General features: G+C 44.0%; 4 non-coding genes across 4 annotated transcripts; all 4 read left to right on the forward strand.

The window, feature by feature from the left end:
* Positions 1 to 8,236: 8,236 nt before the first annotated feature.
* On the forward strand, positions 8,237 to 8,309 carry Trnak-cuu (transfer RNA lysine (anticodon CUU)). The gene has a single exon. It is a non-coding gene; the product is annotated as a tRNA-Lys (tRNA).
* A 5,533-nt stretch (positions 8,310 to 13,842) lies between these two features.
* Trnak-cuu (transfer RNA lysine (anticodon CUU)) lies at positions 13,843 to 13,915 on the forward strand. Its single transcript has one exon. It is a non-coding gene; the product is annotated as a tRNA-Lys (tRNA).
* Positions 13,916 to 25,837: 11,922 nt separating this feature from the next.
* Positions 25,838 to 25,910, forward strand: Trnak-cuu (transfer RNA lysine (anticodon CUU)). Its single transcript has one exon. It is a non-coding gene; the product is annotated as a tRNA-Lys (tRNA).
* Positions 25,911 to 26,248: 338 nt separating this feature from the next.
* Positions 26,249 to 26,320, forward strand: Trnat-agu (transfer RNA threonine (anticodon AGU)). Its single transcript has one exon. It is a non-coding gene; the product is annotated as a tRNA-Thr (tRNA).
* Positions 26,321 to 72,089: the final 45,769 nt, after the last annotated feature.

The following is a 72,089-nucleotide window of genomic DNA, read 5'->3' on the forward strand; positions in this document are numbered from 1 at the left end:
GTCTCGTAAGAGGTTGAATGTAACAAATGGGTGGGAAAGAGCAAGGGGCAGCGGCTGTGCAGAACGAAAACACAATTCCTCAGGGTGTGAGCGTTTCGAGATGAGTCGTATACAAGTTATAGATGGTCGTCAGTGCCCGTGTGGCCTAATGGATCAGGCGTCGGACTTCGGATCTGAAGATTACATTTTCGAATGCTGTCACGCTCGTGTTTTTCCAGTTCTGAAAAAGAAACATACCGTTTTAATGTAGCAATTGAGCAGTACGAAACCGTCTGAATGTTGCTGTTGACCATTTTTTGCTTGGAGTTGCTCTTGAGCTTGCAACACACACAACAAGACCGGTGTTAACTAGCGAAGTGGTCGGCGGGGTGCCGTCACCGCGAGTTTTGACTGGCACTTGCACATCTAAAACAACGTCCGAAAGTAAATCGTTCGGCTTTTGAGTCACATCAAGTATGTGTGTTAATTTTGACGCCACTAGCTCTGCATGTTGTTATGCAATTCCTTTACCTCTCAGAAATGATTATGAAATAAAAGTGAAGTACGTGACGAGTGTGACGTTAGGAAAACATTAGGCAGCATGGAGAGATTCTGTATGGGACCACCCAACCCAAACGAGTACTGTGTGACTTGCTACCCGGGAGGTATTAACGGAGGCAGCCGGCTAGCTAAGTCGGTAGAGCGTGAGACTCTTAATCCCAGGGTTTTGGGTTCGAGCCCAACGCTGGGCGGAACGAAATTTTGTTCCGCTGCAGATGTAATTTACCGTTTTTCTGATTAACGTGATATAATGTAAATAGCAACTTTAACATTTGCCTACGTCTCTGTCAGTCGCAAGGAGACTGTATTTGAAGGTGAAGGTGATTTTGTAGACATGTGTGAAAGACATGTTCTGAAATGCAAGTGTTGTTGTTTGGAGAGCACATCGGTTACGTGTCAGATGTGTAGCCAAGGAGTAATGGGTCGCCATAGCTGCAAATATTAGAAGGTAATATGATGTGTTGTCAGCTGAAGTCTGATGATGCAGGCGACCGTAAGGCCGAAGTACGCAAGAGTACTGCTAGGCCGCGCCTCTTTAGCTCAGTGGTAGATCACTGGTGTAGTAAACCAGTGCTGGTAAGTTCCATCCTCAGAGGAGGAAGACGAATTTTGGAAATCAGTTTTGCGTCGTGGCCGTATAGCAAACAGTATCTGTGATGACGAACAATTAGCGACAGGCGTTTTATTAAGAATTCCTCTCAGATGTGATTAAGGCGAATGGCGCAGATAAAGCATTTGCCAAAGCGGTACAGCCTAAGGTGGGACGAGGCAGTCTGAATTACATTTTATAGATGTATTTCTCACATATCTCAGAGCCTCTCGCGGTCGTCGTCGTCGTCGTCGTCGTCGTCGCCGCCGCTTCTGCAGAAGTAGCAAATGGCCATCGTAGCAAATGCGGTGAGGGACGCCCTGCCTTCGATTCCGAATGCACAAAGTTTGTGGTCTTGTTTCCCAGTCTATATTTGGTCGGCCTCGTAAGAGGTTGAATGTAACAAATGGGTGGGAAAGAGCAAGGGGCAGCGGCTGTGCAGAACGAAAACACAATTCCTCAGGGTGTGAGCGTTTCGAGATGAGTCGTATACAAGTTATAGTTGGTCGTCAGTGACCGTGTGGCCTAATGGATCAGGCGTCGGACTTCGGATCTGAAGATTACAGGTTCGAATGCTGTCACGCTCGTGTTTTTCCAGTTCTGAAAAAGAAACATACCGTTTTAATGTAGCAATTGAGCAGTACGAAACCGTCTGAATGTTGCTGTTGACCATTTTTTGCTTGGAGTTGCTCTTGAGCTTGAAACACACACAACAAGACCGGTGTTAACTAGCGAAGTGGTCGGCAGGGTGCCGTCACCGCGAGTTTTGACTGGCACTTGCACATCTAAAACAACGTCGGATAGTAAATCGTTCGGCTTTTGAGTCACATCAAGTATGTGTGTTAATTTTGACGCCACTAGCTCTGCATGTTGTCATGCAATTCCTTTACCTCTCAGAAATGATTATGAAATAAAAGTGAAGTACGTGACGAGTGTGACTTTAGGAAAACATTAGGCAGCATGGAGAGATTCTGTATGGGACCACCCAACCCAAACGAGTACTGTGTGACTTGCTACCCGGGAGGTATTAACGGAGGCAGCCGGCTAGCAAATTCGGTAGAGCGTGAGACTCTTAATCCCAGGGTTGTGGGTTCGAGCCACACGCTGGGCGGAACGGAATATTGTTCCGCTGCAGATGTAAATTACCCTTTTTCTGATTAACGTGATATAATGTAAATAGCAACATTAAACTTTGCCTACGTCTATGTCAGTCGCAGGGAAACTGTATTTGAAGGTGAAGGAGATTTTGTAGACATGTGTGAAAGACATGTTCTGAAATGCAAGTGTTGTTGTTTGGAGAGCACATCGGTTACGTGTCAGATGTGTAGCCAAGCAGTAATGGGTCGCCATAGCTGCAAATATTAGAAGCTAATATGATGTGTTGTCAGCTGAAGTCTGATGATGCAGGCGACCGTAAGGCCGAAGTACGCAAGAGTACCGCTAGGCCGCGCCTCTTTAGCTCAGTGGTAGATCACTGGTGTAGTAAACCAGTGGTGGTAAGTTCCATCCTCAGAGAAGGAAGACGAATTTTGGAAATCAGTTTCGCGTCGTGGCCGTATAGCAAACAGTATCTGTGATGACGAACAATTAGCGATAGGCGTTTTATTAAGAATTACTCTCAGATGTGATTAAGGCGAATGGCGCAGATAAAGCCTTTGCCAAAGCGGTACAGCCTAAGGTTGGACGAGGCAGTCTGAATTACATTTTATAGATGTATTTCTCACATATCTCAGAGCCTGTCGTCGTCGTCGTCGTCGTCGTCGTCGTCGTCGTCGCCGCTTCTGCAGAAGTAGCAAATGGCAATCGTAGCAAATGCGGCGAGGGACGCCCTGCCTTCGATTCCGAATGCACAAAGATTGTGGTCTTGTTTCCCAGTCTATATTTGGTCTGTCTCGTAAGAGGTTGAATGTAACAAATGGGTGGGAAAGAGCAAGGAGCAGCGGCTGTGCAGAACGAAAACACAATTCCTCAGGGTGTGAGCGTTTCGAGATGAGTCGTATACAAGTTATAGTTGGTCGTCAGTGACCGTGTGGCTTAATGGATCAGGCGTCGGACTTCGGATCTGATGATTACAGGTTCGAATGCTGTCACGCTCGTGTTTTTCCAGTTCTGAAAAAGAAACATACCGTTTTAATGTAGCAATTGAGCAGTACGAAACCGTCTGAATGTTGCTGTTGACCATTTTTTGCTTGGAGTTGCTCTTGAGCTTGAAACACACACAACAAGACCGGTGTTAACTAGCGAAGTGGTCGGCGGGGTGCCGTCACCGCGAGTTTTGACTGGCACTTGCACATCTAAAACAACGTCGGATAGTAAATCGTTCGGCTTTTGAGTCACATCAACTATGTGTGTTACTTTTGACGCCACTAGCTCTGCATGTTGTCATGCAATTCCTTTACCTCTCAGAAATGATTATGAAATAAAAGTGAAGTACGTGACGAGTGTGACGTTAGGAAAACATTAGGCAGCATGGAGAGATTCTGTATGGGACCACCCAACCCAAACGAGTACTGTGTGACTTGCTACCCGGGAGAAATTAACGGAGGCAGCCGGCTAGCTAAGTCGGTAGAGCGTGAGAGTCTTAATCCCAGGGTTGTGGGTACGAGCCCAACGCTGGGCGGAACGGGATTTTGTTCCGCTGCAGATGTAAATTACCGTTTTTCTGATTAACGTGATATAATGTAAATAGCAACTTTAACCTTTGCCTACGTCTCTGTCAGTCGCAAGGAGACTGTATTTGAAGGTGAAGGTGATTTTGTAGACATGTGTGAAATACATGTTCTGAAATGCAAGTGTTGTTGTTTGGAGAGCACATCGGTTACGTGTCAGATGTGTAGCCAAGCAGTAATGGGTCGCCATAGCTGCAAATATTAGAAGCTAATATGATGTGTTGTCAGCTGAAGTCTGATGATGCAGGCGACCGAAAGGCCGAAGTACGCAACAGTACCGTAGGCCGCGCCTCTTTAGCTCAGTGGTAGATCATTGGTGTTGTAAACCAGTGGTGGTAAGTTCCATCCTCAGAGGAGTAGGACGAATTTTGGAAATCAGTTTCGCGTCGTGGCCGTATAGCAAACAGTATCTGTGATGACGAACAATTAGCGACAGGCGTTTTATTAAGAATTACTCTCAGATGTGATTAAGGCGAATGGCGCAGATAAAGCATTTGCCAAAGCGGTACGGCCTAAGGTGGGACGAGGCAGTCTGAATTACATTTTATAGATGTATTTCCCACATATCTCAGAGCCTCTCGCGGTCGTCGTCGTCGTCGTCGTCGTCGTCGTCGTCGTCGTCGTCGTCGTCGTCGTCGCCGCCGACGCATTTGCAGAAGTAGCAAATGGCCATCGTAGCAAATGCGGCGAGGGACGCCCTGCCTTCGATTCCGAATGCACAATGTTTGTGGTCTTGTTTCCCAGTCTATATTTGGTCTGTCTCGTAAGAGGTTGAATGTAACAAATGGGTGGGAAAGAGCAAGGGGCAGCGGCTGTGCAGAACGAAAACACAATTCCTCAGGGTGTGAGCGTTTCGAGATGAGTCGTATACAAGTTATAGTTGGTCGTCAGTGACCGTGTGGCCTAATGGATCAGGCGTCGGACTTCGGATCTGAAGATTACAGGTTCGAATGCTGTCACGCTCGTGTTTTTCCAGTTCTGAAAAAGAAACATACCGTTTTAATGTAGCAATTGAGCAGTACGAAACCGTCTGAATGTTGCTGTTGACCATTTTTTGCTTGGAGTTGCTCTTGAGCTTGAAACACACACAACAAGACCGGTGTTAACTAGCGAAGTGGTCGGCGGGGTGCCGTCACCGCGAGTTTTGACTGGCACTTGCACATCTAAAACAACGTCGGATAGTAAATCGTTCGGCTTTTGAGTCACATCAAGTATGTGTGTTAATTTTGACGCCACTAGCTCTGCATGTTATCATGCAATTCCTTTACCTCTCAGAAATGATTATGAAATAAGAGTGAAGTACGTGACGAGTGTAACGTTAGGAAAACATTAGGCAGCATGGAGAGATTCTGTATGGGACCACCCAACCCAAACGAGTACTGTGTGACTTGCTACCCGGGAGGTATTAACGGAGGCAGCCGGCTAGCTAAGTCGGTAGAGCGTGAGACTCTTAATCCCAGGGTTGTGGGTTCGAGCCAAACGCTGGGCGGAACGGAATTTTGTTCCGCTGCAGATGTAAATTACCGTTTTTCTGATTAACGTGATATAATGTAAATAGCAACTTTAACATTTGCCTACGTCTCTGTCAGTCGCAAGGAAACTGTATTTGAAGGTGAAGGTGATTTTGTAGACATGTGTGAAAGACATGTTCTGAAATGCAAGTGTTGTTGTTTGGAGAGCACATCGGTTACGTGTCAGATGTGTAGCCAAGCAGTAATGGGTCGCCATAGCTGCAAATATTAGAAGCTAATATGATGTGTTGTCAGCTGAAGTCTGATGATGCAGGCGACCGTAAGGCCGAAGTACGCAAGAGTACCGCTACGCCGCGCCTCTTTAGCTCAGTGGTAGATCACTGGTGTAGTAAACCAGTGGTGGTAAGTTCCATCCTCAGAGTAGGAAGACGAATTTTGGAAATCAGTTTCGCGTCGTGGCCGTATAGCAAACAGTATCTGTGATGACGAACAATTAGCGACAGGCGTTTTATTAAGAATTACTCTCAGATGTGATTAAGGCGAATGGCGCAGATAAAGCCTTTGCCAAAGCGGTACAGCCTAAGGTAGGACGAGGCAGTCTGAATTACATTTTATAGATGTATTTCTCACATATCTCAGAGCCTCTCGCGGTGGTCGTCGTCGTCGTCGTCGTCGTCGTCGTCGTCGTCGTCGTCGTCGCCGCTTCTGCAGAAGTAGCAAATGGCCATCGTAGCAAATGCGCCCAGGGACGCCCTGCCTTCGATTCCGAATGCACAAAGTTTGTGGTCTTGTTTCCCAGTCTATATTTGGTCGGCCTCGTAAGAGGTTGAATGTAACGAATGGGTGGGAAAGAGCAAGGGGCAGCGACTGTGCAGAACGAAAACACAATTCCTCAGGGTGTGAGCGTTTCGAGATGAGTCGTATACAAGTTATAGTTTGTCGTTAGTGACCGTGTGGCCTAATGGATCAGGCGTCGGACTTCGGATCTGAAGATTACAGGTTCGAATGCTGTCACGCTCGTGTTTTTCCAGTTCTGAAAAAGAAACATATCGTTTTAATGTAGCAATTGAGCAGTACGAAACCGTCTGAATGTTGCTGTTGACCATTTTTTGCTTGGAGTTGCTCTTGAGCTTGAAACACACACAACAAGACCGGTGTTAACTAGCGAAGTGGTCGGCAGGGTGCCGTCACCGCGAGTTTTGACTGGCACTTGCACATCTAAAACAACGTCCGAAAGTAAATCGTGCCGCTTTTGGGTCACATCAAGTATGTGCGTTAATTTTGACGCCACTAGCTCTGCATGTTGTCATGCAATTCCTTTACCTCTCAGAAATGATTATGAAATAAAAGTGAAGTACGTGACGAGTGTGACGTTAGGAAAACATTAGGCAGCATGGAGAGATTCTGTATGGGACCACCCAACCCAAACGAGTACTGTGTGACTTGCTACCCGGGAGGAATTAACGGAGGCAGCCGGCTAGCTACGTCGGTAGACCGTGAGACACTTAATCCCAGGGTTGTGGGTTCGAGCCCAACGCTGGGCGGAACGGAATTTTGTTCCGCTGCAGATGTAAATTACCGTTTTTCTGATTAACGTGATATAATGTAAATAGCAACTTTAACATTTGCCTACGTCTCTGTCAGTCGCAAGAAAACTGTATTTGAAGGTGAAGGTGATTTTTTAGACATGTGTGAAAGACATGTTCTGAAATGCAAGTGTTGTTGTTTGGAGAGCACATCGGTTACGTGTCAGATGTGTAGCCAAGGAGTAATGGGTCGCCATAGCTGCAAATATTAGAAGCTAATATGATGTGTTGTCAGCTGAAGTCTGATGATGCAGGCGACCGTAAGGCCGAAGTACGCAAGAGTACCGCTAGCCCGCGCCTCTTTAGCTCAGTGGTAGATCACTGGTGTAGTAAACCAGGGGTGGTAAGTTCCATCCTCAGAGTAGGAAGACGAATTTTGGAAATCAGTTTCGCGTCGTGGCCGTATAGCAAACAGTATCTGTGATGACGAACAATTAGCGACAGGCGTTTTATTAAGAATTACTCTCAGATGTGATTAAGGCGAATGGCGCAGATAAAGCATTTGCCAAAGCGGTACAGCCTAAGGTGGGACGAGGCAGTCTGAATTACATTTTATAGATGTATTTCTCACATATCTCAGAGCCCGTCGTCGTCGTCGTCGTCGCCGCCGCTTCTGCAGAAGTAGCAAATGGCCATCGTAGCAAATGCGGTGAGGGACGCCCTGCCTTCGATTCCGAATGCACAAAGTTTGTGGTTTTGTTTCCCAGTCTATATTTGGTCGGCCTCGTAAGAGGTTGAATGTAACGAATGGGTGGGAAAGAGCAAGGGGCAGCGGCTGTGCAGAACGAAAACACAATTCCTCAGGGTGTGAAAGTTTCGAGATAAGTCGTATACAAGTTATAGTTGGTCGTCAGTGACCGTGTGGCCTAATGGATCAGGCGTCGGACTTCGGATCTGAAGATTACAGGTTCGAATGCTGTCACGCTCGTGTTTTTCCAGTTCTGAAAAAGAAACATACCGTTTTAATGTAGCAATTGAGCAGTACGAAACCGTCTGAATGTTGCTGTTGACCATTTTTTGCTTGGAGTTGCTCTTGAGCTTGAAACACACACAACAAGACCGGTGTTAACTAGCGAAGTGGTCGGCAGGGTGCCGTCACCGCGAGTTTTGACTGTCACTTGCACATCTAAAACAACGTCCGAAAGTAAATCGTTCCGCTTTTGAGTCACATCAAGTATGTGTGTTAATTTTGACGCCACTAGCTCTGCATGTTGTCATGCAATTCCTTTACCTCTCAGAAATGATTATGAAATAAAAGTGAAGTACGTGACGAGTGTGACGTTAGGAAGACATTAGGCAGCATGGAGAGATTCTGTATGGGACCACCCAACCCAAACGAGTACTGTGTGACGTGCTACCCGCTAGGTATTCACCGAGGCAGCCCGGCTAGCTCAGTCGGTACAGCATGAGACTCTTAATTTCAGGGTCGTGGGTTGGAGCCCCACGCTGGGCGGAACGGAATTTTGTTCCGCTGCAGATGTAAATTACCGTTTTTCTGATTAACGTGATGTAATGGAAATAGCAACTTTAAACTTTGCCTACGTCTCTGTCAGTCGCCAGGACATCTTTCGATTGTCAGTAGCACCGTTTTCGTTAAATTAGCGAGATCCGACATGTGCGAGAAAATTGTTGCATCTTGTGGTGGTATCCTAACGTTTAAACATAGCGATGGAAATGTGGGAGAAGTTGTTGTTTCGCATGCCGGCCTAGGAATACTGACTGTTCGAATTTTTGAACTTCCATGTAAAATAACCAGTGAACAGATAAACGCAGTGCTTTGTCTTTACGGTAAAATCATAAGCAATATTGCGGAACGCTGGTCTAGTGCACATAAATTCCCAGTTCTTAACGGGGTGCGGCAATTAAGAATCGAGCTGCAGAAGCACATCCCGTCTTATGTTCACGTTTGCGGGTATCGTGCGATAGTAATGTACGATGACCAGCCTCGAACATGTGCAGCATGCAACTCGACAGGTCACGTGCAAGCCGAATGCATGCAGAGGCGAGTGGCGCAGCTGCCTATCGGCGGGGCTGCCACGCCCCCCTCAATGACAACACTGTCTGTAACGTATGTGGCCGTGGCGCGTGGGCTTTCGGCTACACCCACGGTCCCACAAGTTAGTGAAACCACTTAACTGCCTGCGACTGTGAGACGAATCGAGACTGCTGAAACGCCTGATCAGAGTCAACCTAAACCAGCAGAAATATCGACGTCTATCGTAGTCACCGAAGAACGGGCATCTGCGTTGCAAACGGCTGCGTCTCCACCGGCCGATGCTACTCCACGGGGGGAATCTCAAGCAGGTGATGATAAAAGCCCACAAAAGTGTGCATCTCCCAGAAAAACTAAAAAACGGAGAGTTGCCCGCCAGGATGCCGAACTGATTGCACCGGTTCTGCGCGAAAAGGCTAAACAGATCGGTGAACAAATCAGTGCAAAAGCATCTGATAGCACAAACCATGATCATCCCTCAGCTAGTTTACCATCAGTCCTTGACAATGTCTCAGATGCTCTACCTCTGAACCCCGAACAGTCAGCTACACTTCGAGCCGACCGTGATAACCACATGATCGACCTCTATCCTGTTGAAGCGTCAATAACCACCTCGACAGGCCCACAGCCAACTAGTTGGGCAGACGATACAGAATCCAATGTCGAAGTAGACAGTATGGATACTTCAGAAACGGTGACAGCCATAACTTCGGTCCCCAAGGACGACGATGTTAATGAGAAAGGTAACGCCTCGACAGAAACTACTGTGCAAAAAGAACTCGCGACTGATCCATTTTCAAACGGAGAATATTTTTAACTCTGCCTTTACAGTGACTGTCCATAGATGTATTTAAATTGCTTGCACAGTGCATTTTCGACGTGGTTTGCTTTTCCAGCGCTATTTATGATTGATATTGGACGGATTTTAGGCATTGCTTTTGTTTAGTCACCCACAATTCAGCCACAGGCCTATCGACTTGCTACTCTAAATATTAATAAGATACGTAGCGCTTGTAAATTACAACATTTAAAGGACTTTTTATATGCAGCTGATGTAGACATTTTATTTGTCCAAGAAGTAACAGAGGTCGGACTTGATTGCATACCAGGTTATAATGTGATTACTAATCCTGGAGCCGTTTGTGAACTAGGTACAGCTTTTATTGCCAAGGAAGGTATTATTATCACTGACGTCACAGAATTGCCGAACAGTAGGGGCATTTCGGGCACTTTTTATAACAACAGACTAATTAATGTATATGCCCCATCCGGTTCCAGTAATAGACGTCAAAGAGCGGATTTTTTTAAAGGAGAAATAGTTCCAATCTTTGGCGTCCGCCACGACAATGTTATCTTCGGAGGTGACTTTAACTGTGTCATCAGTGCAAAGGACCAGACTCCCAATCTTAACAGATCACTTGAACTGGAACGAATTGTACGAGACTTAGGCTTAATTGACTCTTGGGAGCTCAAGCATGGGGCTGCACCTGGGTTTACCCATATTACGACCCATTCGGCAAGCCGTCTCGATCGAATTTATGTCACACCTAATTTGAGGAATAACATTCTGCAGTCAGAAGTATGGCCAGTGGCGTTCTCAGATCATGCTGCATACATCTGTACTATCACTCTAGACCGACAACGAACGTATCGATACAGGGGCCTGTGAAAATTAAATATTTCACATCTTCAAGACTCGGCGTGTCAAGAAGCCTTCCTCCAAACCTGGCGAGAATGTGAACAGAGATTTGCCTCTTACAATACAGCCATTGATTGGTGGCTCAGGTGCGCCAAACCTAAAATTAGGTGGTGTTTCATGAACTACGCACGGGAAAAGAGCTTTTGGCTTCACAGGACGATCCATTTCTATTTTCATTGTCTGCGGGAACTGTATGCGCTCGGCACTTCGGCCGTCGAGCAATGTAAACGAATTAAGAAAATCCAGGCCAAAATCCTAACCCTAAGGAGGACGCAGCTAGAAGGCTACAAAGTCAGGTCGCGGGTCCAGACTACTGCACACCAAGAACTCACCTCAGTCTACCATATGATCCAAGAAAGTAGGAAAGGATCCCGTAAAATTCTGACGGAGTTAACTGCTGAGGATGGCGCAACGCTGACTACGCACAATGAGATTAAGGCGGCGGTGCTTAACTACTTCACCACCTTGATGTCAAAAATAGAAGTTAACGTGCAAGTGCGGGACGATCTTTTGAATAATTTGCACAACAGAGTCAGTCTCGCGAACGCGGAACAGCTATTAGCCGTGGCAACCGAAGACGACGTGGGATATGTCATCTGGGAAAGTGCTAAGAATAAATCCCCCGGACCTGACGGAATTCCCGCCGAATTCTATCAAAAATTCTGGAACACCATAAAGGCGAAGATCACTTGCATGTGTAACGAACTTCTAGACCACAACAACGTGATCCCCACCAGCTTCTGTGAAGGCGCAATCGTTCTAATTAAAAAAACTCAGGCGGTGCCAACGTAAAAAATCTAAGACCGATAACGCTGCTCAACAGCGACTATAAAATCTTTGCGAGACTATTGGCCCAAAGGCTTAAATCCACGATGACCAGCATCATTGGCCCTTACCAGACCAGCGTGGGCAAGGATCGGAAAATTCAACAGACTCTATGCGACTACCGTGATTTAATCTCCATTGCGGAAGTCTGTAAACTGAAATGTGCCATCATGTCCTTAGATTTCGACAAAGCCTTTGACAGGGTAAACCACCAGTATCTCTTTCGTACCATGTCTGCGATGGGTTTTCCACCTGGGTTCGTTGCCATTATACAACAGATGGTAGCGACTAATTCATCCAGAATCATCATCAATGGCCAGCCTACCCGAGCAATAGAGATAGTCAGTTCCGTCAGGCAGGGCTGCCCAATGTCCATGGCGCTTTTTGCGATTGCCATTGAGCCTTTGTTAGCTACCCTGACGAAAAGTTTACAGGGCATCGTCATACATGGATCCCGAGTTGTGTGCAAGGCGTATGCAGACGATGTCGGTTTCCTTATCATAAATAGAACTGAAGTGGAAACCGCACTACAGACAGTCAGGCAATATGAGCAAGCGTCCGGTGCACAACTAAACTGGACAAAGTCTGGAATATTCAATATTGGCCGCGGCCTAGGATCGCGCCCTCACAGGCAACTACGTTAGCTGAAGATCTTCAAGTGTCTTGGAATTGATTTTCAGCGTAATATCCGGCACACAATTGCAACCAACTATAGAAAGCTTCTACAGACTATTCGTGCCGGCATACGGTAACACAGTGTACGAAAACTAAATGAAATTCAGAAAGTCACGGTCGCAAATGTATATCTCACCTCAAAACTCAATTATATCGCTCAAATTTTACCAATGTCTGCACACACTGCAAAACGAATTATGTCAGCATTAGGACAGTTTGTCAGCCATCGTCACATTTTTAAAGTTCAGTTTGACACCTTAACGCTGGCCACAAAAAATGGTGGCTTAAAGCTTGTCGATGTTGGAAAGAAGGCGCAAGCTTTATACATATCAAAAACTTTCCACCAATGGAAACACTCAGCAGATAGTCTCGCTGCTCACCTGCTTACTGAGATAGCTCCGGCAAACCTCAGTCCACCCATCACGGTGCAACATATTCCAAACGGACTTTATCATTTAAAACGGTTTTTATTGGAGTACAGTTATGCACAGACAAGGATCCCCGTACAAGCAATGACGGCAGTGAAACGCGTGTACCAGGAACTCATGAAAGATAAGAAGCCAAATAACGTCGAAGACAAATACAATTTTTACGACTGGAAGGTAATCTGGTTGAACATCCATTGTCCACACTAGCCGTCAGCAATGCAAGCCACTTGGTATTTCGCAGTTAACAGAAAATTGGCCACTAACTCCAAACTACATAACATACACCTCGCAGAATCACCTTTATGCATCACGTGTAATTTAATAGATACTGATGAACACAGATTTGTGTGCGACAAAGTAAAAGATATATGGGCATATATCACGAACAAGTTGGCGCTCATCAGCAGAACATCTCCCAGATATATAACGCCTGCTGCCTTTCTAACGCCGGATGATACTCCGTACCCACGGACGAGAAGGAACGCACTAAACTGGTTAAAATCCGCTACAGTACACTACTTATTTACAAAAGAAGAAAAGAGTAAAGAAGACTTCTGGGTCTATCTTACAACTCAGCACCATCTGCTAATGAAAACACAAAACTACAAGGATCACTTCGCCAACTACCTGCTCAAAACTGTGACGTAAAATAAAGAAACTAACAGGTCAACTGATTGAATTTCATGTTACTGAAAGTTCAGCAGATATTCACTGCAAAAAGGCGGACCATCTATAAGGCGAATAATATATCATGTTGACCGACTCCCAAGTTACAACCACACTGAAGGATTCGATTGGCAAGATTTTCAAGCTTCATTTCGTAAGCAGAAGAAAAATAATAATAATAAAAAAAAATGGATAAGGCGGCGGTCTTCGGATCCAAAGATTGCAGGTTCAAATCCTGTCACGGTCGTTTTTTTCCAGTTCTGAAAAAGAAACATACCGTTTTAGTGTAGCAATTGTGCTGTACAAAAACCGTCTGAATGTTTCTGTTGACCATTTCCTGCTTGGAGATGCTCTTGAGCTTGAAACACACACAACAAGACCGGTGTTAACTAACGAAATGGTCGGCAGAGTTCCGTCGCCGCGAGTTTTGACTGGCACTTGCACATCTAAGACAACGTCGGAAAGTAACTCGTTCGGCTTATGAGCCACATCAAGTATGTGTGTTAATTTTGACGCCACTAACTCTGCAGGTTTTCATTCAATTCCTTTACCTCTCAGAAATGATTATGAAATAAAAGTGAAGTACGTGACGAGTGTGACGTTAAGAAAACATTAGGCAACATGGAGAGATTCTGCATGGGACCACCCAACCCATACGAGTACTGTGTGACGTGCTGCCCGGCACATATTTACCGAGGCAGCCCGGCTAGCTCAGTCGCTAGAGCATGAGACTCTTAATTTCGGGATCGTGGGTTCGAGCCCCACACTGGGCGAACCGGAATTTTGTTCCGCTGCAGATGATAATAACCGTTTTTCTGATGAACGTTATGTAATGGAAATAGCAACTTTAAACTTTGCCTAGGTCTCCGTCAGTCGCAAGGAAACTGTATTTGAAGGTGAAGGCGATTTTGTAGACATGTGAGAAAGACATTTTCTGAAATGCAAGTGGTGTTGGTTAGAGAGTACATCGGTTACGTGTCAGATGTGTAGCCAAGCAGTAATGGTTCGCCAAAGCTGCAAATATAAGTCGGTGATATGAAGTGTTGTCAGCTGAAGACTGATGATCGAGACGACCGTAAGGACGAAGTACTCAAAAGAACCGCTAGGCCGTGCCTCTTTAGCTCAGTGGAAGTCGCGCCTGTGACACCGTGCTGATCGGACGTGTAAAGTGCTCCACTCCGCCACGTGTTTACAAGTCGTGATAACAACTTAAGTGTTCTCTTTATCGTGAAGTGTTTTTATTTAGTGTATATTGTTCTTGAGTTTGATTTTCATTCTTGTGTTCTTCTAGCGGTTCCTTTGCTAGTTATCGTTTTGCAATGTCCAGGTTATTTCCGAGAAAGTGTACACTCTGATTTGAATTTGACAAGTCTACCCGTTCTGTGCAGCCTAGTGCCTTGGAAATACCAGATTGGGTTGTGGATGTCATTGGAATTACCTCTGATCAAGTGCACACGGCGTATTATGATACCGAGGAATATTGCTTATTTGTAAAATTGCTGAATCCTGTATTACTGGAAGAGATTCTGACGAAACACGGAGGGAGAGCTGTTTTTCGACACCGGGACGATTCTGTAAGTACTGTGCTCATTTCCAATGCCGATGTGGAGTATACCAATGTGCGTATCTTTAACCTACCCCTTGAAGTAGAAGATTGTTATCTGAAGGAAGTTCTGTCCAAATTCGGGGATATCAAGCAGATTCGTAACGAACGGTGGTCAAACCAGCACAGGTTACAATGTTACAGTGGCGTCCGATCAGTAGAAATGCATATAAAGCAGAATATACCCTCGCATGTTACCGTTTGTGACTATAGGGCTCATGTTACTTACAGTGGCCAAACTCCCACATGCCATATATGTAATGAGAGTGGTCACCTGCGTCATGACTGTCCCAGGCGAATGTTTGTGCTAAAAAATTCGCTACAGAAGCGTAAAAGTCTTACGTTGGCTGATGTAGTTTCGGATAACCCTATCGTAGAGGGTGAGGTCCCTAGTTCTGCCGTACCTTCGGAAGAGCTAAAAGAATTTCGCCCTGAAGAGTTTCCAGCTCTGGTAAGGAGAGACAATGGTGCTAAGCCACCCGCGAAGGTCGATGCCACGACTAATAAGAGGCGTTGAACTTGTGACAGCCGTGACTCTGATGATAAAACCTTCAGTGCGCACGAGACCGCGGAATCGGTCGTACGGGGGATCGCTTCGGGTACTATAGTTATAACCGGTGCAGCGATTGTGGACGATTCTTCTACCGCAATTTCAAGCGTCGATACTTCCGTCGACGCCGTTCAGTTACCACAGGCTCATGTCTCAGAACTTCCGCAACAGCACACTCAGGAAAGTCAACAAGTAGATATGGCTCACGTATCTACTGGAAGTACTCACATCGCGGCTCGCCGTTATGGTATACAAACAATGTCTCCGGGAGCGGACGGTACACAACACGTGGCAACTGCTCCGACCCTAGCCTCAGAACAACATGAATGTCATCAACTCCGCGACGGTATACAAACACAGCAGCCTGGGACTGTCAGTGACAACAAACAACTTCGGGCAGCGAGTGTTGCCAAACAAGCTGATAGTGAAAGTGGTGGCTCAGCTGATCGCTCGCCAGCGGTTTCGGCGCATGCGCTCCCGGCGCAAGATGTGTCGGGAGAGACGATTGACATCACCCAAGACTCTCCCACACCTCCGACTGCAGCGGTGCTGCAGAGTGTCCGTCACAGGATCCAAGTACCACCAAATGTTAATGCTGTCCGGAAAAAGAGTAAAAACAAAGATGCAAGAGATCAACTCAGTGACGCTCCAGACAGGAATTGCGCGGCCGCTACTCACATGGAATGGCATGGAGATGTGGGCAATTAACGGCAGTTGATCCCTCCTTCTCTCAGACGTCCTGTTATTATGTCACAGGCCTATACGATCACGACCCTCAATATTAATAAAATTTGATCAGAAGTGAAACTGCATGCATTAAAACAATATCTATATGAGCCCGGTACTGATATACCACTTTTGCAGGAGGTGTCGATGCCACAATTTACTCTTCCTGGGTTTGTCGGCATTGCAAATTTTTCCCTGGAAACGACCGTGGGCACCGCAGTCTTAATTAGAGAAGGGATTCCAGTTACTCAGATCGACAAATTGGAATCGGGTAGAAGGATCGGGATCACTGTTTTCGGCGTCACCATCATCAACTTGTACGCACCTTCTGGCAATACCTATAGAGCGGAACGAGCTACTTTTTTTCTTTCGGAAAAATCCCCGACACATTATCATTGGTGGTGATTTTAATTGTGTCTTATCCAGGAAATATCAGTCCCCAACTTTTAATTATTCGTCTGAATTAAAGCGCCTCGTGACCGACCTCAAACTTAAAGATGCGTGGGAAATTAGGTACCCGACATTGGTACGCTTCACTCACATCGTCGCATATTCCTGCAGCAGAATCGACCGGATTTATGTTTCCGATGTTATCGAGAATGATTTATTAAAAGTAGAGACGATCCCCTCCAGTTTCTCCTATCACAGTGGTGTCATCGCGTGCTTGAAATTACTTCCCCAACCCACGCGATGGTATAAAGATCAATGGAACCTGAATGTGTCTTTGTTATCGGATGTTTTGCTGGAGGAGGGGGTGCGTCGTGCTTGGGAGCAGTGCTTGCGCGCTACTCACAAGTTTCGCAGCACTATAGAGTGGTGGACTCTGCAGGCAAAGCCGAAACTGCGAAAAGTTATCATGTCATTCGGAATTGAAAGGGCGGCGGAAATCAAAAAGACGATGGAATTTTATTACACAATCTTACGGGACCTGTACGATCGTGCAGACGCGACGGCCACCAGAATTGACGACATTCGGAAAATAAAGGCAAAATTAATCAATCTGAAGAGGATGAAACTGGACGGCCTTAAGATAAAATCTAAAGTGACGTCGGTCAGAGATGATGAAGCAGCGACTCTGTACCACCTCCTCAAACATACAAGGAACAGGAGGCGGACTTTTATTGACGCCCTGAAACTCGAGGATGGAACAACGGTTGACACACAACGAGAGATTGTCACAGCACTGCACAACTATTTTGTCAAAACCTACGCATCAGTGACTCTACACGATGACTGCTATGACGGACTGTTTAGTGCCATTTCATCTACCGTAACTAGGGAAGACAATGACTCTATCTCGTTGGCCTTCAGTAATAAAGATGTTGTGGGGGTTGTCTGCAGTTCGCCGATTGGGAAATCGCCGGACCCTGATGGCTTACCAATTGAATTTTACAAGCAATATTGGCACATCATCGGGGACAAAATCACTCACGTCGTGAACGAAGTCTTGCAAGGAACGTCTGTCCCACCCTTCTTTAAGGAATGTAAAATTGTGCTTCTCCCTAAAAACAGAGGTACTAAAACTATCACCAATTTCCGGCCAATATCGTAGTTAAACTCGGATTATAAGATCGTGGCTCGCGCAATTAACATGAGACTCACGCCACTCACTGCTAAAATCATTGGCCAACAGCAGACATGCGCCTTCAGGAGAACAATTCTGCAAACGGCTGCTTTTTACCGCGACGTCATTGCGTTAACGAACGCTAGTAACATGAAATGTGGGCTGATCTTTCTTGATTTTTTAAAGCTTTTTATCTCGTAAATCATGCTTACCTTCTCGAGACTATGCAAAGATTGGGCTACTCTCGGAACACGATTGACATGATTAAAAACGCGGCCATGGGAATCACTGCAAAACTTTCTGTCAACTCACGACTGACGCGACCAATACCAATCAACCGAGGGGTTCCACAAGGGATCCCTCTGTCTATGTTGCTTTTGTACTTTTCCTTGAACCTCTGTTACAACAGTTGCAGACGAAACTCACTGGGATTACAATTTCTGGGGTAAAAAGTGTAATCGGAGCTTATGCCGACAATGTGGGTGTAGTGATTCGCGATGTCGATGATGTCACCGTATTAGAGGCTGAACTTCGGAAATACTGTCTGGTGTCAGGAGCGCAGTTAAATGAACACAAAAGCAAATTTCTGAACCTCTGTGGCCTCCAGCATTTGCGTGTTGATTATGCTAAACAAGTCAGAGAACACAAGGCTCTGGGGATCATGTTGATGGCGTCCTCTCTACAGATGATAGCGGCAAACTGGCGAGATGTAGCACGTAAAATAAATGGAGCCCTAATTGATAATTACCATCGCAGCCTCAACCAATTTGATCGCATTCAACTTATCAATGCCTGTATCTTATCAAAAGCCTACTACATGGCGCAGCTCCTGCCGCTCCCTGCTGTCATTGCTAGAAATACTATGTCGACGATAACAAATTTTATTAAGCGCGTGGAAATTTTTCGTGTATCTGCCAAAACTGCTACACTCCACCCCCTGAACGGAGGGATGGGCTTAGTCGACATCAAGAAAAAGGCAGCGGCTCTCTATGTCACAAGGACGGTCTCTATCCTTACCAACTGCCCTTCGGGCATTACGGCGCAATTATTCTATGCTGTCAGGCCGCAAAGCCTTGACCCCCCGCTGAACATTCAGACCATCAGTTACAAGCTCAAATACATCCGCGACTATTTCCTTGCATGCAGCTACATCAGTCAAGAGCTTAAATTCTCGACATTTAGCAGCTACAGCAATATTGGCATACTGGCGACAACATGAAGGACCAAATCCAATTGTTACGAAGTGCAGTGGCATCAACTGGGATATAGTGTGGCGTAATGTCAGTTCCAGGATCCTTACTTCAGCCGCTCGAACTGCATGGTACAAAGCAATCAATGAAGTGATTAGTACAAGTGAGAGGCTACATAAAATCGGACTCAGTGATACAACTCTGTGCCATAGCCGTCAACTGGTGGATACCGTTATGCACAGTTATACCTGCGGAGAACGTGCACGAAATTGGAGTTGGCTGAGAGAAAAACTAGCCATCATTACGAGGACCACAACCACCAACATACCTTCAACTATGTTGTCTCGACCCGACGTGCGATTTTATCCGCCGTCGAAAAATAATGTAGTTATGTGGTTGCTGGGCACCTATTCCAGCTATGTTTTTAATAAACTTGGTGGTGACGATCACTTAGAATTCAAGCTGTTTATGGACATCGAATTCGCAAAAACCTGCGGATATCCTAATCATGGCAACATTTTCGGCAATATGCTTAAATTAACATTTAATAGAATGGGTATAGGGTGAGACATGTGAGTGTAAGTGGGTGGGCCCGGGCCGCAGGACACCAGTGGTGCCGCGAAGAGGCCCCACTGCTTCTGTGACGCGTCCTGGTTCCCACCCCCGCCACTCGCAGACTCCAGTACGCCGGAAAATGAGGACAATTCTTGTGTTAGCAACGGAGCTATTTTTTTTCTATACTTCTCCAGAAGCAATCAGAGACAAGCAAAGAAGAGTGTTTTAGTTGTTGATAAAAAGAAAAGCTCAGTTGGGAGAGCGTTAGACTGAAGATCTAAGGGTCCCTAGTTCGAACCCGGCTTTCGGCATGCGACCTTTTTGAAGCTGACGCCTATGGAATTGCTCTGCCTTTGTGACAATGCAATTACCGCTGAGGATGTGAATTACTCCGCCCTGTAGCTGTTCTGATTGTCTAGTGCTTACAACAAGAGGGATATAGTACACACAGTCTGTAAAAAAATAAAAATAAAAAAAATAAAAGTGGCGGAGCGCTGGTCTAGTAAACCAGGGGTCGTGAGTTCGATCCTCACAGGAGGCAGACGAATTTTGGAAATCAGTTGTGCATCGTGGCCGTATAGCAAACAGTATCTGGGATGACGAACAATTAGCGACAGGCGTTTTATTAAGAATTACTCTCAGATGTGATTAAGGCGAATAGCGCAGATAAAGCATTTGCCAAAGCGGTACAGCATAATGTGGGACGAGGCAGTCTGAATTATATTTTATAGATGTATTTCTCACATATCTCAGAGCCTCTCGCGGTCGTCGTCGTCGTCGGCGGCGGCGGCGCCGCTGCTTCTACAGAAGTATCAAATGACCATCGTAGCAAATGCGGCGAGGGACGCCCCGCCTTCGATTCCGAATGCACAAAATGTGTGGTCTTGTTCCCAGTCTATATTTGGTCAGTCTCGTAAGAGGTTGAATGTAACGAATGGGTGGGAAACAGCAGCTTGGCGTCGCCCGCAGCTGTTGGTACTGTAAGTAGTACTTCAAGAAAGTGATGGAAGATGTGTTGAGACGTTACACGCTACGATTTGGATTTCCGTATGGATATGCTTGACCTCAGGTTCATGAACTCGTTGACTGGTTTTACGATCGTTTAGGACTGCGAGATGAAGTAGTTCTTGGCTTTTCATATGATTTTCTTGCGAACGCTGTGTATGTAAAATTTGTTAGTGACGATCCTTGCGTTCGTATTATGACCCTCACGGAGGGCACAGCGGATTTTGTGAATTCTAAAGGCGAAATATGCAGTGTCTGTTAGTCATGCTGGCCTAGGGCTTCGAAACGGCCGGATATTTAATCTGCCTTTCGAAGTTAGCTTCGATAGAATTCGGCAAGCTTTGTCTCCCTACAGTAATGTCCTGCAAATTCATGCCGAGCAGTGGAGGGGTTACAGACATTTCAATGTAGATAATGGCTTTAGGAATGCGAAAATTGATTTGACGAAGCACATCCCGTCCAACATTTTGGTGCAGGGTTTTCGAGCGGTGGTGATGTACGAAGGACAACCGAGAACTTGCGTAATTTGTGGTTCTACCGACCATTTAAAATCTGCTTGTCCCCGTGTCCGGGCGGGTCGACGAAGAATGCAACATCGTCTTACGCCTCTCGATGGGCAAGATGACAATCGGTTGTCTTCCGCCCAGACTCTGATGGAGTCGCCTGTGACACACCCGACGCTCCACCAACCGGCTGCGGTGACCCCAGACGCCGGCGCAGTTGTTGTCAACAACTCTGCGACAACCCCCCAATGTCCCGTTCGTAGTGATGTCACCGATGCCGACAGCCACGCTGCACACCTGCAGGTTTCCACGACTGTCGGCCGTCGTGCCGACCATGCAGGACCGACTCCCGTCATTACTCCAACCATGTACGCTGAGCTGAAACAGTTGTCGGATGGTGGCGACAGGTCGCGCATTTCTTGCACCCCTGACGTTGCGCCCCACACACCCCTCCCTCCCGGCAGTGACCAATCTGAGGAAGGCTCTACGCACAGCCTCTTGACGGATACCAAAACCGTTTCTGACGCCGACGCACCTCCCCAAAGAACGGGGAAATCTAAGCGGGCGGCACGGAAGCAGAGTGAGGAGGAGATACGCACTGGAAAAGAAACTGCAACGCACCATAAAGCAGATCCGAAAAGACGGCAGTGACCGCGGCAGCACAGATGAAATGGGTTCCGTCGCCCGCCACGTGGGGGAGGCCGATATGGACATGCATGTCGACCGTCCGAGTCCTGAGCTGATGGATACTGGCCATCAGCATACGCCATCCGAAAAGTCTTGGGCCGACGACAGTGAATAAAACGGACCCTTCCTATCCCCACCATGCAAGATTACACACTTGCCAAAGTTAATTTAAATCGGATCGCATCCGATGTCAAACTTAAATGTTTGACCGACTCTCTACATGCAGCAGATATCGATATAGTTTTCTTCCAAGAAGTTGTGTCACCCAAGGTTAGAGAAATACCTGGGTATGATGCCATATTAAATCTAGGCACTGAGACGGGAACTGCGATTTTATTCAAAGCTGGCATCGCTTACCAACCTACAGCGATCTTAGAAACGGGACACAGCATTGCCGTCCAATTAGAGGATTTGCTTCTCCTGAACGTGTGCGCCCCGACAGGGTCCGCTGGCAGACGGGACAGAAGTGATTTTTTTAGGGCTGAAGTTGTGCCATTATTAACAAACATTCGTCTGAAGATCATCCTGGGTGGGGATTTTAACTGCGTTTTGCGAAAAGCAGATCAACGTCCGAATTTTAATTTTTGTCCCGAGCTACTAATGTTAACAGATGGACTGCATTTAAAAGATAGTTGGTGTCACCTTCGACCACACACGATGGGATATACCTATGTGAGCGCTGCTTCTTCCAGCCGTCTGGATAGGTTTTATGTTTCTCAAGATCTTTTAAATACCATTCGTGATTGTGAACTATGGCCGCTCAGTTTTAGTGACCACTCCGCATACCACATAACGTTACGGCATTTGCGACAGAAGACATTTTTGGGACGCGGCACGTGGCAGCTGAATGTCTCTCTGCTAGAAGAAGCGGACTTAAGGCGTTGCCTCGTTGCCACGTGGCAGCAGTGCCTCCAGAGGCAAGCTCGGTATAGGGAGCGCATTCTTTGGTGGACGGATTTTGTTAAGCCGCGGATTCAGAAATGTCTTTGCCAGTTTGCCAGGACCAGGGCTTATTGGAGGAAACAGTCTCTAGAATTTTATTTCCTCGGTTTACGCCAGCTGTACAGCGATCCCTCCGCATTGTCCGACAACCTGATCCGCATCAAGCGTATCAAAGCAAAACTTACAGCTTTAGTTCGTGAAGCACTTGTTGGTAATCGGGTACGATCGCGCTCTTCTGATGACGTTTCCCACGAGTCCACATCGTTATTCCATATCATACGGGAAAAGAAACGTGGTAAACAAAAACTTATTGCTCATCTTACGGATGCTGGGGGGCATCTGTACAATGAGCAGGGTGCTATCAAGGCGTATGTCTTCAATTATTTTCGAGAACATTATTTTGAGTCAGATACCGATCTATCGGCGGGGGATGATTTTTAACCGACATCGCCTCCACAGTGGATCAGGATGATAACGCTGATCTCTTGGCCAATGTCACCTACTCTGAAGTTAAGTCCATTATTGCGTGCGCTGCCAAGAAAAAAGCTGCCGGCTTAGACGGCTTACCGGTCGAATTTTATTCACGGTATTGGGATGTGATCGGCGACGAATTGACCCAAATGTACAATGAATTGCTCTCGCATGCTGCCTTCCCCCCGCAGTTCACGCAAGGAATGGTTGTCCTGGTTCCTAAAACATCAAATCCGACTATGTTAAATGATTTTCGGCCCATTACGTTGCTTAACTCCGATTTCAAGATCTTGACTAGGATTATAAGCAACAGGCTTAAAGTGCTTCTTGGCAAAGTACTTGGCCCTTATCAGACGAGTGCAGTCAGTGGTCGATCTATGTTAAATGCCCTGTGTGAATATCGTGACCTGGCTTATTTAACTTGGATTACCAACACTGATTTGGCGTTACTGTTTCTCGACTTCGATAAGGCGTTTGACAGAATTAATCACGGATTTTTATTGCGCACAATGAGTAAAATGGGATTCAGTCAGCGTTTTCGACAGCTTATTAAGAAATGTATCTGCGGAACGTCTTCACGCGTGAAGGTTAACGGCCAGTTAACCGCCCCTGTGCCTATACGACAAGCAGTACGACAAGGGTGCCCCCTTTCCATGACTTTATTCTCGATTGCTATAGAGCCACTTCTTAAAAAGTTTTACATAACTTTACATGGGTTGCAAACGTTAAACAACAAAACGGTCTGCCACGCCTATGCCGCCGATATCAGTGTGATTATTACTACCACCGAAGAGCTGGGGTCAGTTCGTCGGATTGTCCATCAGTACTCTGTCGCTTGTGGTGCCAGACTTAATGAGCGAAAGTCCAAAATCATGCCGTTGGGTCGTAATCCGAACTCCATCGATATTTCTTGGTTGGAGAAGACCGAACATCTGTGGCATTTAGGCCTGGTTATATCACCACATCCCCAGGCAATGCTCAACGCGAATTGGGAACGCAAGCTTACCATCTTACGTGCGGTGATCAAAGAACATAACATGCGGTCTTTAGACCGGATGCAGAGGGCACAGTTTATTAATAGTTACGTTTTCAGTAAGCTCTATCATACTGCCGCTGTTTTACCAATCCCAACAGCCATTGCGAAAAAAATTTTTAGCACTTGCTTGCTGGTATGTCTGGAGAGGGAACATCTTTAAAGTTTCCTTTAAAGCTACCTCGTTACTTCGTTCCCGAGGTGGCTTAGGCGTCAAAGACCTTGAATCCCAATGTGTGGCTACTTTTTTAACTCGTACTTCCCGCATACTACACAGTAACCAAAATAGCCTTACGGAACAGCTTTTCAAGACCTTACGTCCAAAGGAGTTGTCTGCGCCAACGTATGTGGGACACATTCATCCCTAGCTCAGCTATGTCTGGCGATATTATGTGGAGCTCAGCTATGTTCAGGATAACCCGCATCCGTTCCACACGGCGGAGATCTATCGTGCTCTTACTAAACGGCAGCTGAATAACCCAATTGAGAAGAAACATTTAGGCATAAACTATAGAAATATATGGAAGAACATTAGTTATCCGTTCCTTCGTTCCAGAGTTCGATCTGTTTGGTATGACGCTGTCAATAAGGTGATTCCCACTGGAGAGAAATTGCACAAAATCAAGCTGCGGCCCACCCCGTTTTGTGCCAAGTGTAACCTAGTGGAAACCCTGCCGCATCTCTTCCACTGCAGGGATCAAACACAGATATGGCAGTGGACACGAAAGAAACTCGCTGTCATTAATAGGACGTCGGATACTTCCATTCAACTTCAAGACGCGCTCCGACCGGACTGGCAGCTTTATCCTCAATCTAAGAATAATAGTTATGTCTGGCTCATGGGCCAGTTCGTCTATTACATGCTCGTCCATACAACGGCAACGCTACACGATTATCAGATGTACCTCATCGAAGAGTACTATGCGATTAAGAAATTGCGACAGTATGAAGACCAGTTCCAATATTTTCTCACTATTGCTTTAAGTGATGGAAGAATTTAAGTTTCTAAATCCATTGGGCGGAGTTTTTCTTTTTTTTCACTACTTTGTTATTATTGTTATTGTTTCCATGGATTGGTCTGCTCCGCACCGTCAGATGTGGGTGATTTGCATCATGGATCAATAGACGGTACAGAGTACATCGTGCACTCGGCCTCGAACATTTAATTGTATTTTGGTGTTCCTTTTCGTTTTGCAATGAAAGCACTTTACTTTTGGTTCCGCAGTGCGACACCCTGAAGAGGATCCTCATTTGTTTACTTTCATTTCGCATTATCTTTCATCATAGCTGCACAAAGATTTAGTAAGAACCAGAAGTTTTCTGCAGCTTCTATTATTCCTATCAAGAGGACTTATAATACGGGAAATGGTTGTTTGGCATGTCCCGGCTCTATGGTGCCCCCACGTTACCAGCGCGCATCTTCAAACGCATAGCATGCTCAAGGTTTTGAGAAGCAGGAATCCACAATCAACCATCTGGCAACAGAATTCACCATACCAATAAACGACATGGAAACTGGGAAAATTATTTGTACGCGAAGACCAACTTAGAGTATCTGCTGTGCTGGATTTCATAGTGTGCTGCGTAATCCTAAGACCAGACATGGATTTATTTTAACATTCTGTTTATATGTATAAAAACACTGGCGCACATGATGCCACTTTAAAAATTAATACAAAAATGAATAATACACAAATAGCCATAACATAAAACCACAAAACCATGCGAATGAGTGCGGGGTATGGCAGTGACATCGTGGCCAGGCCTCAGGATGCGACGCCTGCCCGCCTTGCCGCCGACTGCCTAGCGCTGAGATGCATAAAAAAAATAAACAATTAAAAAATTAAAAAAAAAATTTAAAAGGCAGCCCGGCTAGCTCAGTCGCTTGAGCATGATACTCTTAATCTCAGGGTCGTGGGTTCGAGCCCCACGCTGGGCGGAACGGAATTTTGTTCCGCTGCAGATGTAAATTACCGTTTTTCTGATTAACGTTATGTAATGGAAATAGCAACTTTAAACTTTGCCTACGTCTCTGTCAGTCGCAAGCAAACTGTATTTGAAAGTGAAGGTGATTTTGTAGTCATGTGTGAAAGACATGTTCTGAAATGCAAGTGTTGTTGTTTGGAGAGCACATCGGTTACGTGTCACATGTGTAGCCAAGCAGTAATAGGTCGCCAAAGCTGCAAATATTAGTCGGTGATATGAAGTGTTGTCAGCTGAAGACTGATGATCCAGACGACCGTAAGAACGAAGTACGCAAAAGAACAGCTAGGCCGCGCCTCTTTAGCTCAGTGCCAGAGTACTGGTCTAGTAAACCAGGGGTCGTGAGTTCGATCCTCACAGGAGGCCGACGAATTTTCGAAATCAGTTGCGCGTCGTGACCGTATAGCAAACAGTATCTGGGATGACGAACAATTAGCGACAGGCGTTATATAAGAATTACTTTCAGATGTGATTAAGGGGAATAGCGCAGATAAAGCATTTGCCAAAGTGGTACAGCATAAGGTGGGACGAGGCAGTCTGAATTATATCTTATAGATGTATTTTTCACATATCTCAGAGCCTCTCGCGGCCGTCGTCGCCGCCGCTTCTGCAGAAGTAGCAAATGGCCATCGTAGCAAATGCGGCGAGAGACGCCCTGTCTTCGATTGCGAATGCACAAAGTGTGTGGTTTTGTTTCCCAGTCTATATTTGGTCGGTCTCGTAAGAGGTTGAATGTGACGAAAGGGTGGGAAACAGCAAGGGGCAGCGTCTGTGTAGAACGAAAACACAATTCCTCTGGGGTGTGAGCGTTTCGAGATGAGTCGTATATAAGTCAGTGACCGTGTGGCCTAATGGTCAGTCTGCTTTCCGCAGCGCTGCGGCGAGGACGTCTTGTTTACGTCCCGTCCGCGTGGTCGCGAGTGCTCGTAGTTGTTTACTACTGCGTTGTCGCCTGTTTGGAGTCCATCACTACCGACGCACCATGGCACATTCATACAGACAAACCACCATCAAGATCAGTTTTCAACCCGATCATGCACGACCGCGAGCTTTTGAAGTGGAACGTTTCTTACGTGACGACGTTAAAATTTTCCCGCGAGACATAATTGGTATCCATCTCTCTATCACGAGCAGTGTTGTCTACGTCAAGCTAGTAAATGACGAGGTGTGCAACAGAATCGTGAGCGCACATGCGAACGGTCTTAAATTCAAACATTCTGATGGCCATATTGGGGCGGTCTCTATCGATCACGCGGGGCTTGGCCTACGTACGATACGCGTCTTCGAACTCCCTTTTGAAGTACCACCGGACGTAGTCGGCGCGGCTTTCCAGCCCTACGGCGGAGTGATCAGCCATATGGCAGAAGAATGGACCACCTTTACAACGTACCCCGTTAAGAACGCGGTACGACAGATTAAAATTGAATTGACCAAACATGTTCCGTCCTATCTTGTCATCGGCGGATGTAGGGCGATCATTATGTATGACGGTCAGCCACGCACTTGCTCTGGTTGTGGCCAAGTAGGGCACGTCCGTTCGGATTGTCCCCGACGACGGCTTACTCAAATCCCGACAGGTGAATCTATGACTCCTTCTACGGTGACGACCCTTCCTCTCAATTACGCCGAAGTTACACGGGCAGCAACCTTTACCGATACTGACGACATTAGTCCGATAGCCGCCCCCGACGGCGAGAACATAATGGCTTCTACAGTACAGGATCCGGTCTCTACAACGGCACCCCCACCTGAAGATAATCGCCGACCGACCTTGCAAGAAGGCGTGGATGCCAGGATGGACATTGACCCACGGGTTGTGCCGACAGCGGCTTTTCTTCCAGACACCGGAGCAGCTGAAGAAATCCACCCACATTCAGATACTGAAGCACACGACCGTAAACAGCGTTCCCCGCGAAAACACAAGAGACGGCGGCGTGCTCCATCGGAGGAGTGTTTGCAGCGATCGTCTGACATGGACAGTGGAAATTCCGACGACGGTACCGGCGGTACAGAGGCCGCTGTAACTTCAAACTCAACAGATCGCCGTGGTGACGGCTTCAGCCCCTCCGACCCCACAGAACAGCAGGATAACAAGCAGGCAGCCGCTGCCGATTCCCAGCCAGAAGAGCCGATGGAGTCAGCGCCGAGTGCCGCAGCAGCCACTAACAGCCACCAACAGCCGATGGTATTTCATGGCGACTGGGCAGACGACTGTGAGGCACACTCATTGCCCATCGTGTCGGACGACACGGGGGGAAATTTATCCCACCAGTGCTGACCCTTTCCCGCCATCAGTTAGAGTGACGAGACAGCCTTACAGGGGTACTGATGGTCAACACGGATGCTGTGGATAGACCTCAAACTTATCACATTGCAACTATAAACATCAACACTATACGGACGCGCGCTAAGTTATCCTTGCTTCAGGATATGTTGAACTCTGCTTCCATCGACATAGCCCTCCTCCAGGAAGTGTACGTCAACGACTTTCCAGGCATGTACGGTTACGATGCTTGCGTCTCTCCAGCTTCCCCAACATGCAGCGGTGTCGCTGTACTTCTTCGGGAAGGGATAGTGGCGGACGATATGATGTTTCTGCCTGGGGCAAGAGGAATGGCACTCACAGTACTGGGTGTCCGCCTTATCAATATCTACGCACCTTCCGGGACGGACAAACGTCGCGAACGTTCACGATTCTTTGCGGAAGACGTCGCCCCGCTCTTCCAAGGCCCCCACGACCGTCTGTTGTTTGGAGGTGACTACAATTGCGTACTGGCGCCCAGAGACCAACTACCACGTCATAATCCGTGCCCGGAACTCGAGACGCTAATTCGAGACCTGCAGATGGTGGACACTTGGGAACATCTTCACGGCCACCGACCGGGATTCACGCACTTCACGAGTCACTCTTCCAGTCGTATCGACAGGATTTATGTCTTACGCTCTCTCGCCGCTGGAACACAGGATGTGGAACTGTGGCCTGCAGCATTCTCGGACCACTCAGTTTACATTCGTGCCGTCACCCTGCGGCGGCGACAAATGTGGAGAAGCCGCAGCCCGTGGAAATTAAAAATCGCTCACCTGTCGTACCCGGATTGCCGCCAAGCCGTTGAGGATACGTGGCATTCGTGTGAAAATCGCCTCCGTGCGTATCCCACAACGATCCGCTGGAGGTTGGACTGCGCCAAACCGGCACTGAGGCGAACGTTGATAATCTACGGTCGCGACCATGCTACTTGGCGAAGACATACACTCGACTTTTACTTCCGGGTCTTGCGCACCTGCGATGCTATGGCGCCGTCTCCGGAACGACAAACGGCGGTCCACCGTGCCAAGGCTCAGATCCTCGCTCATATGCGACGCCACCTAGAGGGGGTAGTCATCCGCTCGAGGACGCAGGATCGGATACCTAGCGAACGCCCGTCAATGTTCCACGTCCTTCGTGAACGTAAACGACGCCAACGAGCGCTGATACGCTTCATCGATACGGAGGACGGTCATCGCCTCACCACGCAACAAGACATAAACACAGCGTTCTACAATCATTATGCCCAGCTCTATTCCGCTCAGACCCGTGATCCGACAGCACTGGAGGACGTCTCTCAGACGATTTACGGCACCGTCACCCCGGTAATAAAAGCGGCCTTGATGGAAGAAATTACAGAAGAAGAAGTGATCAACGCCATTAGAAAAGGAGCTGTCAACAAGTCTCCGGGTCCTGATGGCCTCCCCTTGGAATTTTACCGGACTTTTCAATATTTATTAGCCTCCCGATGGACGGACATCTGTCGCGAACTACTATCCCCGGACGTGCCGCTCCCTGCGGCCCTTGTGGAAGGGATGATTATTCCTATTCACAAACCGTCTGGTGGCTGACGACTGCAGGACTACCGCCCGTTGACGCTATTGAACTGCGACTTTAAGATCTTTTCTCGACTGTTGGCGGCGCGGATACGCCAGACCCTACGCAATGTTATCTCACCCGATCAGACGTCATTGGGAGGCGACAATAATATTGAAACAGCACTCAGCGAATATCGTGACTTCATCTCACTGGCGAGGGCATGTCGTCTGAAGGGTGCACTGGCGGCCATCGATTTTAGTCAAGCTTTCGACCGAGTGGACCACAACAATTTGGAAGCGGTCCTCCAACATATGCGGTACCCACAGCCATTCGTCACTGTCGTCATGCGACTACTCCGTGGCGCGACGTCCAAGGTGATCGTCAACGGCCGACCTTCGCAGCCCCTCACAATTTCTCGATCGATACGCCGAGGCTACCCTCTGTCCACTTTACTTTACGCTGTGGCCATGGAACCTCTCCTCTGCGGCCTGCGCCAACGACTAACGGGTATGACGTTACGAGGCCACACTTTCCGATGTAAAGCGTACACTGACTACCTGCTGATTGTCATCCGCAACGGTGACGACACCGCTAGCGCACTAACTTGGATAGCGAAATATGGCATGGCCACTGGTAGTCGTATCAACGTCGCAAAATCGGTGGCGATGAACATCGGGGTCGGATTGTCTGAGAACAGTGTCACCCCCTTACAGCTCAGTGATAGTTTGAAATGTCTAGGCATTGATTTTACAGACGATATACGACGGACTGCTGCTCACAACTTTCGACGGCTTTTACGAAATGTTCGGACTGCAATTGCCAACAACCACCTACGAGACCTGGATATCGTCCAACGGTCTCAGTATGTCAACACACATTTAGCGTCACACATTCCGCACTACACCCAGATATTACCTATACCGGTGATGTTAGCTCGCCGTATACTTGCGGCTTTTGGGTCCTTCGTGAGTTCTAGAATGCTTTTCAAGATCAAATGTGAGACTCTCACCCTTCCCCCGGATCGGGGAGGGCTTGGCCTTTATCACGTTTATGACAGAGCGGTTGCCCTATTTGTGAGCACATTAGTCAAACTATGGCACCGCCGTCCGGACAGTCTGACCAGTTTGTCAATAGAAGAACTAGCACCGCCCTCCCTGTTGCCGCCTGTGCCGATACACCACGTCCCCTCTTCGCTCTTATACATCGGTGTCTTTTACCTCGAACTCAGTTACTTTCGACTTGCCTTACCAGCGACTCAACTGGCGTCGGCAAAGACGGTTTGTAGGGTCCTGCAACGTGGACGACCCGACAACGTAGTGGAGAGGAAGCACCCGAACGTCAACTGGAGGGTAGTGTGGAGGACAATTCACCACGTAACACTAGACACTGACGTCACGGCGATGTGGTATATCACTGTCAACGGTAAGCAGGTGACCAGATCAAGGCTACATGCGATCCACATGGTAGACTCACCCACGTGCACGAGCTGTGGCGTTCAAGACAACGATGAACACCGTCTTAGCTGTGGCTAGTCCACAGCAGTGTGGCACTTAGTGAGGCAAATGTCAGCATACTTCCTTCCGGTAACGCCAAATCATATCGCCCCTAAGACTACCTTATACCCGGATGAAACGTATTACCCACGGACTAAAACTAATGCAATGACGTGGTTTCGTGGACATGCAGTGCATTATTTGTTTCAAGACGGCACTAAGGACACTTTAGACTTTTGGAACTATTTGCAGGAACGACATTGCAAGATCCTCCGTAACCCAAAGTAGCGACAATATTTTTCCAATTTTTTGTGGAGTGCGTTCCACGACCCTCCACGTAGCTGGAACGTCACGGATAAGAGAAGCTAAAATTACAATACGATAATAGAACACTACACGGTACAACGTGGGATCTACTTTCATCATTACGAGAAGTCATACGTGGATGATACAGCAGATGGAGAGTTTCGTTGTGAACCCTCACACTCTGTAGCAGTATTTGTCCCGTTTCCTCTTTTTGTCTCCGGTGCGAAAAGGTCTTCGCAGTTTTAGTTATCCCATCCGGTGCAAGATGTAGCACTGGTTAATTGTGGTATGGATTCCACCCTTCAGTTTTGTTTCATGGTTTCCTTAGCCCCGCACTTTGCTCTCTTTATTTATGCCTTTTTCTACAACTATTAGCATGGTTTTAGTTACGTGCGTCCCCAACTCGACGCAAGGAGTGCACTTACTAGTTTTCTGTTCCTCACTGTTAAAAAAAATAAAAATAAATAAATGAATAAATAAAAAAATCACAATAATACACCAACTGTATCCTTTGTACCACATCACATCCCCAGGATGGGAGGGGGCAGGCATCGTGGACAGGCCTTGGGTAGCGACCCCTGCCCACCTTGCCTCCGCCAGCCCCCTCCCTGCTCCATCAAATAAATAAATAAATATAAATAAAAATAAAAATAAATAAAAAAATAAAATGGATAAGGCGTCGGACTTGAAGGTTCGAATCCTGTCACGGTCGTGTTTTTCCAGTTCTGAAAAAGAAACATATCGTTTTAGTGTAGCAATTGAGCAGTACGAAACCGTCTGAATCTTGCTGTTGACCATTTCCTGCTTGGAGATGCTCCTGAGCTTGAAACACACACAACAAGACCGGTGTTAACTAGCGAAATGGTCTCGACAGCACGGTAGCTCAGCGTGTCCGGACACAGTGTTAGCTGCCCTCTGCAATAAAAAAAAAAAAAAAAAAATAAAAAAAATAAAAAAATAAAACTGAGTTAATGGATCAACGACGAACTGAAATGGACGTCTTACGACGTGCACAACGAGCAGATGAAACGAACAATACGATATTTTTGCCTGCACGGTAACTCAGCGTGTTCGGTCAGAGGGTTACGTACCCTCTGTCATAAAAAAACTGAGTTAATCAGTCATCAATGAACTTCATCGGATGTCTTACAACGTCAGCCCCGAGCAGATACAACGGAGAAAAGCACACAAAATGAGAGCTAAAAAAAAAAAATCTGGATAAGGCGTCGAACTTCGGATGCGAAGATTGAAGGTTCGAATCCTGTCACGGTCGTGTTTTTCCAGTTCTGGAAAAGAAACATACCATTTTAGTGTAGCAACTGAGCAGTACGAAACCGTCTGAATATTGCTGTTGACCATTTCCTGCTTGGAGATGCTCTTGAGCTCGAAACACACACAACAAGACCGGTGTTAACTGGCGAAATGGTCGGCAGCGTGCCGTCGCCGCGTGTTTTGACTGGCACTTGCACATCTAAGACAACGTCGGAGAATAACTCGTTCAGCTTATGAGTCACATCAAGTATATATGTTAATTTTGACGCCACTATCTCTGCAGGTTTTCATGCAATTCCTTTACCTCTCAGAAATGATTATGAAATAAAAGTGAAGTACGTGACGAGTGTGACGTTAGGAAAACATGGGCAGCATGGAGAGATTCTGTATGGGACCAATCAATGCAAACGAGTACTGTGTGACGTGCTACCCGGCACGTATTCACCGAGGCTGAGAGAATGTGGGTTTGGTAATATATTCATATACATACGGCCTGGGAAATCAATAAAAAAAATTCAATGTTACTTTACAATCAATGTGAGTGGCGGCAATCGCAAGAGGCCTAGAACTATCTGCCCCTGAAATCCTTGCCGCCACCTGCCTGGCCCGCTCGATATATGTAGAAAGAGAGTGTTGGTTTGGTGATATGTTCATATACATATGGTCTGGGAAATCAATAAAAAAAATTCAATGTTCCATTTCAATCGTTGTGAGTGGTGGTGAGTATGAGGGGGGCACTGGATCCAGGCCTAGCACTATCTGCCCCTTAACTCCGTGCCGACATCTGCCTTGCCCGCACGATATATCTAAAACGAGAATGTTGGTTTGGTGATATGTTCATATACATATGGTCTGGGAAATCAATAAGGAAAATTAAATGTTTCTTTACAATCAATGTGAGTGGTGACCGGTATGAGGGCAGCTCTGGAACCAGGCCTAGAACTATCTGCCCCTGAAATACTTGCCGCCATTTCCCTGGGCCCTTCGATATATGTAAAAATAGAATGTTGGTTTTGTTATATGTTCATATACATGTGGTTTGGGAAATCAATAAACAAAATTCAATGTTCCACTACAATCAATGTGAGTGGTGACGAGTATGAGAGCAGAACTCGAACCAGGCCTAGCACTATCTGCCCTTAACTCCGTGCCGCCATCTGCCAGGCCCGCTCGATATATATATAAATAAAATGTTGGTTTGGTGATACGTTCATATATATATATGGCCTGAGAAATCAATGTAAAAACTTCCATGTTCCTTTACAATCAATGGGAGTGGTGTTGGGTATTAGGGAGGCACTCAGACCAGGCCTAGAACTATCTACCCCTGAACTCCTTGCCGCCATCTGCCTGGACTGCTCGATAAATGTAAAAAGAGAATTTTGGTTTGCTGACATGTTCTTATTCATATAGTGTGGGAAATTACTAAAGAAAATTCAATGTTCCTTTACAATCAATGTGCGAGATGGCAGGTATGAGGGCAGCACTGGAACCAGGCCTAGAGCTATCTACCCCTGAACTCCTTGCCGCCATCTGCCTGGGCCGCTCGATATATGTATAAAGATAATGTTGGTTTGGTGATATGTTCATATACATATGGTCTGGGAAATCAAAAAAAGAATGTTCAATGTTCCTTTACAATCAACGTGAGTGGTGATGAGTATGAGGGCGGCACTGGAACCTGGTCTAGCACTATCTGCCCCTTAACTCCGTGCCGCATTCTGCCTGGCCCGCTTGATACATGAATAAAGAAAATGTTGGTTTGGCGATATGTTCATATACATATGGTCTGGGAAATCAATAAAGAAAATTCAATGTTGCTTTTCAATCAATATGAGTGGTGACAGGTATGAGGGCGGCACTGGAACAAGGCCTAGGTCTATCTGCCCCTAAATCCTGCTGCCATCTTAATGGCCCGCTCGATATATGTATAAAGAGAGTGTTCAGTTGGTGATATGTTCATATACATGATGATGATGATGATGAGTCCCATACTCCGTTTACCGAGCGTAGGGGAGCGACGCGGGAGACCCGCGCCGCCATACTAGGCAAGGTCCTAGTGGAGGTGGTTTGCCATTGCCTTCCTCCGACCGTAATGGGGATGATTGATGATGATGATGAAGACGACACAAACACCCAGTCATCACGAGGCAGGTGAAAAATCCCTGACCCCGCCGGGAATCGAACCCGGGACCCCGTGCTCGGGATGCGAGAACGCTACCGCGAAACCACGAGCTGCGGACCTGGTCTGTGAAATCAATAAAGAAAATTCAATGTTCCCTTACAAACAATATGAGTGGTGACAGGTATGAGGGCAACACTGGAACCAGGCCTAGAACTATCTGCCCCAGAAATACTTGCTGCCACCTGCCTGGCCCGCTCAAAACATGTATAAAGAAAATGTTGGTTTGGTGATATGTTCATATACATATGGTCTGGGAAATGAAAAAAAGAAAGTTCAATGTTCCTTTACAATCAACGTGAGTGGTGATGAGTATGAGGGCGGCACTGGAACCAGGTCTAGCACTATCTGCCCCTTAACTCCGTGCCGCATTCTGCCTGGCCCGCTTGATATATGAATAAAGAAAATGTTGGTTTGGCGATATGTTCATATACATATGGTCTGGGAAATCAATAAAGAAAATTCAATGTTGCTTTTCAATCAATATGAGTGGTTACAGGTATGAGGGCAACACTGGAACCAGGCCTAGAACTATCTGCCCCTGAAATCCTTGCCGCCATCTGCATGTCCCACTCGATATACGTATAAGGAAAATATTGGTTTGGTGATATGTTCATATACAAATGGTGAGGGAAATCAATAAAGAAAATTCAATGTTCCTTTACAATCAATGTGAGTGGTGACAGGTATCAGAGCAGCACTCTAACCAGGCCTAGAACTATCTGCCCCTGAAATCCTTGCCGCTATCTGAATGGCCCCCTCGATATACGTAAAAAGAGAGTGTTGGTTTGGTGCTATGTTCATATACATATGGTCTGGGAAATCAATAAGGAAAATTCAATCTTCCTTTACAATCGATGTGAGTGGTGACACATATGAGGGCAGCACTGGAACCAGGCCTAGAACCATCTGTCCCGGAAATCCTTGCCCCCATCTGCCTGGCCCGCTCAAAACATGTATAAAGAAAATGTTGGTTTAGTGATATGTTCATATACATATGGTCTGGAAAACCATAAAGGAAATTCATTGTTCCTTTACAATCAATGTGAGTGGTGAAGTGTGTGAGGACAGCACTTGATCAGGCCTAGAACTATCTGCCCCTGAAATCCTTGATGCCATCTGCATGGCCCGCTCGATATATGTATAAGGAAGATCTTGGTTTAGTGATATGTTCATTTACATATGGTCAGGGAAATCAATAAAGAAAATTCAATGTTCCTTTACAATCAATGTGAGTGGTAACAGGTATGAGTGCAGCACTGGAATAAGTCCTCGAACTATCTGCCCCTTAACTCCGTGCTGCAATCTGATCGGCCCACTTGAAATATGAATAAAGAAAATGTTGGTTTGGAGATATGTTCATATACATATGGTCTGGGAAATCAATAAAGAAAATTCAATGTTGCTTTTCAATCAATATGAGTGGTGACAGGTATCAGGGTGGCACTGGAACAAGGCCTAGGTCTATCTGCCCCCTGACTCCGTGCCGCCATCTGCCTGGCCCACTCGATATATGTATAAACTAAATGTTGGTTTGGTGATATGTTCATATACATATGGTCTGGGAAATCAATAAAGAATATTCAATGACCCTTTACAATCAATGTGAGTGGTGACACGTATGAGAGCAGCAGTGGAAACAGGCCTAGAATTATCTGCCCCTGAAATCCTTGCTGCCATCTGCCTGGCCCACTCGATATATGTAAAACGAGAATGTTTTTTGGTGATATGTTCATATACATATGGTCTGGGATATCAAGAATGAAAATTCAATCTTCCTATACAATCAATGTGAGTGGTGACGGGTATGAGGGCGACACTGGAAATAGGCCTAGCAATATCTTCCCCTTAACTCCGTGCCGCCATCTGCCTGTCCCGCTCAATATATGTGTAAAGAGAGTGTTCGGTTGGTGATATGTTCATGTACATATGGTCTGTGAAATCAATAAAGAAAATTCAAAGTTCCTTTACAATCAATGTGCGTGATGCCAGGTATGTGGGCAGCACTGGAACCAGGCCTAGAACTATCTACCCCTGAACTCCTTGCCGCCATCTGCCTGGGCCGCTCGATATATGTATAAAGATAATGTTGGTTTGGTGATATGTTCATATACATATGGTCTGGGAAATCAAAAAAAGAAAGTTCAATGTTCCTTTACAATCAACGTGAGTGGTGATGAGTATAAGGGCGGCACTGGAACCAGGTCTAGCACTATCTGCCCCTTAACTCAGTGACACCATCTGCCTGGCCCGCTCAGAACATGTATAAAAAAATGTTGGTTTGGTGATATGTTCATGTTCATATGGTCTGGGAAATCAATAAGCAAAATTAAATGTTCCTTTACAATAAATGTATGTGTAACAGGTATGAGTGCTGCACTGGAACCAGGCCTCGAACTATCTGCCCCTTAACTCCGTGCCGCATTCTGCCTGGCCCGCTTGATATATGAATAAAGAAAATGTTGGTTTGGCGATATGTTCATATACATATGGTCTGGGAAATCAATAAAGAAAATTCAATGTTGCTTTTCAATCAATATGAGTGGTGACAGGTATGAGGGCGGCACTGGAACAAGGCCTAGGTCTATCTGCCCCTGAAATCCTGCCGCCATCTTAATGGCCCACTCGATATATGCATAAAGAGGGTGTTCAGTTGGTGATATGTTCATATACATATGGTCTGTGAAATGAATAAAGAAAATTCAATGTTCCCTTACAAACAATATGAGTGGTGACAGGTATGAGGGCGACACTGGAACCAGGCCTAGAACTATCTGCCCCAGAAATACTTGCTGCCACCTGCCTGGCCCGCTCAATATATGTATAAATAAAATGTTGGTTTGGTGATATGATCATATATATATGGCCTGGGTAATCAATATAAAAAATTCAATATTCCTTTACAATCAATGGGAGTGGTGTTGTGTATTAGGGAGGCACTCAGACCAGGCCTAGAATTATCTGCTCCTGAACTCCGTGCCGCCATCTGCCTGGACTGCTCGATAATAGTAAAAAGAGAATTTTGTTTCCTGACATGCTCATATACATATGGTGTATGAAATTAATAAAGAAAATTTAATGTTCCTATACAATCAATTTGAGTGAAGACATATACGAGGGCGGCACTCGGACCAGGCCTAGAACTATCTGCCCCTGAACTCCTCTCCGCCATCTGCCTGGCCTGCTCGATATATGTATAAAGAGAATGTTGGTTTAGTGATATGTTAATATACATATGGTCTGGGAAACAATAAAGTAACTTCATTGTTCCTTTCCAATCTATAGGAGTGGTGACGGGTATTAGGGAGGCACTCAGACCAGGCCTAGAATTATCTGCTCCCGAACTACTTGCCGCCATCTGCCTGGCCTCCTCGATATATGTATAAAGAGAATGTTGGGTTGGTGATATGTTCATATACATAGGGTCAATAAAGAAAATTTAATGTTCCTTTACAATCAATGTGAGTGGTGACAGGTATGAGAGCGACACTTGGACCAGGCCTAGAACTACCTGCCTCTTAATTCCTTGCCGCCATCGGTCTGGCCCGCTCGATACATGTAAAAAGTGAATGTTGGTTTGATGATATGTTCATATACATATGGTCTGGGAAATCAATAAAGTAAATTCAATGTTCCTTTATAATCAATGTGAGTGGTGACGGGTATGAGGGCGGCACTTGCAAGAGGCGTAGAACTATCTGCCCCAGATATCCTTGTCACCATCTGCCTGTCCCGCTCGATATACGTAAAAAGAAAATGTTGGTTTAGTGATATGTTCATATACATATGGTCTGGCAAATCAATAAAAAAATTCAATGTTCCTTTACAAACAACGTGAGTGGTGACGAGTATGAGAGCAGCACTCGGACCAGGCCTAGAAATCTCGGTCTCTGATCTCCTTGCCGCTATCTACCTGGCCCGCTCGATATATGTAAAAAGAGAATGGTGGTTTGGTTTTATGTTCATATACATATGGTCTGGGAAATCCAAAAAAATTGAAGTGTTCCTTTACAATCAATGTGATTGGTGACGGGTATGAGGGAGGCACTCGGAAAACACATAGAACTATCTGACCGTGAACACCTTGCTGCTATCAGCATAGCCCGCTCAACTTATGTATAAGGAAAATGTTGGTTTGGTGATAGGCTCATATACTTATGGTCTGGGAAATCAATACAAAAAATGAAGGGTTCTTTTACAATCAATGTGGGTGGTGACGGTTTAAGAGGGCGGCACTCGGACCAGGCCTAGAACTATCTGCCCCTGAACTCCTTACTGCCATCTGCGTGGCCTGCTCAATATATGTATAAAGAAAATGTTTGTTTGGTGATATGTTCATATACATAAAGTCTGGAAAATCAATAAAGAAAATTCAATGTTCCTTTACAAATAATGTGAGTGGTGACGGGTATGAGGGCGGCACTGTGATCAGGCCTAGAACAATCTGCACCAGAACTACTTACCACCATCTGCCTGGCCCTCTCGATAAATGTATACAGAAAATGTTGATTTGGTGATATGTTCATATACATATGGTCAATAAAATCAATAAAGACAATTCAATGTTCCCTTACAATCAATGTGACTGGTGACGGTTATGAGGGCACCACTAGGTTCAGGCCTAGAAGTATCTGCCAGTGAACTCCTTACTGCCATATGACTGACCCGCTCGATATATGTATAAAGAAAAACTTTGTTTGGTGATATGTTCAGATACATTTGGTCAGGGAAATCAAAAAAGAAAATTCAATGTTCCTTTACAATCAATATGTGTGGTGACGGTAAAGATGGTGGCACTCGAACCGGGCCCAAAACTATTTGCACCTGAACTCCTTGCCGCCATCTTCCTGGCCCGCTCGATATATGTATAAAGAGAATATAGTTTTGGTGATATATAAATATATATATGGTCTATGTAATCAATATAGAAAATTCAATGGTCCTTTACTATCAATGTAGTGGTGACGGGTGTGACGCGGCACTGATTCTAGGCCTTGAACTATTTGCACCTGAACTCCTTAGTGCCATCTGCCTGGCCCTCTCAATAGATGTGTAAAGATAATATTTATTTGGTGATATGTTCACATACATATATTCTGGGAAATTAATAAGAGGAAATTCAATGTTCCTTTACAGTCAATGTGAGTGGTGACTGGTATGAGGGCGGCACTGGGACCAGGCGTAGAACTATCTGCCACTGAACTCCTTACTGCCATCTGCTGGCCCGCTCTATATATGTATAAAGAAATAGTTGGTTTGGTGATATGTTCATATACATATGGTCTGGGAAACCAAAAAAGAAATTTCAACGTTCCTTTACAATCAATGTGTGTGGTGACGGTATTGATGGTGGCTCTCGGACATGTCCCAGAACTATCTGCACCTGAACCCCTTGCCGCAATCTGTCTGGCCCACTCGATATATGTATAAAGAGAATGTTGGTTTGGTGATATGTTCACATACATGTAACCTGGGAAACCGATAAAGAAAATTCAATGTTCCTTTACAATCAATGCTAGTTTTAACGGGTATGAGGGCGCCACTAGGGACAGGCCTAGAACTATCTGCCCCTGAAATCTTTACTGCAATCTGTCTTGCCCGCTCAATATATGTATAAACAAAATGTTGGTATAGTGATATGTTCATATACATATGGTCTATGAAATCAAAAAGAAAATTCAATGTTCCTTTACAATCAATGTGAGTGGTGAGGTGTATTAGGGCACCACTAGGACCAGGCCCAGAACTATCTGCCCCTGAACTCCTAACTGCCTTCTGCCTGGCCTGCTCGATATATGTATAAAGAAAATGTTTGTTTGGTGACATGTTCATATACATATAGTCTCAATAAAGAAAATTCAATGTAACTCTAGAATCAATGCGAGTGGTTACGGGTATGAGGGTGGCACTGGGACCAGGCCTAGAACTATCAGCCCCTGAACTCCTTACTGCCTTCTGCCTGTCCTGCTCGATATATGTATAAAGAGAATATTGATTTTGTGATATGTTCATATACTTATTGTCTATAAAATCAATAAAAAAATTCCATGTTCCTTCAAAATCAATGTGACTGGTGACGGGTATGAGGGCACTACTAGGACCAGGCCTAGAACTATCTGCCCCTGAAATCCTTACAGCCATCTGTGTGGCCCGCTCGATATATGTATAAAAATAATGTTGGTTTGGTGATATGTTCATATACATATAGTCTGGGAAATCAATAAAGAAAATTCAATGTTCCTTCACAAATAATGTGAGTCGTAACGGGTATGAGGTTGCCACTGGGACCAGGCCTAGAACTATCTGCCCCTGAACTCCTTACTGCCATCTACGTGGCCCGCTCAGTATATGTATAAACAAAATTTTGGTTTGGTGATATGTTCATATACATATAGGGTGTGAAATAAATAAAGAAAATTCAATGTTCCTTTACAAGCAATGTGAGTGGTGATGGGTATGATGGAGGCAGTGGGACCAGGCCGAGAACTATCTGCCCCCAAACTCCTTACTGCCATCTGCCTGGATCGCTCGATATATGTATAAAGAAAAAAGGAAATATTGGTTTGATGATATGTTCATAAACATATAGTCTGGGAAATCAATAAATAAATTTAATGTACCTTCACAATCAATGTGAGTGATGACGGGTATGAGGGCACCACTAGGACAAGGCCTAGAACTATCTGCCCCTGAACTCCGTTTTGCCATTCGCCTGGCCCAATCGAAATATGTATAAAGAGAATATTGGTTTGTTGATATGTTCTTATACATATGGTCTATGAAATCAATAAAGAAAATTCAGTGTTCCTTTACAATCAATGTGAGTGGTGAGGGGGATGAGGGCGACACTGGGCCAGGCCTAGAACTATCTGCCCCTGTACTCCTTACTGCCATCTGCCTCGCCCTTCGATATATGTATAAAGGAAATATTGGTTTGATGATATGTTCATAAACATATAGTCTGGGAAATCAATAAAGAAAATTCAATGTACCTTTACAATCAATGTGAGTGATGACGGGTATGAGGGCACCACTAGGACAAGGCCTAGAACTATCTGCCCCTGAACTCCGTTTTGCCATTCGCCTGGCCCAATCGATATATGTATAAAGAGAATATTGGTTTGGTGATATGTTCTTATACATATGGTTAATGAAATCAGTAAAGAAAATTCAATGTTCCTTTACAATCATTGTGAGTGGTGACGGGTATGAGGGTGGCACTGCGACCTGGCCTAGAACAATCTGCCCCTGAACTCCTTACTGCCATCTGCCTGGCCCACTCGATACATGTATAAAGACAATGTTGGATTGGTGATATGTTGATGTACATATGGTCTATAAAATCAATAAAGAAAATTCAATGTTCCTTTACAATCGATGTGAGTGGTGAGGGGTGTGGGGGCGGCACTGCGACCAGGCCTAGTAACTCCTGCTCATGAACTACTTACTGCCATCTGATGGCCCTCTCGATATATGTATAACGAAAATATTTGTTTTGTGATATGTTCATATACATATGGTCTATTACATCTATAAAGAAAATTCAATGTTCCTTTACAATCAATGTAAGTGGTGAAGGGTATGTTGGCACCATTAGGACCAGGACAAGAAACATCTGCCCCTGAACACCTTACTGCCATCTGCCTGGCCCACTCGATATATGTATAAGGAAATGGTTGGTTTGGTGATATGTTCATATACATATAATCTGGGAAATCAATAAAAAAATTCAATGTTCCTTTACAATCAAAGTGAATGGTGACGGGTAAGAGGGCGGCACTGGGACCAGGCCTAGAACTATCTCCCTCTGAACTTCTTACTGCCAACTGCCTATCCCGCTCGATATATGTATAAAGAAAATGATGGTTTGGTGATATATTCATATTCATATCATTTGGGAAATCAATAAAGAATAATTAATGTTCCTTTACAATCAATGTGGTGGTGACAGGTATGAGGGTGGCACTGAGACCAAGCCTAGAACTATCTGTCCCTGAACTCCTTACTGCCATCTGCCTGTCGCGCTCGATGAATGTATAAAGAAATTTTTGTTTTGTGATATGTTCATATACATGTGGTCTATGAAATCAATAAAGAAAATTCAATGTTCCTTTACAAACAATATGAGTTGTGATATGTATGCGGGTGGCAGTGGGACCAGGCCTAGAACTATCTGCCCCTGAAATCATTACTGCAATCTCTCTTGACCACTCGACATATGTATAAAGGAAATGTTGGTTTGGTGACATGTTCATATACATATAGTCTACGAAATCAATAAAGAAAATTCAATGTTTCTTTACAATCAATGTGAGTGGTGACGGGTATGAGGGCGGAACTGGGACCAGGCCTAGAAAAATCTTCCCCTGAACTACTTACTGCCTTCTGCCTCGCACACTTGATATATGTATAAAGAAAATGTTAGTTTGGTGACATATTCATATACATATAGTCTGGGAAATAAATAAACAAAATTCAATGTACATTCACATTCAATATGAATGGTGACGCGTATGAGGGCGGCACTGGATCCAGGCCTAGAAATATCTGCCCCTGAACTCCCTACTGCAATCTGCCTGGTCTGCTCGATATATGTATTAGGAAAACCTTGGTTTGTCAATATGTTCATATACATAGGGTCTGCGAGATCAAAAAAGAAAATTCAGTGTTCCTTTACAATCAATGTGGGTGGCGACGGGTGTGAGGGCGGCAGTGGGACCAGGCCTAGAACTATCTGCCATTGTACTAATTACTGCCATCTGTCTGTCGAGTTCAATATATGTATAAAGAGAATATTGGTTTGCCGATATGTTCATATATATACAGTCTGGCAATTCAATAAAGAAATCTCAATGTGCCTTTACAATCACTGTGAGTGGTGACTGGTATGAGGGCGGCACTGGGAACAGGCCACGAAATATCTGGCCCTGAACTCAATACTGCCATCTGTCTGGACCGCTCGATATATGTATAAAGAAAATGTAGGTTTAATGATATGTTCATTCTCATATAGTCTGCGAAATAAATAAATAAAATTTAATGATCCTTTACAATCAATGTGGGTGGTAATTGGTATGAAGGCGGAACGGGTCCAGGCCTAGAACTTTCTGCCCTGAACTAATTACTGCCATCTGCCTGGCACGCTAGATATATGTATAAGGAAAATGTTGGTTTGGTGATACGTTTATATACATATTGTCTATGAAATCAATAAAGAAAATTCAATGTTCCTTTACAATCAATGTAAGTGGTGAGGGGTATGAGGGTGGCACTGCGACCAGGCCTAGAACAATCTGCCCCTGAACTCCTTACTGATATCTGCCTGGCTCACTCGATACATGTATAAAGAAAATGTTGGATTGGTGATATGTTGATGTACATATGGTCTATGAAATCAATAAAGAAAATTCAATGTTCCTTTACAATCAATGTGAGTGGTGACGGGTATGAGGGCATTACTAGGACCAGGCCTAGTAACACCTGCTCATGAACTACTTACTGCCATCTGCTGGCCCTCTCGATATATGTGTAAAGAAAATGTTGATTTTGTGACATGTTCATATATATATATGGTCTATGAAATCAATAAAAAATATTCAATTTTCCTTTTCAATCTATGTGAGTGGTGACGGGTATGAGGGCGGAACTAGGACCAGGCCTAGAACTATCTGCCCCTGAACTCCTTACTGCCATCTGCCTGCCTCGCTCGATATATGTATAAAGAAAATGTTGGATTGGTGATATGTTGATATACATATGGTCTATGAAATCAATAAAGAAAATTCAATGTTCCTTTACAATCAATGTGAATGGTGACGGGTATTAGGGTTGCACTTGGACCAGGTCTAGAACTATCTGCCCCTGAACTAATTACTGCCATTTGCCTGCCATGCTCAATACATGTACACTCCTGGAAATTGAAATAAGAACACCGTGAATTCATTGTCTCAGGAAGGGGAAACTTTATTGACACATTCCTGGGGTCAGATACATCACATGATCACACTGACAGAACCACAGGCACATAGTTGCAGGCAACAGAGCATGCACAATGTCGGCACTAGTACAGTGTATATCCACCTTTCGCAGCAATGCAGGCTGCTATTCTCCCATGGAGACGATCGTAGAGATGTTGGATGTAGTCCTGTGGAACGGCTTGCCATGCCATTTCCACGTGGCGCCTCAGTTGTACCAGCGTTCGTGCTGGACGTGCAGACCGCGTGAGACGACACTTCATCCAGTCCCAAACATGCTCAATGGGGGACAGATCCGGAGATCTTGCTGGCCAGGATAGTTGACTTACACCTTCTAGAGCACGTTGGGTGGCACGGGATACATTGCGGACGTGCATTGTCCTGTTGGAACAGGAAGTTCCCTTGCCGGTCTAGGAATGGTAGAACGATGGGTTCGATGACGGTTTGGATGTACCGTGCACTATTCAGTGTCCCCTCAACGATCACCAGAGGTGTACGGCCAGTGTAGGAGATCGCTCCCCACACCATGATGCCGGGTGTTGGCCCTGTGTGCCTCGGTCGTATGCAGTCCTGATTGTGGCGCTCACCTGCACGGCGCCAAACACGCATACGACCATCATTGGCACCAAGGCAGAAGCGACTCTCTTCGCTGAAGACGACACGTCTCCATTCGTCCCTCCATTCACGCCTTTCGCGACACCACTGGAGGCGGTCTGCACGATGTTGGGGCGTGAGTGGAAGACGGCTTAACGGTGTGCGGAACCTAGCCCAGTTGCATGTAGACGGTTGCGAATGGTCCTCGCCGATTTCCCAGGAGCAACAGTGTCCCTAATTTTCTGGGAAGTGGCGGTGCGGTCCCCTACGGCACTGCGTAGGATCCTACGGTCTTGGCATGCATCCGTGCGTCGCTGCGGTCCGGTCCCAGGTCGACGGGCACGTGTACCTTCCGCCGACCACTGGCGACAACATCGATGTACTATGGAGACCTCACGCCCCACGTGTTGAGCAATTCGGCGGTACGTCCACCCAACCATCCGCATGCCCACTCTACGCCCTCGCTCAAAGTCCTTCAACTGCACATGCGGTTCACGTCCACGCTGTCGCGGCATGCTACCAGTGTTAAAGACTGCGCTGGAGCTCCATATGCCACGGCAAACTGGCAGACACTGACAGTGGCGGTGCACAAATGCTGCGCAGCTAGCGCCATTCGATGGCCAACACCGCAGTTCCCGGTGTGTCCGCTGTGCCGTGCGTGTGATCATTTGTTGTACAGCCCTCTCGCAGTGTCTGGAGCAAGTATAGTGCGTCTGACACACCGGAGTCAATGTGTTCTTTTTTCCATTTCCAGGAGTATATAAAGAAAATGTTGTATTGGTGATATGTTCATATACATATAGTTTGGGAAGTCAATAAAGAAAATTCAATGTTCCTTTAAAATCAATGTTAGTGGTTACGTCTATGAGTGCGGCACTAGGAACAGGCCTAGAACTATCTCACCCTGAACTCTTCACTGTCATCTACCTGACCTGCTCGATATATGTATAAAGAAAATGTTGGTTTGTGGATATATTCATATACATATAGTTTGGGAAATCAATAAAGAAAATTCAATATTCTCTTACCATCAATGTGAGTGGTGACTGGTTTGAGCGCTGCACTAGGACAAGGCCTAGAACCATCTTCCCATGAACTCCTTACAGCCATCTTTATGGCCCGTCGAGGTATGTATAAGGAAAATGTTGGTTTGGTGATATGTTCATATACATATATTCTGGGAAATCAATAAAAGAAACTCAATGTTCCTTTACAATCAATGTGAATGGTGACGGGTAAGAGGGCGGCACTGGGACCAGGCTGAGAACTATCTGCCCCTGAACTTCTTACTGACAACTGCCTATCCCGCTTGACATATGTATGAAGAGAATATTGGTTTAGTGATATGTTCATATACATATACTCTGGGAAATCAATTAAGAAAATTTAATGTTCCTTTACAATCAATATTAGTGGTGACGAATATGAGGGCACCACTTGGACCAGGTCTATAAATTTCTGCCCGGAAACTCCTTACTGCAATCTGCCTGGCCCGCTCGATATATGTATAAAGAAAATCTTGGTTTGGTGATATGTTCATATACATATAGTCTGGGAAATCAATAAAGAAAATTTAATGTTCCTTTACAATCAATGTGAGAGGTGACGGGTATGAGTGCTGCACTGCAAACAGGAATAGAACTATCTGCCCCTGAACTCCTTATGGCTATCTGCCGGGCCCGCTCGATGTATGTGTAAAGAAAATGTTGGTTTGGTGATATGTTCATATACATATAGTCAGTGAAATCAATAAAGAAAATTCAATGTTTCTTTACAATCAATGTGAGTGGTGACGGGTATGAGGGCACCATTAGGAACAGGCCCAGAACATTCTACCCCTGGACTCCTCACTGCCATCTGCCTGCCCCGCATGATATATGAATAAAGAAAATCATGGTTTAGTGATATGTTCATATACATATAGTCTGAGAAATCAATAAAGAAAATTCAATATTTCTTTACAATCAATTATGGTGGTGATGGGTATGAGGGCGGCACTGGGACCAGGACTAGAACTATCTTCCCCTGAACTCCTTCTTGCCATTTGCCTGGCCCGCTCAATGTGTGTACAATGAAAATGTTGGTTTGGTGATATGTTAATATACATATGGTCTATAAAGTCAATAAAGAAAATTCATTGTTCCTACAATTAATGTGAGTGGGGACGGGTATGAGTGTGGCACTGGGACCAGGCCTAGAACTATCTGCCCCTGAACTCCTTACAGCCATCTGTCTGGCCCGCTCGATATATGTACACAGAAAATGTTGGTTTGGCTTTATGTTCATATACATATAGCCTAGGAAATCAATAAAGAAAAATCAATGTTCCTTTACAACAAATGTGAGTGGTGATGGGTATGAGGGCGCCACTGTAACCAGGCCTAGAACTATCTGCCCCTGAACTCCTTAATGCCAGCTGCCTGGCCCGGTTTATGTATGTATGAAGAAAGTGTTTGTTTGGTGATATGTTCATATACATATAGTCTGGGAAATCAATAAAGAAAATTCAATGTTCCTTTACAATCAATGTGAGTGGTGACGGGTATGAGGGTATCATGGGACCAGGCCTAGATCTATCTGCCCTTGACCTCCTTACAGCCATCTGCATGGCCCGCTCGGTATATATATAAAGAACATGTTTTTATGCCGATATGTCCATATACATATAGTCTGTAAATCAATAAAGAAAATTCAATGTCCCTTTACAATCAATGTGAGTAGTGAAGTGTATGAATTCGGAACTGGTACCAGACCTATAACTATCTGCCCCTAAACTCCTTACTGCCATCAGCCTGGCCCACTCGATATATGTATAAAGAAAATGTTGGTGTAGTGGTATGTTCATATACATATAGTCTGCGAAATTAATAAAGAAAAATAATGTCCATTTACAACCAATGTGAGTGGTGATGTGTATGAGGGCGGCACTGGGACCAGGCCTAGAACTATCTGCCCCTGAACACCTTACTGCCATCTGCCTGGCCCGCTCGATACATGATTAAAGAGAATATTGGTTTCGTATTATGTTAATATACATATGGCCTATAAAATGAATAAAGAAAGTTCAATGTTCCTTTACAATCAATGTGAGTGGTGACGGGTATGAGGGCACATACATCACCAGGCCTGGGACTATCTGATCCTGAACTCCTTACTGCCATCTGCCGGGCCAGCTCGATATATGCATGAAGAAAATATTTGTTTGGTGATATGTTCATATACATATAGTCTGGGAAATCTATAAAGAAAATTCAATGTTCCTTTACAATCAATGTGAGTGGTGAACGGTATGAGGGTGGCACTGGGACCAGGCCCAGATCTCTCTGCACCTGAACTCCTTACTGCCATCTGCCTTGCCAGCTCGATATATGCAAGATGAAAATGATGGTTTGGTGATATGTTCACATACATATAGTCTGGGAAATCAATAAAGAAATTTCAATGTTCCATTTGAATCAATTTGAGTGGTGACGGGAATGAGAGCATCACTAGGACCTGTCCTAGAACATTGTGCATCAAAAATCCTTACTGCCATCTGCCTGGGAAGCTCAATATATGAATAAAAAAATGTTGGTTTGGTGATATGTTCATATACATATAGTCTGAGAAATCAATATAGGAAATTCAGTGTTCCTTTACAATAAATGTGAGTGGTGACACGTATGTAAGCGGCAAGGGGAACAAGCCTAGAACTATCTGCCCCTGAACTCCTACTGCCATCTGCCTGGCCCGCTCAATATATGTATAAAGAAAATGTTGGTTTGGTGATATGGTCATATCCATATAGTCTGGGAAATCAATTAAGAAAATTCAATGTTCCTTTATAATCATTGTGAGTGGTGACGGGTATGTGGGCACCACTAGGACAAGGCCTAGAACTATTTGCCCCTGACCTCCTTACTGCCATCTGCCTGGAAAGCTCGAAATATGAATAAAAAATGTTGGTTTGGTGATATGTTCATATACATATAGTCTGAGAAATCAATATAGAAAATTCAATGTTCCTTTTCAATCAATGTGAATGTTGACAACTATGAGGCGGCACTGGAACCAGGCCTAGAACTATCTGCAGCTGAACTCCATACTGCCATCTGCCTGGGATGCTTAATATATGTATAAAGAGAATTTTGGTTTCGTGTTATGATAATATACAAATTTTCTATAAAATCAATAAAGAAAATTCAATGTTCCTTTACAATCATTGCGAGTGGTGACGGTTATGAGGGCGGCACTTTGACCAGGCCCAGAAATACCTGCCCCTGAACTTCTTACCGCCATCTACCTGGCCCACTCAACATATATATAAAGAAAATGTTGGGTTGGAGATATGTTCATATGCATATGGTCTATGAAATGAATAAAGAAATTTCAATGTTCCTTTACAATCAATGTGAGTGATAACGGGTATGTGGGCGGCACTGGGAGCAGGCATAGAACTATCTACCCCTGAACTCCTTACTGCCATCTGCATGGCCTGCTCGATATATGTATAAAGAACATGTTTTTATGCTAATATGTTCATATACATATAGTCTGGGAAATCAATTATGAAAATTCAATTTTCCTTTACAATCAATGTGAGTGTTAACGGGTATGAAGGCGTAACTGGGACCAGGCCTAGAACTATCTGCCCCTGAACTCCTTTCTGCCATCTGCCTGGCCCGCTAGATATATGTATTAGGATAATGTTGTTTGGTGATATGTTCATATACACATTTTCTATGAAGTCAATAAAGAAAGTTCAATGTACCTTTACAACCAATGTGAGTGGTGTCGTGTGGGAGGGCACCACTAGGACAAAGCCTAGAACTATCTGCCCCTGAACTCCTTACAGCCATCATCCTGGCCCACTCGATATTGTATAAAGAAAATGTTGGTTCGGTGGTACGTTCATATACTTATAGTCTGGGAAATTAATAAAGAAAAATAAAGTTCCTTTACAACCAATGTGAGTGTTGACGGGTATGAAGGTGGCACTGTAACAAGGCCTAGAACTATCTGCCACTGAACTCCTTACTGCCATCTGCATGGGCCACTCGATATATGTATAAAGAAACTGTTATTTTGGTGATATATTCACATACATATAGTCTGGGAAATCAATAAAGAAAATTCAATGTTCCTTTATAATCAATGTGAGTTGTGATGGGTATTAAGGCACCCCTAAGACCAGTTCCAGAACTATCTCCCCTGAACACCTTACTGCCATCTGCCTGGCCCGCTTGGTATATGTATAAAGACAATGTTGGTTTGGTGATATGTTCATACATATATAGTGAGGGAAATCAATAAAGAATATTCAATGTTCCTTTACAATCAATGTGACTGGCGACAGGTATGAGGGCGACACTGGAACCAGGCCTAGAACTATCTGCCCCTGGTCACCTTACTGCCATCTGTCTGGCCTGTTCGACATTTGTATAGAGAAAATGTTGGTTTGGTGATATGTTCATACACATGTAGTCTGGGAAATCAATAAAGAAAATTCAATGTTCCTTTCCAATCAATGTGAGTGGTGACAGGTATGAGGGTCGCACTGGGACCAGGCCTAGAACTATCTGCCCCTAAACTCCTTACTGCCATCTGCCTGCCCCCTCGCTCGATATATGTATAAAGAAAATGTTGGTTTGGTGATAAGTTCATATACATATGGTCTATGAAATCAATAAAGAAAATTCAATGTTCATTTACAATGAATGTGAGTGGTGACGGGTATGAGGGCGGCACTGGGTCCGGGCCAAGAACTTAATGCCCCTGAATTCCTTACTGCCATTTGCCTGGCCTGCTCGATATATGTATAAAGAAAATGTTGGTTTCGTGATATGTTCATATACATATAGTCTGGGAAATCAATAAGGAATATTCAATGTTCCTTTGCAATCAAGTTGAGTGGTGACGGGTATGAGGGTGGCACTGGGATAAGGCCCAGAATTATCTGCCCCTGAACTCCTTGCTGCCATCTGCCTTTCCAACTGGATATATGTATAAAGGAAATGTTTTTTTTTTGATATGTTCATATACATATGGTCTATGAAATCAATAAAGAAAATTCAATGTTCCTTTACAATCAATGTGAGTATGAGTGCGGCACTAGGACAAGGCCCAGCTATAACTGCCACTGACTGCTTGCCGCAATCTGCCTGGCTCACTTGATATATGTATAAAAAGATAGTTGGTCTTTTTGATATTTTCATATACATATGGTTTGGGAAATCAATAAAAAAAATTAATTGTTCCTTTACAATAAATTTGAGTGGTGACGGGTAAGAGGGGGCACTGGGACAAGGCCTAGCACTAACTGCACCTGCCCCCTTGCCGCCATCTGCCTGGTCCACTTGATATATGTATGAAGAGACAGTGGTATTTTGATATGTTCATATACATATGGTTTGGAAATCAATAAAAAAATTCAATGTACATTTTGAATCAATGTGAGTAGTGATGGGTGTAACGGTGCACTGGACAAGGCCTAGCACTAACGGAAAATGACTCCTCGCCGCTATCTGCCTGGTACAATTGATATATGAATAAAGAGAAGGTTAGTTTGGTGATATGTCCATATACATATGGTCTGGGAAATCAATAAAAAGTATTCAATGTTCTTTCACAATCAATGTGAGTGGTGACGTGTATGAGGGCGGCATTTGACAAGGCCTAGCACTAACTGCCCATGACGCCTTGCAGCGATCTACCTGGCCCACTTGATATGTGTATAAAGAGAATGTAGGTTTTTTGGTTATGTTCATATACATATGGTTTGGGAAATGATAAAACAACTTCAATGTTCCTTTACAGTCAACGTGAGTGGGATGAATATTAGGGTGGCACTAGAACCAGGCCTAGCACTAACTGCCCCTTACTCCTTGCCACAATCTGCCTGGCACACTTGATATATGTTTAAAGAGAATGTTGGTATTTTTTTTATACGTTTATCTACATATGGTTTGGGAAATAAATAAAAAAAATTCTTTGTTTCTTTAGAATCAATGTGAGTGTGACGGGTATGAGGGGGCACTGGGACAAGGCCTAGCACTAACTGCAAGTGACTCCTTGCCGCCATCTGCTGGGGCCACATGATATTTGTATAAAGAGAAAGTTTTTTTTATATATTTTCATATACATATGGTTTGGAAAATAATTTAAAAAAATTCAATGTTTCTTTAGAATCAATGTGAGTGGTGACAGGTATGAGGGGCCACTGGGACAAGGCCTAGCACTAACTGCAACTGACTCCTTGCCGCCATCTGCCTGGCCCACTTGATATGTGTATAAAGAGAATGCTGGTTTTTTTGCTATTTTCATATATATATGTTTTGGGAAATCAATAAAAAAAATCAATGTTTCTTCAGAATCAATGTGAGTGGTGACGGGTACGAGGGGGCACTGGGACAAGGCCTAGCACTAACTGCCCCTGACTCCTTGCCACCAGCTGCCTGGCCCATTTGATATATGTACAAAGGGAAAGTTGGTTTCTTTGATATGTTCATTTACATATGGTTAGGAAAATCAATAAAAAAAATTCAATATATCTTTAGAATCAATGTGAGAGGTGACGGGTATAAGGGGGCACTGGGACAATGTCTAGCACTAACTGCCCATGACTCCTTGCCGCCATCTGCCTAGCCCACTTGATATATGTATAAACAGAAAGGTGGTTTCTTTGCTATTATCATATGCATACGTTTTGGGAAATCAATAAAAAAAATTCAATGTTTCTTTAGAGACTATGTGAGTGTTGACGGGTGTGAGGGGGCACTGGGACAAGGCCTAGCACTAACTGCCCCTGAAGCCTTGCCGCCATCTGCCTGACCCTCTTGATATATGTATAAAGAGAAAGTTGGTTTTCTTGATATTTTCATATACATATGGTTTGGGAAATCAATAAAAAGAATTTAAAGATTCTTTAGAATTAATGTGAGTGGTCAGGAGTATGAGGGGGCACTGGAACAAGGCCTAGCAGTAACTGCATGTGACTCCTTGCTACCATCTGCCTGGCCCATTTGTTATATGTACGAAGAGAAAGTTGGTTTTTTTGATATGTTCATATTCATACGGTTTGGGAAATCAATAATAAAAATTTAATGTTTCATTAGAATCAACGTGAGTTGTGTTGGGTATGAGGGGGCACTGGGACAAGGCGTTGCACTAACTGCCCCTGACCCATAGCTGCCACCTGCCTGGCCCATTTGATATATGTATAAAGAGAAATTTGTTTTTTTTATAGGTTCATTTACATATGGTTAGGGAAATAAATAAAAAAAATCAACTTTTCTCTAGAATCAATGTGAATGGTGACGGGTATGAGGGGGCACTGGGAAAAAGCCTTGCACTAACTTCCCCTGTTCCATGCCGCCATCCTCCGGGACCCCTTGATATATGTATAAAGAGAAAGTTGCCTTTTTTTTAATATATTCATATACATATGGTTTGGGAAATCAATAAAAAAATTCAGGGTTTTTTTAGAATGAATGTGAGTGTTGATGGGTATGAGGGGCTCTGGGACAACACCTAGCACTAACTGCGCGTGACACATTGCCGCCATTTGCCTGGCCCACTTGATATATGTATCAAGAGAAAGTTTGTTTTTTTGGCTAATTTCATATACATATGGTTTGGGAAATCAATAAAAAAAATTCATTGTTTCCTTATAATCAAAGTGAGTGGTGATGTGTATGAGGGGGCACGGGTACAAGGCCTAGCACTAACTGCCCGTGACTCCTTGCCGCCATCTGCCTGGCCCACTTGATATATGTATAAAGATAAAGGTGGTCTTTTTGCTATCTTCATATACATACGGTTTGCGAAATCAATAAAACAAGTTCATTGTTCCTTTAGAATCAATGTGAGTGGTGACGGGTATGAGGGGACACTGGGACAAGGCCTTGCACTAACTGCCCGTGACTCCTTGCCCCCACCTGCCTGGCCCTCTTGTATATGTATAAAGAGAAAGTTGGTTTTCTTGTTATTTTCTTGTACATATGGTTTGAGAAATCAATAAAAAAAATTCAATGATTCTTGAGAATCAATGGGAGTGGTGACTGGTATGAGGGGGCGCTGGGACAAGGCCTAGCACTAACTGCCACTGACACATTGCCGCCATCTGCCTGGCCCACTTGATGTATATATATAGAGAAATTTGTTTTTTTTTATATATGTTCATATACATATGGTTTGGGAAACCAATAAAAAAAATTCATTGTTTCCTTATAATCAATGTGAGTGGTGACGTGTATGAGGGTGCACTGGTACAAGGCCTAGCACTAAATGCCCGTGACTCCTTGCCGCCATATGTCTGGCCCTCTTGATATATGTATAAAGAGAAAGTTGGTTTTTTTGATATTCTCATATACATATGATTTGAGAAACCAATAAAAAAAGTCATTATTTCTTTAGAGGCAATGTGAGTTGTGACGGGTATGAGGGGGCACTGGGACAAGGCGTAGCACTAACTGCCGGTGACTCCTTCCCGCCATCTGCCTGGAACGTTGGATACAGGTAAAAAGAGAAAATTGGTTTTTTGATATGCTCATTTACATATGTTTTGGAAAATAAATAAAAAAAATTCAATGTTTCTTTAGAATCAATGTGAGTGGTGACGGGTGTGAGGGGGCACTCAGACAAGGCCTAGCACTAACTGCCCCTGACTCCTTGCCGCCATCTGCCTGGCTCACTTGATATAGGAATAAGGAGAAAGTTTGTTTTTTTATATGTTCATTTACATATTGTTAGGAAATAAATAAAAAAAATTCAATGTTTCTTTAGAATCCATGTGAGTGGTGACGGGTGTGATGGGGGCACTGGGACAAGGTCTAGCACTAACTGCCCCTGACTCCTTGCCTTCATCTGCTAGCCGACTTGATATATGTATAAAGAAAAAGTTAGTTTTTTTTATATGTTCATTTACATATGGTTAGTGAAATAAATAAAAAAAAATTCAATGTTTCATTAGAATCAATGTGAGTGGTGACGGTTATGAGGTGGCACTGGGACAAGGCCTAGCACTAACTGCCCGTGAATCCTTGCCTCCAACTGATTGGCCCACTTGATGTATGTATAAAGAGAAAGTTTTTTTTTATATGTTCATTTACATATGGTTTGGGAAATCAATAAAAAAAATTCAATGTGTCTTTATAGTCAATGTGGGTGGTGACGGGTATGAGGGCGCTGGGACAAGTCCTAGCACTAAATGCCAATGACTCCTTGCCGCGATCTGCCTGGCCCACTTTATATATGTATAAAGAGAAAGTTCGTTTTTTTGCTATTTTCATATACATGTGGTTTTGGAAATCAATAAAAAAAATTCAATGTTTCTTTAGAAACAATGTGAGTGGTGACAGTTATGGGAGGTCACTGGGACATGGCCTAGCACTAACTGCCCTTGAACACCTCGCTGCCATCTGCCTGGCCCACTTGATTTATAAATAAAGACACAGTGGTGGTTTGATATGTTCATATACATATGGTTTGGAAATCAATAAAAAAATGCAATGTAACTTTAGAATCAATGTGAGTGGTGATGGGTGTAACGGTGTACTGGTCAAGGCCTAGAACTAACTGAAAATGACTCCTCGCCGCTATCTGCCTGGTAGAATTGATATATGATTAAAGAGAAAGTTGGTTTGGTGATATGTCCATATACATATGGTCTGGGGAATCAATAAAAAGTATTCAATGTTCTTTTACAATCAATGTGAGTGGTGACGTGTATGAGGGCAGCAATGGACAAGGCCTAGCACTAACTGCCTCTGACGCCTTGCAGCGATCTACCTGGCCCACTTGATCTGTGTATAAAGAGAATGTTGGTTTTTTGGTTATGTTCATATACATATGGTTTGGGAAATGATAAAACAACTTCAATGTTCCTTTACACACAACGTGAGTGGGATGGGTATTAGAACGGCACTAGAACAAGGCCTAGCACTAACTTCCCCTTACTCCTTGCCACAATCTGCCTGGCACACTTGATATATGTATAAAGAGAATGTTGGTTTTTTTTTATATGTTTATTTACATATGGTTTGGGAAATAAATAAAAAAAATTCTTTGTTTCTGTAGAATCAATGTGAGAGTGACGGGTATGAGGGGGCACTGGGACAAGGCCTAGGACTAACTGCCCCTGACTCCTTGCCGCCATCTGCCTGGCCCATTTGAGATATGTATAAAAGAAAGTTGGTTTTTTTTATACGTTCATTTACATACGGTTTAGGAAATAAATAATAAAATTTCAATGTTTTGTTAGAACCAATGTGAGTGGTGACAGGTATGAGGGGGCACTGGGACAAGACCTAGCACTAACTGCCCGTATCTCCTTGCCGCCAGCTGCCTGGCCCATTTGATAGATGTATAAAGGGAAAGTTGGTTTCTTTGATATGTTCATTTACATACGGTTTGGGAAATCAATAAAAAAATTCAATGTTTCTTTAGAATCAATGTGAGTGGTGACGGGTATGAGGGGGCACTGGGACAAGGCCTAGCACTAACTGCCCCTGACTCCTTGCCGCCATCTGCCTATCCCACTTGACATATGTATAAAGAGAATGTTGGTTTTTTTTGATATTTTCATATACATATGGTTTGGAAGATCAATAAAAAAAATTCAATATATCTTTAGAATCAATGTGAGAGGTGACGGGTATGAGGGGCTACAGGGACAAGGCCTAGCACTAACTGCCCCTGACTCCTTGCCGCCATCTGCCAGATATATGCCTTGATACATGTATAAAGAGAAAGTTGGTTTTTTGATATGTTCATTTACAAATGGTTTGGGAAATAAATAAAAGAAATTCAATGTTTCATTAGAATCTGTGTGAGTGGTGACGGGTATAAGGGGGCACTGGGACAATGTCTAGCACTAACTGCCCCTGACTCCTTGCCGCCATCTGCCTGGCCCACTTGATATAGGTATAAAGAGAAAGTTGGTTTTTCTTTGAAATATTCATATACATGTGGTTTGGGAAATCAATAAAAAAAAAATTAAATATTTCTTTAGAATGAATGTGAGTTGTGGCATGTATGAGGGGGCACTGGGTCAAGGCCTAGCACTAACTGCCCGTGACTCCTTGCCGCCATCTGTGTGGCCCACTTGATATATGTATAATGAGAAAGTTGTTATTTTTTTATAAGTTCATATACATATGGTTTGGAAATCATTAAAAAAAATCTATGTTTCTCTAGAATCAATGGGAGTGGTGACTGGTATGAGGGGACACTTGGACACGGCCTAGCACTAACTGCCCCCGACTTCTTGCCGCCATCTGATTGGCCCACTTGGTAAATGTATAAAGGGAATGTTGGTTTTTTTTATATGTTCATTTACATATGGTTAGGAAAATAAATAAAAAAATTTAATGTTTCTTTAGAATCCACGTGAGTGGTGACGGGTATGATTGGGGCATTGGGACAACGCCTAGCACTAACTGACCCTGACTACCTGCCGCTATCTGACTGGTCCACATTATATATATATAAAGAGAAATTTTTTTTATGTGTTCATTTACATATGGTTTGGGAAATCAATAGAAAAAATGTATGTTTGTTTAGAATCAATGTGAGTGGTGGGGGGTATAAGGGGTCACTGGGACAAGGCCCAGCACTAACTGCCCCTGACTCGTTGCCGCCATCTGCCTGGCTCTCTTGATATGTGTATAAAGAGAAAGTGTTTTTTTTTATATGTTCATATACATATGGTTTGGGAAACCAATAAAAAAAACTTCAATATTTCTTGGGAATTCACGTGAGTGGTGTCGGGTATGAGAGGGCACTGGGACAAGGCCTAGCACTAACTACCCGTTGCTCCTTGCCGCCATATGCCGCTCCCACTTGTTATATGTATAGAGGGAAGGTTGGTTTTTTTTAATATGTTCGTATACATATGGATTTAAAAACCAATAAATAAACATCAATATTTCATTAGAATCAATGTGAGTGGTGACGGGTATGAGGGGGCACTGGGACAAGGCCTAGCACTAACTGCCCCTGACTATTTGCCGCCATCTGCCTGGCCCACCTGATATATGTATAAAGAGAGAGTTGTTTTTTTTTTAATATGTTCATATACATATGGTATATGAAATCAATAAAAGATATTCAATGTTTCCTTAGAATCAATGTGAGTGGTTACGGGTTTGAGGGGGCACTGGAACAAGACCTAGCACTAACCGCCTGTGACTCATTACCGCCATCTGAATGGCTCACTTGATATATGTATAAAGAGAAAGTTGTTTTTTTTATATATTTTCATATAAATATGGTTTTGTTAAATCAATAAATAAAATTCAATATTTGTTTATAGTCAATGTGCGTGGTGAAGGGTATGAGGGGGCACTAGGAAAAGGCCTAGCACTTACTGCCACTGACTCCTTGCCGCCATCTGCCTGGCCCACTTTATATATGTATAAAGAGAAAGTTGCTTTTTGATATTTTCATATACATATGGTTTTGGGAATCAATAAAAAAACTTCAATGTTTCTTTAGAATCAATGTGAGTCGTGACGTGTATTACGGGGCACTGAGACAAAGCCTAGCACTTACTGCCCCTGACACCTTGCCACCATCTGCCTGGCACAATTGATATAAGTATAAAGAGAAATTTGTTTTTCTTTGATATGTTCATTTACATATGGTTAGGGAAATCAATAGAAAAAATTGTATTTTTCTTTAGAATCAATGTGAGTGGTGGCGGGTATAAGGGGGCACTGGGACAAGGCCCAGCACTAACTGCCCGTGATTATTTGCCGTCATCTGATTGGCTCATTTGATATATGTATAAAGAGAATTTAGTTTTTCTTGATATGTTCCTTTTCATATGTTTGGGAAAATAAAATAAAAAAAAAACAATGTTTCATTAGAATCAATGTGAGTGGTGAAGGATATGAGGGGGCACTGGGACAAGGCCTAGCACTAACTGCCCCTGACTACTTGCCGCTATCCGCCCGGCACATTTGAAATATGTATAGAGATAAAGTTGGTTTCTTTATATTTTCATTTACATACGGTTTGGTAAATAAGTAAAAAAAAAAGTCGTAGTTTCTTTGGAATCAATGTGATTTGTGACGCGTATCAGGGGGCATTGGGACAAGGCCTCTCACTAACTGCCCCTGACTACTTGCACGCCATCTGCATGGCCCATTTTATATATGTACAAAGAGAAAGTTGATTTTTTTTTTGATATGCTCATTTACATATGGTATGGGAAATAAATAAAAAAATTCAATGTTTCTTTAGAATTAATGTGAGTGGTTACAGGTTTGAGGGGGCACTGGAACAAGACCTAGCACTAACCGTCTGTCACTCCTTACCGCCATCTGAATGGCCCACTTGATATATGTGTAAAGAGAAAGTTGGTTTTTTTGATATTTTCATATAAATATGGTTTTGTTGAATCAATAAAGAAAATTCAATATTTCTTTATGGTCTATGTGCGTGGTGAAGGGTATGAGGGGGCACTAGGAAAAGGCCTAGCACTTACTGCCACTGACTCCTTGCCGCCATCTGCCTGGCCCACTTTATATATGTATAAAGAGAAAGTTGCTTTTTGATATTTTCATATACATATGGTTTGGAAATCAATAAAAAAAATTTCAATGTTTCTTTATAATCAATGTGAGTCGTGACGTGTATTAGGGGGCACTGAGACAAAGCATAGCACTTACTGCCCCTGACACCTTGCCGCCATCTGCCTGGACCATTTGATATATGAATAAAGAGAAAAGTGGTTTTTTTTGGTATGCTCATTTACATATGGTTTTGGGAAATTTATAAAAAAAAATTCAATGTTTCTTTAGAATCAATGTGAGTGGTGAAGGGTGTGAGGGGGCACTAGGACAAGGCCTAGCACTAACTGCACCTGACTCCTTGCCTCCATCTGCTGGCCCACTTGATATATGTATAAAGAGAAAGTTGGTTATTTTATATGTTCATTTACATATGGTTAGTGAAATAAATAAGAAAAATTCAATGTTTCCTTAGATCAATGTGAGTGGCGATGGGTATGAGGGAGCTCATGGGCAATGCCTAGCACTTACTGCCCCTGACTCTTTGCTGCCTTCTGCCTGGCCCACTTGATATATGTATAAAGAGAAAGTGGTTTTTTTTTTATATGTTCATATACATATGGTTTCGGAAACCAATAAAAAAACTTCAATGGTTCTTTAGAATCAATGTGAGTGGTGACGGGTATGAGGGGGCACGGGGACAAGGCATAGCACTAACTGCCCCTGACTCCTTGCCGCCATCTGAATGGCCCATTTGATATATGTACAAAGAGAAAGTTGATTTTTTTGATATGCTCATTTACATATGGTTTGGGAAATATATAAAAATAAATTCAATGTTCCTTTAGAATCAATGTGAGTGGTATGGGTTTGAGGGGGCACTGGAACAAGACCTAGCACTAACCTCCCGAGACTCCTTACCGCCATCTGAATGGCCCACTTGATATATGTATAAAGAGAAAGTTGTTTTTTTTCATATGTTCATTTTCATATGGTTGGAGAAATAAATAAAAAAATTCAATGTTTCATTAGATCAATGTGAGTGGTGAAGGGTATGAGGGACTACTTGGACAAGGCCTAGCACTAACTGCCATGACTCCTTGCCGCCATCTGCCAGGCCCACTTGATATATGTATGAAAAGGAAGTTGATTTTTTTGGTATTTTCATATACATATGGTTTTGGGAAATCAATAAAGCAAATTCAATATTTCTTCTGAGTCAATGTGAGTGGTGAAGGGTATGAGGGGGCACTAGGACAAGGCCTAGTACTTACTGCCCCTGACTCCTTGCCACCATCTGCCTTGCCCACTTGATATATGTATAAAGAGAAAGTTGGTATTTTTGATATTTTCATATACATACGGTTTATTAAATCAATAAAATAATTCAATGTTTCTTTAGAATCAATGTAAGTTGTGATGTGTATAAGGGGGCACTGTGACAAGGCTTAGCAAAAACTGCCCCTGACTCGTTGCCGCCATCTACCTGGCCCACTTGATTAATGTATAAAGAGAAAGTTGTTTTTTTAATATGTTTATATACATATGCTTTGGAAATCAATAACAAAATTCAATGTTTCTTCAGAATCAATGTGAGTGTGATGGGTATGAAGGTGCACTGGGACAAGGCCTAGCACTAACTGCCTCTGACTCCTTGCCGCCATCTGCCTGGCCCATTACAATAATGTAAAAAGAGGAAGTTGGTTTCTTTGACAAGTTCATTTACATACGGTTTGGGAAATAAATAAAAAAATTCAATGTTTCTTTAGAATCAATGTGAGTGGTGATGGGTATGAGGGAGCATTGGGACAAGGCCTAGCACTAAAAGCCCCTGACATCTTGCCGCCATCTGCCTGGTCCATTTCATATATGTATAAATAGAAAGTTGGTTTTTTTGATATGTTCATTTCACGTATGGTTTGGGAAATAAATAAAAAAAATTCAATGTTTCATTAGAATCAATGTAAGTGGTGACGGGTATAAGTGGGCACTGGGACAAGGCCTAGCACTAACTTCCCCTGACTCCTTGCCGCTATCTGACTATCCCATTTGATATATGTATAAAGAGAAAGTTTTTTTATATGTTCATATACATATGCTTTGGGAAATCAATAATAAAATTCAATGTTTCTTCAGAATCAAAGTGAGTAGTGACGGGTATGGGGTGGCACTGGGACAAGGCCTAGTACTAACTGCAGCTGACTCACTGCCACCAACTCCCTGGCCCTCTTGATATATGTATAAAGAGAAAGTTGGTTTATTTGATATTTTCATATACATATGGTTAGGGAAATCAATAAAAAAAATTCAATGTTTCTTTAGGTTCAATGAAAGTGGTAACGAGTATGAGGGGGCACAGGGACAAGGCCTAGCACTAACTGCCCGTGACTCCTTGCCGCCATCTGCCTGGCCCATTTGATATATGTATAAAGAGAAAGTTGGTATTTTTGATATTTTCATATCCATATGTTTTGGGAAATCAAAAAAAAATTCAATGTTTCTTTAGAATCAATCTGATTGGTGACGGGTATGAGAAGGCACTGGGACAAGGCCTAGAACTAACTGCTCCTGATTCTTGTCGCCATCTGCGTGGCTCATTTGATATATGTATAGAGAGAAAGTTGGTGTTTTGATATTTTCATATACATATGGTTTGGGAAATCAATTAAAAAAATTCAATATTTCATTAGAATCATTGTGATTGGTGATGGGTATGAGGGGGCACTGGGACAATGCCTAGCAATAACTGCCCCTGACTCCTTGCAGACATCTGCCTGGCCCACTTGATATGTGTATAAAGAGAAAGTTGGTATTTTTTATATGTTCATTTACATACGGTTTGGGAAATAAATAAAAAAAATTCAATGTTTCTTTAGAATAAATGTGAGTGGTGACGGGTATGAGGGGACACTGAGACAAGGCCTAGCACTAACTACCCCTGACCCATTGATGCCATCTGCCTGGCCCACTTGATATATGTATAAAGAGAAAAATTGTTTTTTTGACATGTTCACATACATATCGTTTGTGTAATCAATAAAAATATTCAATGTTTCTTTAGAATCATTGTGAGTGGTGACGGGTATGAGGGAGCATTGGGACAAGGCCTAGCACTAACTGCCCCTGACTCCCTGCCGCCATCTGCCTGTCCCACTTGATATACGTATAAAGAGAAAGTTGGTTTGTTTGATATATTCATATACATATGGTTTGGGAAATTAATAAAAAAAAAATCAATGTTCCTTTACAATCAATGTTTGTGGTGACGGGTATGAGGAAGGCACTGTGAAGATGCTTAGCAATAACTGCCCCTGACTCCTTGCTGCCATTTGCTCGGCCTGCTTGATATATGTATAAGGAGAAAGTTTGTTTGGTGATATGTACATACACATATGGACTGGGAAATCAATAATAAAAATTCAATGATCCTTTACAAACAATCTGAGTGGTGACGGGTATGTAAAAGGCACTGGGACAAGGCTTAGCTCTAACTGCCCATGACTCCTTGCTGCCATCTGCCTCTCCCACTTGATATATGTATAAAAAGAAAGTTTGTTTGGTAATATGTTGATATACATATGCTCTGGAAATCAATAAACAAAAATTCAATGTTCCTTTACTACACTCCTGGAAATTGAAATAAAAACACTGTGAATTTATTCTCCCAGGAAGGGGAAACTTTATTGACACATTCCTGGGGTCAGATACATCACACGATAACACTGGCAGAACCACAGGCACATAGACACAGGCAACAGAGCATGCACAATGTCGGCACTAGTACAGTGTATATCCACCTTTCGCAGCAATGCAGGCTGCTATTCTCCTATGGAGACGATCGTAGAGATGCTGGATGTAGTCCTGAGGAACGGCTTGCCATGCCATTTCCACCTGGCACCTCAGTTGGACCAGCGTTCATGCTGGACATGCAGATCGCATGAGACGACGCTTCATCCAGTCCCAAACATGCTCAATGGGGGACCGATCCGAAGATCTTGCTGGGCAGGGTAGTTGACTTACACCTTCTAGAGCATGTTGGGTGGCACGGGATACATGCGGACGTGAATTGTCCTGTTGGAACAGCAAGTTCCCTTGCCGGTCTAGGAATGGTAGAACGATAGGTTTGATGATGGTTTGGATGTACCGTGCACTATTCAGTGTCCCCTCGACAATCACCAGAGGTGTGCGGCCAGTGTAGGAGATCACACCCCACACCATGATGCCGGGTGTTGTCCCTGTGTGCCTCAGTCGTATGCAGTCCTGATTGTGGCGCTCACCTGCACGGCGCCAAACACGCATACGACCATCATTGGCACCAAGGCAGACGCGACTGTCATTGCTGAAGACGACACGTCTGCATTCGCCCTCCATTCACGCCTTTCGCGACACCACTTGGGACAGGTTGCATGATGTTGGGGCGTGAGCGGAAGACGGCCTAACGGTGTGCGGGATCGTAGCCCAGCTTCATGGAGACGGTTGCGAATGGTCCTCGCCGATACCCCAGGAGCAACAGTGTACCTAATTTGCTGGGAAGTGGCGGTGCGGTCCCCTATGGCACTGCGTAGGATACTACGGTCTTGGCGTGCATCCGTGCGTCGCTGCGGTCCGGTCCCAGGTCGACGGGCACGTGCACCTTCTGCTGACCACTGGCGACAACATCGATATAATGTGGAGACCTCAGGCCCCACGTGTTAAGCAATTCGGCATTACGTCCACCTGGCCTCCCACATGCCCACTATACGCACTCACTCGAAGTCCATCAACTGCACATACAGTTCACGTCCACGCTGTCGCGGCATGCTACCTGTGTTAAAGACTGCGATGGAGCTCCGTATGCCACAGCAAACTGGCTGACACTGATGGCAGCAGTGCACAAATGTTGCGCAGCTAGCGCCAATCGACAGCCAACACCGCGGTTTCTGGTGTGTCGGCTGTGCCGTGCCTGTGATCATTCCTTGTACAGCCCTCTCGCAGTGACCGGAGCAAGTATGGTGGGTCTGACACACCGGTGTCAATGTGCTCTATTTTCCATTTCCAGGAGTGCATTTATGTGAGTGGTGATAGGTATGAGGGCGGAACTGGAACAAGGCTTAGCACTAACTGCCCCTGACTGCTTGCCGCCATCTGCCTGGCTCGCATGATACATGTATATTGAGAAAGTTGGTTTGGTGATATGTTCATATACATATGGTCTTGGAAATCAATAAAAAAAATTCAGTGTCCCTTTACAATCAATATGATGGGTGACGGGTATGAGGGCAGCACTGGGACAAGGATTAGCACTAACTGCCCCTGACCACTTGCTGCCATCTGCCTGGCCTGCTTGATATATGTATAAAGAGAAAGTTCGTTTGGTAATATGTTTATGTAGATATGGTCTGGGAAATCAAATAAAAAATTCAATGTTCCTTTACAATCAATTTGAGTGGTGACGTGTATGAGGGCGGCACTGGGACAAGGCTTAGCCCTAATTGCACCTGACCCATTGCCACCATTTGCCTGGCCCGCTTGATATATGTATAAGGAGAATGTTGGTTTGGTGATTTGTTCATATACATATGATCTTGGAAATCAATAAAAAAATTTCAGTGTCCCTTTACAATCAATGTGAGGGGTGACGGGTATGAGGGCGGCACTGGGACAAGGATTAGCACTAACTGCCCCTGACCACTTGCTGCCATCTGCCTGGCCTGCTTGATATATGTATAAAGAGAAAGTTCGTTTGGTAATATGTTTATGTAGATATGGTCTGGGAAATCAAATAAAAAATTCAATGTTCCTTTACAATCAATGTGAGTGGTGAAAGGTATGAATGCGGCACTGGGACAAGGCCTAGCACTAACTACCATTGACTCCTTGCCCTTATCTGCCTGGCTCGCTTGATAGATGTATAAAGAGAAAGTTGCTTAGATGATATGTTCATATACATTCCTGGAAATTGAAATGAGAACACCGTTAATTCATTGTCCCAGGAATTGGAAACTTTATTGACACATTCCTGGGGTCAGATACATCACATGATCACACTGACATAACCACAGGCACATAGACACAGGCAACAGAGCATGCACAATGTTGGCACTAGTACAGTGTATATCCACCTTTTGCAGCAATGCAGGCTGCTATTCTCCCATGGAGACAATCGTAGAGATGCTGGATATAGTCCTGTGGAGTGGCTTACCATGCCATTTCCACCTGGCGCCTCAGTTGGACCAGCGTTCATGCTGGACGTACAGACCGCGTGAGACGACGCTTCATCCAGTCCCAAACATGCTCAATGGGGGACAGATCCGGAGATTTTACTGGCCCGGGTAGTTGACTTACACCTTATAGAGCATGTTGGGAGGCACGGGATACATGCGGACGTGCATTGTCCTGTTGGAACAGCAAGTTCCCTTGCCGGTCTAGGAATGGTAGAACGATGGGTTTGATGACGGTTTGGATGTACCGTGCACTATTCAGTGTCCCCTCGACGATCACCAGAGGTGTACGGCCAGTGTAGGACATCGCTCCCCACACCATGATGCCAGGTGTTGGCTCTGTGTGCCTCGGTCGTATGCAGTCCTGATTGTGGCGTTCACCTGCACGGCACCAAACACGAATACGACCATCACTGGCACCAAGGCAGAAGCGACTCTCATCGCTGAAGACGACACGTCTCCATTCGTCCCTCCATTCACGCCTGTCCCGACACCACTGGAGGTGGGTTGCACGATGTTGGGGTGTGAGCGGAAGACGGCCTAACGGTGTGTGGGACCGTAGCCCAGCTTCATGGAGACGGTTGCGAATGGTCCTCGCCGATACCGTAGGAGCAACAGTGTCCCTAATTTGCTGGGAAGTGGCGGTGTGGTCCCCTACGGCACTGCGTAGGATCCTACGGTCTTGGCGTGCATCCGTGCGTCGCTGCGGTCCGGTCCCAGGTCGACGAGCACGTGCACCTTCCGCCGACCACTGGCGACAACAACATCGATGTACTGTGGAGACCTCACGCCCCACGTGTTGAGCAATTCTGCGGTCCGTCCACCCGGCCTCCCGCATGCCCACTATACGCCCTCGCTCAAAGCCTGTCAGCTGCACATACGGTTCACGTCCATGCTGTCTCAGCATGCTACCAGTGTTAAAGACTGCGTGGGAGCTCTGTATGCCACGGCAAACTGGCTGACACTGACGGCGGCGGTGCACAAATGCTGCGCAGCTAGCGCCATTCGACGGCCAACACCGCGGTTCCTGGTGTGTCCGCTGTGCCGTGCGTCTGATCATTGCTTGTACAGCCCTCTCGCTGTGTCCGGAGCAAGTATGGTGGGTCTGACACACCGGTGTCAATGTGATCTTTTTTCCATTTCCAGGAGTGTACCATAGTAGAACACAGAAGAAGCTTCTAAGTTGATGTAATCGGCCAGTAAGAAGCAGTACAATTCAAGTTTCAGTTATAGATTATTGACTTATTAGGTGGCTTAGGTGCCTTGGACATGACCGACGGCCTTAAGATTTCGCATGAAACAATGGCTGGCAGCCACGTTACACGTTAGAATGTGAAAAGTATCCATATTCCTTTACAATCAGTGCAAGTGGTGATGGGTATGAAAGCCACACTGGGACAAGGCCTAGCTCTAACTGCTTCAGACTCCCTGCCGTTATGTGATTGGCCAGCTTGATATATGTATAAAGAGAAAGCTGGTTTGGTGATATGTTCATATACATATGGTCTGGGAGAGCAATAATAAGAAATCAATAAAAGGAAATCAATGTTCCTTTACAATCAATGTGAGTTGTGACGGGTGTGAGGGCGGCACTGGTACAAGGCCTAGTACTAACTACCCTTTATTGCTTACAATTATCTGCCTGGACTGCATGATATAAGTAAAAAGAGAAAGTAGGTTTGGTGATATGTTCATATACATACAATCTGGGAAATCAATAAAAAAAATTCAATGTTCCTTTACAATCAATTAGAGTGGTGGCGGGTATCAGAGTGGCACTGGGACAAGGCCTAGCAATTTCTGCCCCTGACTCCTTGCCACCATCTGCCTGGCCCGCTAGATATATGTATAAAGAGAAAGTCTGTTTGCTAATATGTTCATATACATATGGTCTGGGAAACCAATAAAAAAAATTCAATGTTCCTTCACAATCAATGTGAGTGGTGACGGGTAGGATGGCAGCACTGAGAAAAGGCCCTGCCCTAACAGCTGCTGACTGCTTGCAGCCATCTGCCTGGATCGTTTGATATATGTATAAAGAGAGAGTTGGTTTGGTGATATGTTCATATACATATTGTCTGGGAAATCAATAAAAAAATTCAATGTTCCTTTACACTCATGTGAGTGGTGACGGGTATGAGGGCGGCACCGAGATAAGGCCTTGCACTAACGGCCGCTGACTCCTTGCCATCATCTGTTTGGCCTGCTTGATATATGTATAAAGAGAAAGTTGGTTTGGTGAAATTTTCATATCCATATGGTCTGGGAAATCAAAAAAAAAATTTCAATGTTCTTGTACAATCACTGTGAATGGTGACGGGTATGAGGGCGACACTGAGACAAGGCATAGCACTAACTGCCCCTGACACCTTGCCGCAATATGACTCACCTGCTTGTTACCTGAAATAGGAAGGGAGGATCCAAAAACAGGAGTAGTTGAAAGTAGGGTGCAGCAGACTAATAAAATTGGTAACAGCATTTGGTCGGGAAAATCTAGTAATAGGAATAGAAATGTCTTGCTGCTAGGTAGCAGTCATGGGAGGGGTGTAGGCCAACTAGTGCAGGAGAAATTAGGAGCAGATTTCCAGGTCACGAGTTTGTTTAAGCCAAGTGCTAGGCTTAGCCAGGTGATAGAAAACATAGGACCACTCTGTAGGGACTTTGACAAGAATGATGAGGTGATAGTAATAGGTGGGGCAGGAAACAGCCTGGCTAAGGATAGGAATTATGATATTAAGAGTGACCTGGATAAAATAGGAGCTGCAACAGGATGTAAGGATGTGGGTTTTGTTGATGTATTGCAGCGTTATGATCAGCCCTCGGTTAACCCTTCTGTGTGGCGAGTTCACAGAGAGTTGAGCGAGAAGCTGCTGGACGGTGCAAAGACACACATTTATACAGTGCCTGTTGGTAGCATTGGGAGATGGGGATACACTCGACATGGCCTGCACCTAAATAGTCTAGGGAAGGATAGATTTGCTGATTTAATTGTAGGTCGTGTAAAGGGGGCCAGTAGCACTCAAGGCAAAACCCCTGTGACCCGAAAGGGCATAGGGGCAGCTTTTTTAGGTTGAACAAGATGTCCAGACAGACAGCTCTTAAAGGTAAAAAAATAAATGGTTTGAATAAAGGTAGAGGAAACAGTTGTGTTAATATGTTTCACCAAAATATCAGGGTATTAAGGAACAAAATAGACAAACTAATAATTTGTTTTGAGAATATAAAAAATAGAACAGAAGTTGATGTACTGTGCCTGTCTGAACATCATATAACTACACAAATGGAAAATGTAAATATTAATGGGTATAAACTAGCAACTTATTTTTGTAGAGACAGTATGGAGAAAGGAGGAGCTGCCATTTATGTTAAGGGGGAACATTATGTTTTTAAAACATAGAGACCGCAAAATTCTGTGTAGAACAGCACATTGAAGTATGCGCTAGTGAGCTTAAATTGGACAGTGGTAAATTCATAATTGTGACTGTGTATAGGTCCCCACTTGGATATTTTCAAATGTTTCTTAAAAACCTAGATCTCTTGCTGCATTATCTGTCAGAAAAGGGAAAACACATTATCATTTGTGGAGATTTTAACGTAGATTTTCTTAAACACTCAAGCAAGAAGAACGACCTTGAACTATTACTTTGCTCTTACAATCTGACATCAGTCATTGATTTTCCTACTCGTATTGTACAAGACAGTATTTATTTATTTAGTAGCACCCTGATAGATAACATTTTCATAGACCAAGATAAATTAAAAGAAGTAAGCACCTATCCTATTAAGAACGGGCTTTCTGATCACGATGCACAGCTACTTTCAATTCATGACTTTGCTCCATACAGTAATGTGAAAAAAACAAACAAAATAATACACCCAATTAACCATATAACAATTCAACAATGTAAGGAAAGCTTGAAAAGGGTAGACTGGGAGGATATTTATCGGGAACCTGATGCAAATGTTAAATTTAACTTATTCCATGATAAACTTTGGGGTATATTTGAAAACAGTTTTCCTAAGAAATTAGGGAATCATAATTCAAATATACTTGATAAAAAACCATGGCTGACTAAAGGGATTAAAATTTCTTGTAGCCGGAAATGGGAACTATACCAAGACACTAGAATAGATCGAGATGAAGAAAAGCTCAAGCATTATAAGAAATATTGTAATATATTAAGAAAAGTTATAAAAAAATCCAGAAGTATGTGTATCAAGTCTGAGATTAGCACCTCTGATGAGAAAGTTAAAACAATATGGAATATAGTTAAAAGGGAAACAGGGCAACCAAGGTCACAGGACAACAGTATTACTGTTAAGCACAATGAAAAGCTTATAAATGAAAAATCACAGGCTGAAAATATTTTTGATAATCATTTTATAAATGTAGCAGAATATATAGGCACCAGCTGCTCACCAGATAGGGCAGAACTCTATATGAAAGAGGCATTCCCGGTGCAAACAAATGAAATTGAAATCCTACTCACCTCACCATCTGAAATTAAGAAAATAATAAATTCACTTAAGAATAAAAACTCACATGGAACTGATGGTATCTCCAATAGAATACTAAAATCTTGTCCACACCTGATAAGTCGAGTTCTTAGCCACATATGTAATAGATTTTTGAATCAGGGAATATTTCCTGACAGATTGAAATATGCCATAGTTAAACCCTTGTATAAAAAAGGGGACAAGACAGACGTCAACAATTACCATCCTATTTCACTTCTGACATCCTTCTCAAAAGTGTTTGAAAAAGTAATGTACTCAAGAGTAACTTTACACATTAGTGGGAATAATGTTTTAACAAAATGTCAGTTCGGTTTTCAGAAAGGTGTTTCAACAGATAGTGCTATACACGCTTTCACTGATCAAATTTTAAATGCTCTGGATAGTAGAACATCACCAATTGGGATTTTCTGTGATCTCACTAAGGCTTTCGATTGTGTGGATCATGAAATCCTCTTAGATAAGCTGAAGTACTATGGAATGAATGGTTCAGTACACAGATGGTTCACTTCATATTTAACTGGTAGAATGCAGAAGGTTGAAACAGTAAACCCACATAGTACACAAAGGGCATCAGATCATTCAGACTGGGGATGTATCAAGAATGGGGTACCAAAAGGTTCTGTCTTGGGGCCTTTATTGTTTTTAATATATATTAATGACTTGCCTAATTATATTCATGAAGATGCAAACCTTGTTCTCTTTGCAGATGACACAAGTATTGTAATCAAGCCTAAAAAGCAAGAATCAGCTGAGGAAAATGCAAATAATGATTTTCAAAGAGTTATTAGGTGGTTTTTCGCAAATGGACTTTCATTGAACTTTGAAAAAACACTGTACATACAGTTCAGTACAGGGAAAGGCATAACACCGGAAATAAATATAGAGTGTGGGGGAAAATCTTTAGCTAAAGCAATTTGTTCAAAATTTCTGGGTGTCTGTATTGATCAGAATTTAAACTGGAAGACACACATTGACAATCTACTGAAACGATTGAGCTCAGCTACCTATGCTGTTAGTGTCATAGCATTTTTTGGAGACAAGCAGATCAGTAAGTTAGCATACCATGCATATTTTCATTCGTTGCTTTCTTACGGAATCATCTTTTGGGGCAATTCATCACTAAGAAAGAAGGTATTTATTGCACAAAGACGTGTTATCAGACTAATGTCTGGGGATCATCCAAGATCATCTTGTAGACAATTATTTAAAGAATTAGGGATATTGCCAGTAGCGTCACATTATATATACAGCCTAATGAAA

This window comes from Schistocerca gregaria, unplaced genomic scaffold, assembly GCF_023897955.1.
Source record: "Schistocerca gregaria isolate iqSchGreg1 unplaced genomic scaffold, iqSchGreg1.2 ptg000169l, whole genome shotgun sequence".
NCBI lineage: Eukaryota > Metazoa > Arthropoda > Insecta > Orthoptera > Acrididae > Schistocerca > Schistocerca gregaria.